This window comes from Caretta caretta, chromosome 10, assembly GCF_965140235.1.
Source record: "Caretta caretta isolate rCarCar2 chromosome 10, rCarCar1.hap1, whole genome shotgun sequence".
Classification (NCBI taxonomy): Eukaryota; Metazoa; Chordata; order Testudines; family Cheloniidae; genus Caretta; species Caretta caretta.
The window spans coordinates 47,955,744-48,008,212 of record NC_134215.1 but is presented as its reverse complement, the minus strand read 5'-3'; the positions used below and the strand labels follow the sequence as shown (position 1 = coordinate 48,008,212).

Genomic DNA, 52,469 nt, shown 5'->3' with positions numbered 1-52,469 from the left:
TCTTGTCCTTCTCTATACTTTTCCCAATTCTACTCTATATTTTTTTGAGATGAGGTCAGAACTGCATGCAGTATTCAAGGTGTGGGGGTACCACAGATTTTAAAAGTGGCATGATGCTATTTTCTGGCTTAGCTGTCCCTTTCCTAGTGGTTCCTCACATTTTGTTGGATTGCCGCTGCACACTGAGCGGCTTTTTTCAAAGAACTAGCCACAATGACTCCCATGATCTTTCTTGAGTGGGACTAGCTCATTTAGATTCCATCATTTTGGGTGAACAGTTGGGATTGTGCTTTCCCATGTGCATTACTTCACACTTATCAACATTGAATTTCATGTGCCATTTTGTTACCCAGTCAGCCAGTTTCGTGAGATCCATTTGTAACGCTTCACAGTCAGCTTTGGACTAAACTAGCTTGAGTAATTGTGTTTTGTCTGCAAACTTTGCCACCTCACTGTTTACCCCCTTTTCCAGACCATTTAGGAATAGGTGAAACATCACTTGTCCCAGTACAGCTCCTTGGGGGAACCCCACTATTTACCTCTCTCCACTTAGAAAACAAAGGGTAGGAATAGTCAGTTTTCAATCTTTTAACCAGTTACTTTTGCTAGCTGCTCTTCAAAATCTTTCTGGACCTACCTTTTCCACTTGACTTGCCAGAGTTTATGCTCCTTTCTATTTTTCTCAGCAGGATTTGACTTCCATAAAGGATGCCTTTTTGCCTCTAACTGCCTCTTTTATGCTATTGTTTAGCCATGGTGGCATTTCTTTGGTCCTCTCACTTTTTTTTTTAATTTGGGGTATACAGTACATTTCATCTGAGCCTCTATTATGGTGTTTTAAAATAGTTTCCATGCAGCTTGCAGGCATTTCACTCTTGTGGCTCCATTGAACTAGCCTTCTCCTTTTTGTATGTATCCTTCCCCTTTTTGAAGCTAAATGCTACCTTGGTGGGTTTCTCTGGTATTTTCCCCCTATTGGGCTGTTAAGTTTAATTACATTATGGTCACCCTTACCAAGTAGTTTGGCTCTATTCACCTCTTGGACCAGATCCTGTGCACCACTTTGGACGAAATCAAGAATTGCCTCTCCCCTTGTGGATTCCAGGGCTAGCTGCTCCAAGCAGCAGTCATTTAATGGTGTCTAGACATTTTCTTACTGTATCTCTTTCTGAAGTGACATGGACCCAGTCAATATGAGGATAGTTGAAACCGCCCAATTATTACTGGGTTTTCTGGTTTTAGAGCCTTTCTAATTTCTCTCGGCATTTCACTGTCACTGTCCCCATCCTGGTCAGGTGGGTGGTAGCATATCCTTACTGCTATATTCTTATAATTCAAGCCTGGAATTTCTATCCACAGAGATTCTATGGTACAGTTGATTCCTTAAAAATTAAAGATTCCTTTGAAAATCTTAAATTTTTAAGATTTTACTATATTTGACTCTATGCTTTCTTTCACATACAGTGCCACTCCCCCACCAGCACAATGTACTCTGTCATTCCTATATATTTTGTACCCTGGTATTTCTGTGTCTCATTGATTATCATCATTCCACTGAGTTTCCGTGATGTCTATTATATCAATAGCCTCTTTTAATATGAGGCACTCACGTTTACCTATCTTTGTATTTAGAATATTAGCATTTGTATGCAAGCACTTATAAAATGTCAATATTTAGTTGTCTGCCTTCATGGGATATAACTGAATGGGACTCTTTTTTTATTTGACTCTTCAGTTCCTACCTGCACTTTATCAGCTTCTATCCTCTCCTCTTTATCAGGATATAGAGTATCCCCTTAAAATTAATCCTCCCCTAAGGGATGTCTCTGTCTAAACACTGTGCTCTTCTGCAGCTATTGGCCCTTAGTTTAAAACTCTATGACCTGTTTTAATTTTACATACCAGCAATCTGGTTCCGTGTTGGTTTAGGTGGAGCCCATCCTTCTTGTATTGGCTCCTCCTTTCCCCAAAGGTTCCCCAGTTCCTAATAAACCTAAATCCCAACACCAGCATCTCATCCATGCATTGAGACCCTGCAGTTCTTCCCGTCTAACTGGCCCTGTGTGTGGGACTGGAAGCATTTCAGGGAATGTGACTATGGAGTTCCTGCACTTCAATCTGTTACCTTGCAACCTAAATTTGGCCTGTAGGATCTCTCTCCTACCTTTCCCTATGTCATTGGTCTGACACATACCACAACCAAGGGCTCCTCCCCAGCTCTGCACATGTGTCAATCTAGATGTCTTCAGAGGTCCACATCCTTTGCAACCAGCAGGCCATTCACCATATGGTTCTCCCAGTCATCACAAAACCTATCAATATTTCTAATAATCGAATCCCCATTATCTAGATAATACTTAGACCTGCCATGAGTGTAGAGGACTGGACTAGATGACATCTCGAGGTCCCTTCCAGTCCTATGATTCCCCATCTCTTCCCAATAACTGGGGTTACCTCCCATGGAGGAGTATCCTTAATGGGAGAGGATACTATGTCTTTACCTTGAAGGAGGGTCCTAACTCTGGGATTTTTTCCTTACACTCCAGCTTGGTGTTCTCCTTCCTGGAGACTTTCAAGCATGTTCTTGCATGTGGCTCACAAACCTGCTTCCTTGTGATCTGCCTCAAGTTCTGGTATTGCAGAATGGGTGCCAGGCATTACTTTCACTGTTTGTGCGATGTCGTGAAACCCACCAGCAAGCTATACTTCACAACCAGCTGATCATCTCTGTTCACACTCCTTGATCCCGTCAACTGAAGAGAAAGTTTGCATTGTTACGCATATTCTTGGAATCTGATAAGATCTTCAAGTCTTGCTTTGGTAATGGTGTTACCACAGTGTGGTTCCAAAGTTCTTACATTTGGACATTCCCCTTGTGGGCTCTCTCACCAGTTTTCATTGATTCTTCATTTGCACCAAGAGCAGGGTATTGACCTTTTAGTCGAAGGATAAGAGTTCAGTAGCTGATCAGACAGCTCCCCAAAAGTTTTTCACTTGGCAGGGTTGGTGCACACTGGCGGCAGAATCCTCGTGATGTCAGTAATAGCTAATGTTGGCTCACAGGAGTCTGGTAGCTCAACCATTGATAGATTTTTCTCCAGCCAAGACAATGTGCTGCTTTTTAGGGTCTTTCTTAGGGCTTGTCTACACTACCGCAGGTGTTCGATCTCAGATACACAACTTCAGCTACGTTGTGCAAAAGGGGCAGGGATGTTAAAGCATTGCCACGGCAGCATTTAACGTGGGATGCGTACGGGCTGATACCGTACCGGCTCCCTTTCACCCCTGTCCAGGGTACAATCTGGACTGTTGGACAGCTGTGTCCCCTCAGTTCTCCAACATGGGTTGCCTTTTACGCTGCTTTGCTGTCAGAGCAACCACTCCTGGCTTGCTCACACACACAGCCTCTAGCATGTAGACTACTCCCAGCTGAGTTAGATGAGTGCTCTTAGCTAGCCACTCCTGAATTATACTGGAGAGGGACACAAGCAAATTCCCAGTCCCAGACATGTCCCCAGAAATGTGCCCAGCTCTCTCCTTCTTGACAAGGAAAGCTCATAGAAAGCCTGTAATTTCATTAATAGAAAATAATATGCACAAATCTTGCTATCCAAATGGAGTTTCCCCAAACATTTCAATCCAAATACACGCTGGATAGATAAAACAGAAAAATAAGTTTAACAACTACAGAAAGATCGATTTTAAGTGATTACAAGGAATGAGGCATAAAGGTCAGAAATGGTTACAAAGAAATAAAAGGTAAAACGCAAACTAAAACCTAACCTAACAAGCTAAGTGAACTTAGAGCAAGAAGGTTTCTCTCACCATAGGTTTACAACACTCTGGCTGGATTCCTCCCAAACCAGGACCCCTCCCCAAGTACCGTGATGCTTTCTTTGTCTTTCAAACATTGTTGATGCAGTGAGTAGAGATGAGGGGAGAGAGGTGATTTGGGACCTCTATTCCTCATTTTTGTATCTTTTCCTCCTCTTTGAAGATCATCTCCAGCTGGAGTTCAGGCGACAGCCACTCTGTTTACCCCAGCTGTTCCATTGCCAAGATTCCCAAATTTCTCACTCACACCTTTCTTACTGCCAAAGAACGATTGCTTAACCAGGTGATAGTCCATTTGATTATGCTGCCAGCTGGCTGAGGTGCTGGCTAGCCTTGGTCTCTGGGCAAATAGTTTGAAGCTGTTTTTCTAAACTTGGAGCATGTCTCAGTAAAATCACACAGTAGAATCTTATAATTTTACACACAATGTTGCCACATGCATTTTACCAGGACAATAACGTTCAGCAGATTATGGGCTTTTAAATGATACCTCACAAGGCATACTTTGTACAAGAGTGATCATGGTTTTGTAAAAGTGGTGAGCATAAGGGTACAGACTGTCACAGGGGGCAGTCTCAACAGCCCTTCAGCTTCACTGCAACAGTTTCCTAATTCAGATGGGGAGCCATGGCTCTCACCCACAGTCAAAGGCCCCCACTCCCTCCAGACATGAAAAAACTAGTTCTAGCCAAATGATCCAGGCTAGCACCTGAACTGGTGCCAGAAGAATCTGCCATTAACTCCCAGTTATTACAAGGGCTTCTTTATTCCATTTATGGACAGGTATTTCTATAGCATCCTTCCCCATTTGAATCTGAATCCCCATGTGAACGCTCACAACAGGAATCCAGCAAAGCTTAGCTATGGCCACTAGGACCTCCCTTTAGCTGGCTGGAAAGGAGGCACATCCAAATCACTAGCACCCAGAAAGGGCAGGTCCTAGCAGAATGGCCTGAGCTGGCTGTAAGCCATACTATGGCTATATTGCCTCTTTGCCCTAATACTTGGCCTCCAGAACAGCAGAGAGTCTCCTGCAGTGACAGCAAAGCAGCCACACAAGGGATTGTTTATGGAAAGCTTTTATTGTTAGTACTGAAATCAGATTGCTAGAAGCACTGGTAGTTGGGTCAGAGAACCACACTATAGGGAGGGTGGGCAGGTTGGCTCAGCCGCTGAGCCTGTAACCTCAGGGCACTGGTTTCTGGGCAGCCCAGCTCAGGAGCGACTGACTGATGGACTCATTCCACACAACAGCTAAGTGTTTGCACATCCCCTTTGTAGAGGTCAATTTCTGAAAGAGCCATCCAGGCTGTCCTACCTTCTGATCCGCTACAGCGCTCAGGCACACTAGCGGGGACAGCAAGGAAAAGCTTGCGTGGCCGCTGCCCAGAGTCTGCACGTGTGTCCAGTAGCAAAGTTGATCCCTTATTCAGACATGCCACTGCCACCCTCCTCCTGAGTTACATGAGATAAAATGCTGCTGATCTGCAAAGCTCATCCCTCCTGCAGAGCAAGGGTTAGAGACTCTGGAATCAGCGAGGGCAATAAAAACATTTGCAAACTCTGCTCTGTCCCCATTAACTTGGGCCAAACACAGCCTCAGAAGCCAGAGCCATCTCATGGCAGCATGCAGGGAGGCTGCAAAGGGCAGCTGAGAGCAGGGAATGAAGAGCTATGGTCTTCTGAGGATTTTTAACCTGACCCTCAGGAAACTGTTTCAACTCAGACTTCCCACACTCAGCGTGTTCCCATCTCTCTGCCCAGAGCTGCCAGCTCTCAGCTGCAGTCACCAGCGGGTGCCCCAGCAGCTTCCAAGGGGTTTGATACAAAGTCGCCCAATTGCTGGGTCCTGAAGCTGCATTTAAAAAGGAATAAAACCCTGTAACCGAGCAGGGAGGCTGACGCCATGGCATCACCTTCACCATTTCATGGGGTGGGGGCTCTTGCGTCAGCTGCTTAGAGCCCCTGCAGCAAGCCACCTCTGAGAAGGGATCTAAGAAACAACGCAGCGGGCACGTTCGCTTCAGAGAAGAGTCACCCCAGCAGCTGCTCCCTGCGCATCTCCCTCAGCACATGCAGCAGTAGCAAGCGAGCTGCCATCTGAGTTACTCCAGGCTGAAGCGAGGTCAGATGCTGTGCCAGACCAGTCATTCAGCCTTCACCCGCCTGGATCTTGGGGCAACAGTAGCTGTTCCTAAAAAGACACGAGAGAAAGTCAGAGCAGTGAGAGGGCAAAGTTTGACAGTCAAGCTACCTGTTCCCTGCAGCAGGGGAAATTCACTTTCTCCCGTGGGAAGACTGAGGGAGGAGACGAGTGCCAACTGCTTCCTAATAGAACTCAGATCTCAGTCCTGGCCAGATCTGGGGCCCCAGGATCCTGTGTAAGGTATCACCCACCCCAACCCACCAGTCTGCTATCCTGGTGTCCATTAAGGATTCACTCGCTGCGGACCCACCATTCCTACGGTCAGTGATTTGGTCACACAACACGTGCACAGAGAATTAGCTTCAGAGTTTCTAATTCCAGTGGCTGGCCAACAATCCTACAGCGTGTGGGTGGTTGATGGGGCTTCCCTTTCCTTGCAGAACACAAGCTCTTTTATTCCACTTTTGAAAAAAAGCCTGATTGACCTTGACCAGCATAAGCCATCTGGGCTTATCCCCCTCCCATGCTCACGCTGGAGCCAGAGCAGAATTCTAACCTGTGCTTCTCCGAGCAGATGCCTGCCTCTTCCTATCTGCAGCAGGAGTTTTGCTCGTGGGAGACTCTTGGCTTGCCGAAGCTTTCCTTCTGGACCTGGCGTTTGGCTTTCTTGCTTTATTTCCCTTGGCGTTCTCAGCTCCTGGGACGAGCTCTTTCCCCTTCTTCCTGCCAGATCGCGTTGCTACCTTCTCTTGGCTGCTGCTGCCCTTCGAACTTCTCTTAGGCACCGGCTTTGTGACCTAGGCAGATGATTGAAATGTGCACTCTCGGTCACAGGGAAGCGACTTGAGCTTCTTCTGTACGTTTGAAAGTTCAGGGGAACCGGGGGCAAAGGCTGTTGTGGGAAGTGCTGTTGCTGTTCTGGGATTGACCTTCAGATGCACAGGTTTAACCATCTGCCCTATGGAGTTTACTCCACACACATCAGCTGGGAGAAAACTGGGGCAAGTTTTAAAACGTAAGCTGCCTAAAGTCAGGCACCAAATGTGAACATTTGGCCTTGTTCTCCCTAAAGTTCTCCACCTCAGGAATGCACATCACCAGCTGTTCACGCAGCCACTACTAACCCTTACAGTAAATGCTGAGAGAACATTTGGTGCTGTGCAAGGCAAAGACAGAGCTCACATCATTGGCTTTGGAGCAGGGACCGTCTACTACTCTGTCTGTACCGCACCCAGCGCAGTGGGGTTCTTGGCTGGCCCTTCGAAAGAATCATATTTTTTCTGATAGTGCCTATGTTACACAGACAGACAGACAGAGGTATTTTGCAATCTGCCAGTCAGATATGCATAGGGATGTTTGCGGATTTGCAAAGTTTAACAACAAAGGGGAATAGATTAGCTGTTTCACCATTAACCCAAACAAGGGCAGTAGTACCAGTAAGATATGCCACAGCCTCGGGTCAATAGCAGCTGTATTTTGATTAAACGCTTTGCAGGGACTTTGCAGCTAAAAAAGCTGCATCTGTACGCACCCTTAAGCCGCTTCCTTTCGCCAGGTTGCACAACTTCCATTGTTCCAAAGACACTCCTTGATCAGCATGACCCTGTTAGCGATTTGTCTCTTACTGCAACATTGACATTTGCAGTTCATTGCTCAGATTAAATAATGTCTGGACAATAGAAGTGTGTTTCTTTAACCCCACCCCTGAGGCCAGCAGGCAACAGTTAGAACTGCCGAACCAGCAGAGACTACTAAAAAATAAAATAACCTGTTATTCGTGTACTGCGCTCAATTCATCCTGCGATGAGCTTAATGAGAGCGTGGGGTTGAGATCCCCGCTATCAAAACATCTCTGGGATGAGGAGCCTCTCTACAGAGATGTGTGTACAAACAGAGTGTAAAAACATGCACACATGTGCCTAGTGTCAGGATGTGTGTCAGTAAAGTGTCCATGACTTCGGGGGCTAGTTGAGAGAGGCAGTATTATCTAGGGCAGTGTTTAGAGGACAAGAATGCGAGTTTGGGTTCTATTAGTTTTAGTCCTGATTCACCGACCCCTAACGGCAACACATTGGTCTGTCTCTGTTCTACAGTTTTCTCATCTGGGAATAATGGGCGGCTGTGAAGGCTGAGGTGGTGTTTAGCTTCTTCCAGCCAAAGATCCAATGAAATGCACAATGGGGGCAGCAGGAGAATGACTCTGGGAGTAGAGGGGCCCCCATAAACACTGAGAGTTACAGAAGACATCTAGACTAAGGCTCTGTACCTTTGGACTTGAAGGCTCAGGGTCAGCATTCACCCGCGAGCGCCTCTTGCGGGACTTTTCCCCTGCAGAAGAGAACGTTAAGATGACCGTTTAACTCTGGAGGCGAGAAAGGGGCCTGACTGCAGCTGAGTCAGAGGTCTAATCCCCAGCCCTCTTTTCCTCTGGGAAGCCATCCAGGGAAGAAAAGCTCCCACATATGGTCTGGAAGCTTGGAGATGGTTCTGAGAGAGGTTGGACACAGCTGGCCTGGTTTTGTGGACATCTTGCCTGGACTACACGTGAACTGAGTGTACAGAGGGTGCTCAGAGTGGGCTGGTTTGCATAGCTCTCCCTCCACAGAGCAGGTATAGCACAAAGAGCAACAAGTACTAGCTTCCCCACGTTCACAAGGACACTTGTAGGGTACACAGGCCACTTGCTACTGGGCTGCCAACAATAATGGGACCCTTGGAGACTCACTATCTCCTTTCACCCGGGCTGCTGAATTGCCACCCAGTGGTAAGGATGCGTAACCACTACTGGATTCAGGACAGTGAACTAGAGAGTTTTGAGAAGAGTGTAGCTTGTTTCCTTAACCTTAATAATTCCACAGCAAGCGAAGGATCTCCCTGCCTCTCCCAACCCAACCAGAAGCAAGAGAACCCTGCAAAGCATGGAAGAGTAAAGCGGATGTTCACCTTTCGGGGCCATAGGTCCAGGCTCCCCCTGCAAAGGAAGGCAGAGCTTTTAGACAGTGCCCTAACCCAATCCAAAGGGCAGTTCAAACCCCCTCATCAGGCATCAAAGGTCTCAGCAATGCTGCCAGACCCAGCAGAGGGGCACCCGTACATTAGCTGGAGCAACAGACACTGACAGAATGGCATCTTGGAGCAGCAATAGCTCACTCAGAGTAGTGTAAAAGCCCAAATGTTGGCATCCTAGACTTGGCGTCTGTGGTGTCCATTTCTTACAGGTCTGCTTCTTTCTATATTAAGCCATATTAAGAGAGCAGTAGCCATTAGCTAAGAAACAGGAAGTCACATTCCATCTAAATTACATTAAAACAATGTAACATTGGGCTGTGTTATTGACATGAACTGGGACCGTATAGATCATTGTTGCAACCAAGGTCCTGTAGTGGCACCAAATCTTGCATAAAGGGGGTCAAATAAGGTGTCTAAGACAAGGTTATGGTTTGCTGGTTATGATTATGCTATCTCTATGTGTGTATCATTTTTGTAGTTGAAGTTATGAATATTGGCTCTATACTGTCTGTATTTCAAACTTCTGTTATGTTTCTGGGTGACACTGCAGACGAGTTGGTGTCAGCTCTGCCTAGCCTGCTTGATGGCCCATTAAGGACCATCAGTTATACAACTGACCCATTGAAAAAAGGCAGATACACCTTGGGACTCAGCAAGGCATGCAGGGACATGTCTATGGACAGAACTCTGAGGTTTTTCCATGCCCCTGTGATGGACAGCTTGTCTTTGGGACAAAGAAAGCAGAGACCACATGGCAAGAGACTATAAAAAGCTGCTGCAGCTCCTCCATCCTGTCTTCAATCCTGCTTCTTACTTCTGGAGGGATTTTGCTACAAACTGAAGCTCTAAACAAAGGACTGATGACCCATCCCAACTGTGGATGCACTCCAGAGACTTGATTTGAACCTGCAGTTTTAGTTTATTCTATCACTGTTACAAGCCTGAACCAAGAACTTTGCCATTACTGTATGTAATTGATTCCATTTAACCAATTCTAGCTCTCATCTACATCTTTTTCCTTTTATGAATAAACCTTTAGATTTTAGATTCTAAAGGATTGGCAACAGCGTGATTTGTGGGTAAGATCTGATTTGTATATTGACCTGGGTCTGGGGCTTGGTCCTTTGGGATCGAGAGAACCCTTTTTCTTTTACTGGGATATTGGTTTTCATAAGCATTTGTCCCCATAACAAATGGCACTGGTGGGGATACTGGGAAACCGGAGTGTCTAAAGGAATTGCTTGTGTGACTTGTGGTTAGCCAGTGGGGTAAAACGAAAGTCTTCTCTGTTTGGCTGGGTTGGTTTGTCTTGGTGTGCACAGAAACCCCAGCTTTGGGCTGTAACTGCCCTATTTTAAGCAATTTGTCCTGAGTTGGCACTCTCAGTTGGGTCCCACCAGAACCAGCATAGTTACAGGCTGTTAAGAAGGAGATCCTGTCCTAATAGCACCCACTATCACCAGATAAAGAAACTGATCTTAAGATGGTTAAAGAACATTTAATTTGACAGCATTCTGTCTGGCAAGAAATCACTTATCAATAGTTGTGGGTATGAAATAGATTCATAGATATTTAGGTCAGAAGGGACCACTATGATCATCTTGTCTGACCTCCTGCACAACGCAGGCCACAGAATTTCACCCACCACTCCTGCAAAAAACCTCACACCTATATCTGTGCTACTGAAGTCCTCAAATCGTAGTTTAAAGACTTCAAGGAGCAGAGAATCCTCCAGCAAGTGACCTGTGCCCTATGCTACAGAGGAAGGCGAAAAACCTCCAGGGCCTCTTCCAGTCTGCCCTGGAGGAAAATTCCTTCCCGACCCCAAATATGGCGATCAGCTAAACCCTGAGCATATGGGCAAGATTCATCAGCCAGACACTACAGAAAATTCTTTCCTGGGTAACTCGGATCCCACCCCATCTAATATCCCATCACAGGCCATTGGGCCCATTTACCATGAATATTTAATTACCAAAACCATGTTATCCCATCATATCATCTCCTCCATAAACTTATCGAGTTTAATCTTAAAGCCAGATAGATCTTTTGCCCCCACTGCTTCCCTTGGAAGGCTATTCCAAAACTTCACTCCTCTGATGGCTGGAAACCTTCGTCTAATTTCTAGTCTAAATTTCCTGGTGGCCAGTTTATATCCATTTGTTCTCGTGTCCACATTGGTACTGAGTTTAAATAATTCCTCTCCCTCTCCAGTATTTATCCCTCTGATATATTTATAGAGAGCAATCATATCTCCCCTCAACATTCTTTTAGTTAGGCTAAACAAGCCAAGCTCCTTGAGTCTCCTTTCATACGACAAGTTTTCCATTCCTCGGATCATCCTAGTAGCCCTTCTCTGTACCTGTTCCAGTTTGAATTCATCCTTCTTAAACATGGGAGACCAGAACTGCACACAGTATTCCAGGTGAGGTCTCACCAATGCCTTGTATAACGGTACTAAAACCTCCTTATCCCTACTGGAAATACCTCTCCTGATGCATTCCAAGACTGCATTAGCTTTTTTTACGGCCATATTACATTGGCAGCTCATAGTCATCCTATGATCAACCAATACTCCAAGGTCCTTTTCCTCCGCCGTTACTTCTAATTGATGCATCCCTAGCTTATAACTAAAATTCTTGTTATTAATCCCTAAATGCATGACCTTACACTTTATTGTTTTGTCTTTATGGACCCCATTTACCTATTGTTTGTCTGTATGATCTTTGTCTGGTTCTTTGATTGTTTCTATCTTAAATAATTAATTTTGCTAGGTGTTAATTAATTAAGGTAGTGGGGTATGATTGGTTAGAGAATTTTGTTACAATATGTTAGGATTGGTTACTAAAATTTTAGTAAAATGATTGGTTACGATATAGCTAAGCAGGACTCAAGTTTCACTATATAAACTGGGGTCCACAAGGAAATTCTTGGGAACCAACTCCAGGACACAGCCCCAGGATCAGAGCTGCCAGATCTCACACACTGCCAATCACAGCGTGCAGAAACTGGAGTCCCCCAGATGATCTGATCCTGACTGGCCATCAAGAAAAGTTCATCTGTTTTATTGGGAGTGGTGAGCATTGTATGTGTAGCATGTGCATTCTGTTTTGGTGATTGTTAATAAATAGAGGTTACGTAGGATACTACTGTGTAAGGCTCTTTCACTGGTAAAAGACCCCATAAACCCACAAAAGATGAGGCCCTGAGTCCAGAGGGAATGAGAGTTTGCTCTGAGCCCAGAGGAGTAGAACCCAGAGCCCACGGAGTGCCTAAATTAAGAGGGTTATGCCTGAGCCCTAGGAACTAGGTAGACGTGGGTGCCCTAGAGTATGCAAGTGACAGACAATTTTGTGCGGGTAACAAAGGAACAGACTTTGTGCTAGGCTTAGCCAATGTCTCCTGGTGATGAAGAGCGGAAGGGGCTGGGAGAAGGCCAGAGCCAGATTAACTCTCTCCTGTGGGCCCGGGGCTACTAGATTTTCTGGGGGTTTGGAGTGGGCTCAGGGCTGGGGCAGGGGATTGGGGTGCAGGCTCCGGCTGGGAGGCGCTTACCTTGGGCAGCTCCTGGTCGGCGGTGCAGCAGGGCTAAGGCAGGATCCCTGTCTGCCCTGGCTCCGCGCTGCTCTGCTCCGAGGTGGCTGGCATGTCCAGCCCCTAGGCCGAGGGGCCAGGCCGCTCTGCGTGGTGCACCCTGCCTATGCACGCAGGCGCCACCTCCACAGCTCCCATTGGCTGCAGTACCCGGCCAATGGGAGCTGCAGAGCTGGCGCTGGGATTCCCTCAACACTCCCTGCCTTGGGGCCGCATTGGCGAGCCGGCGCTTGCAGCTCCAGGCCCGGAGTAGGGCGCCAAGGCTCAGGGACCGGTGTTCCGCCTGTGGCGTGGAAACTTGCTGTGGGCTGGATGAAAAGAAGCAGCGGGCCACATCTGGCCCACGGCCTGCAGGGGCCCCCCTTAGCCCAAGGCCATGGGCTGCAGCCCCTAAAGCCCCTGCATTAATCCGGCCCTAGGGAAGACAGCCTGCCAGTCTCCTCTTACAGCGGGGTCCAGGCCCCACGGTAGGACAGCAATGATGAGTCAAGCCTCTCTGAGTGCAAGGCCACCGCAGTTCTTACCTGAAACCAGATGGTCCTACCATTGCCATCACGCAGCGACCTCATGCCAGGGACACAGTAACACTGCAGCCACTCCTCAAAGGCCGCGGTATCATCAGAGGGCTCCGGGCCATAACCCTTCCCCCCTGGTGGGACACAAAAATGAGCATCAGGGAAAACTCTTAGGTCCAAGGTTCCCCCTGCAACTCCAGAAGTGAGGGGCTGATCTGCTGTGGGCTTTGCTCTATGCTACAGTGACCCTTGCTGGGGGCTGCAGCAATGCTCAGCTCCAGCTTTCTGAACCCTTCCAGGGGCTCCCTCTCACATACCCCATGTGGGATAGCTTGGAGATGGATTTGCACCTCTCCAGCCTGCACACACGCAGCTTGAAAGCATTCAGCTCTCTGGAGCTTGGTGTTTTTAAGGGATTGCCTCTATTTCCACAACAGCTGGAGACATTGACTGCTCCGATAAACCAAGAGGTCGTCAATTTCTCTCGTATCCGGCCTCACTCGTCTGCATTTGCTTCCCCACCAATGTCTGCAGCTGTCTGGCTCGCTCACCACAGTCAGTGTGCAATGCAGTTAGCTCTGGTGGGGCGGAGGGGTCTGTCTGCTGAAATCCTTAGGGGAAGTCTGGGAAAAACCTACGGCAGGCTGAAGCAGAGGCAGACCCAAAAAGGATGCAAGAGAGGGAAAATAATGGATGGACCATGGGGCCTCTCCTTGCTTAGTCCCAGAGAGGAAGACAGGAACACATCCCAGCTGGGACAGGGAGTGAAGTCTGTCCCCTGCAATCAACAGTTGTGTAGGGAACACTGAGCAGAGTGACAGGACATGCACCTGTGCTCCGCTCTTCAGCGAACAGGGCCACCATGGGTCTCTCCTATTATAGACTTTACAGTCAGAAGAGACCCTCAGGATCATCTAGTCTGACCTCCTGCACATTGCAGGTCACAGAACCTCACCCACCCACTCCTGTAATAGGCCCCTAATCTCTGACTGAGTAACTGATGTCCTCAAATCATGCTTTAAAGACCTTAAATTACAGAGAATCCACCATTGACACTAGTTTAAACCTGCAAGTGAACCAGGCCCCACACTACAGAGGAAGGCAAAAAATCCCCAGGATCTTGGACAATCTGACCTGGGGGAAAATTCCTTCCTGACCCCAAATATGGTGATCATTTAGACCCTGAGCATGTGGGCAAGACCTAGCAGGCAGACCTCTGGGAAAGAATTCTCTGTAGTAACGCAGAGCCCTCCCCATCAAGTGTCCCATCTCTGGCTGCTGGGGATTTTTGCTACTGGCTGATGACAACAGCTACCCATTGAAATCTGCACGATGGAAGTAGCTTTGTAGGGGCCACTTGCGCACCCCACAGGGCACGTCTGGTGTCACCCTGCCTCTCACGTAAAGGCCCAGCCTCCTCCCACTGGCATTAAACGCCCAGCCTGAGCGCTTTCATATGGTGCCCTTGCTTCCTGCTACCCCTGCCCCAACCCACCCGAGTAGGGCTCTGCCCTACCCCTCCCCCGTTGCGGAGCGTCTGCCCAGCTGAAGGCAGCAGGGATCCAACCCCAACCCCAACATCTCATTGCAACTCCTCCTGCTGGTGTGGCTGAGTCACCTCCATCACAGGCTCCATGGCCCACTGCAGGGCAGGAACCCGGGGCTGTGCTCCCTGAGCTATCTCCTTACCCATGTCAATGACCTCCATGGGCACTGCATGGCAGAGCTCCAGCAGGTCAGGATTCTCCCGCTTTAGCTTCACTTTCTTGCTCAAGGTCAGGTCCGGACTCTGCTGGGTTTGAGAGGAGGAGATTCAAACAGGGAGCCCAGACACAGCCCAAGCCAACCCTCTCCCATACAACCCTTCCCCAGCCATCCAGCCCTTCCTCCTCCCAGCAAGGGTCGGTCCACCCTGCAATCCGAGGTGCAACTGAGCACTGCAGGCATACCTGAGCCAGCTTGCTAATAGCCACCAGCGTACACACCCAGGGTCCCAGGCAGGCTTGTATTTGGGTGCCTAACCTGGGCGCCAGAGCCTCTCTGCTAGTTTTAGCGAGCCAGCTGAATCAAAGAGAGCTTGGGTATGTCGACCCATGCTGCACTTACACTTCTGACTGCGGTGTAGACCCTACTCCAAGCCGCTTTGTAGCTGCTGGTCCCACCCAAAAACCAACCAGCCTAGTCCCCTCCCAGCTGTCCAGCCCTTCCTATAAGGCAACTCCTCCACAGCTGCCAAGCCATCCTGCTCCTCACCCCTCCCCCAGATTTCCCTTACCAGAGGCCTAAACCCGCCCTGACTGCTCCAAGTCAGCTTCCTCTCCCTCCACATGCTAAATGCTCCCTGTTTCCAGATGCCAGGCAAAATTCAGCCCTGGCATAAACAGGGCTAACTCCATAGACTTTGAAGCAGCTGCTCTTGCTGAGTGGGAATCTGACCTGCCTCTGTACAGTACCCACTTGTATACATCAGTCACTTTACCACTCCACGCAGGGCTGAATTTAGCCTGGCAGCTTTGGAAGGCTAAAGATCCCTTATGGCTGGGACGCATCACTGACTGCACTGCAGGTGTTTGTAACTTAACTACAGAGACAGGCCGGGGGAGGGGAGGGGAGGGGAAGGGAGGAAGGCCGGTCAGACAAAAACACTATTTGGAGGGGAAGTAGCTATTTTAAAAAAAACCCAGAGGCCACACAGCACTAGACCAGAATAGTCAGATTTGGAGCCTAAACTATCGTGGTCCTCTTAGTTGTGGGTTATTTTCACAGCAAACTAGGATCTTTGGCCCAGATCCCCAAAGGTATTTAGGCACCGAACTTCCCTTGAAATCAGTGGAAGTTTGGTGCCTAAATACCTTTGAGTATATTTGAGATTGGTCGGGGGAGGGAATGGTAAAGTGAGTGAAATATGCAAGAGGCTACTGTACAAGGCAGAGCACAGTCCCCCTCAGCAAAGGATGGTGCATACACGACACAGGAGCCATAGATGTATATGCCATGACAGGCAGTCACGGTCCATCTGGCTCAAGATTTGCAAACAAGTTTTACATGCAGCACTTTTGCAGAGCAACTCCTAGGAGTTAAAGGCAACAGAAGATAAGCAGACATTTGCGTAGCATCTGTCCTCCCAAATGTGCTTTATAAACTAACCATACACATGCCGTATATCACACGAGGAAGCGAGTGATTCCTTCATGGAGGAGCCAAATGCAATCACTGAACTGTTAAAGCAAGTCTGAGTATGGGGAGGGAAGAAGTCCGTCTCCTTCTCAAGCTGCATGGCTAACTGAGGAGCCAGAATGCAGTCAGCAGAGCTGGGATTTGGTGAGGGTGCTGGTGCTAACCTCCCTGCTTGGGCAAGGTGCCAGAGGAGCTTTAACGACTACATGGGAGCAGGCCCCGTCTCAAAGCTCTCCAGAAAACCACCCCTTCAAATCCCATGCAGGGGCATTGCCTGCTTCAGGCCTGACTCAGAGCCAACAACTAAATGGGCAGCACTATTGTCTGCACAGGTCACCCATCCAAGCCATGCACATAACGATCTGGCTGAGCAAGGGGGATCTGACAGACTCCAGGCCATGGCAGTGTGGCCGCACGTCACGGGGGGTAAAGCCTGAAGAATTAAACGGAGATTCCCCTGTGAGAAGGAATTTTGAGAGACACAGAACAGGCCCTGAAGTCAGAGTGTCTGGCCTCCTGATTCATGATGAGGATCCACCTCCAAGACAGCAGCCACTTCTAACAAGAACAAAGAACAACAGGACCCAAAACAGAAATGGTGGAAGTTCTAAGGTTAAAGCTACAACTTGTAACTGGGGCTGCAGAGGGTCCAAGAGCCAGTGACGCCATCACACCCCATGTGCTGCGATCCCCAGGCGCTACAGGGTGAGCACTGAACCCTGAGTTCTGTGTGATGAGCTGCAACTTTTCTGTGCACGTGTGTAAGCCTTCTTCATCCTCCTCACCTGTTTCCGATGCTGAAGGGCCTCTAGCACCGTCCGAGCCTTTTCAAAGGGAGGGATCTTTAACCTAGGAGAGTCCATCTGTTACGTGAGGACCCCAACACAAATGCCAGCCAGTGCAAATGGAGTCCCGGCCTAAGGAGGGAGATTGCTGACGCAGCGGGTGAAAGCATTGGCTTTTCACCTCTGAAGAGCTGGATGCAATCTACGCAGTAAAACATTGGTGCATTCTGACTACCGCACGTGAGCATGCTGTAATTCAGCTCCCCAGGCAAGGTCCCGGATTGAAAGTGTCACTGCAGGCCAAATCTGAGATGCCCAGCACATATAGGGCACTCAGAAAAAAAATAAAAGTCAGGGCTGTGTTGGTAGCGAGCGTAGTGCAGGAACTGCAAAGTACTCAAAGCTGAGGTGCACTGGATGTGCTGTCTGTGGGTGCTTAGCACTGGAATGGATATGGGCTGGCTGCATTTCAGCAAGGGAAATGGAAATGGGTGGCCTATCAACAGTTTGGATCCTTACATGGTGCTGGTCTCATAGCTACAGTGATGGGAATAACAAGGTCTGATATCTACTTACTATGTAAAAGGGACCCTATACATGAGCACCTTATGCTCGCTAATGTATTCATCCTCACAACCCCTAAGGCAGTGCTAATATCGACATTGTACAGATAGGGAAACTGAGGCAAAGAGCAGCTAAGGGCTTGTCTCCATAGGGAGTTCAGACCAGTTAACTGAAGCTGTGAAGTTAAGGCACATCAGTGAAAGTGCATCATAAACCCCCATTTGGAGAGGCTCATTCAGAAGTAAAGTGGCCTTAGTTTGCAGTAGCTGAATCCTCCTTGGGGGTTTTATGCACTTGACCTCCCGTGCATTAACTTCACAGCTTTAGTTATTTCATCTGAACTTTCCTCAGCGTCCCTGAGTAAACAAGGCCTGGTTTGCTCCAATGTCACATAGGGAGCCTGGGGTGGAATAGGGAATTGGACCCACTTCTTCATTGGGCCGGCCTCCTCCTCTCTGCTCTGCACCCTGCTCACCTGTAGAGAATCTCAGCTCGGAGGTAGTTGCCAATCCCATTGAAAAACTTCTGATTTAACAGGGCTTCGCAGATGGGCTTGTTGAAAGCCTTGTCACACAGGTTCCTCAGCACGTTCTCCCTGGAAGACAGCAGGGCCGGTCAGCTAGGGAGGAGGGGCTGGGGAAATGACCATTTCACTCAACCTGTGATGTGCTTCCAACACAGTAACCAACATGTGAGGTGGGGTTGTTCTCCAGTGGGGTTTTCTGCTGAAGAAGGGTCTGCCTCCCAACACAAGCAGGGAGAAGTGAAACTAAAAATGATGGAGGCTATGGTCTAGCGGGCACAAGTGAAACCTTGGGGGATGGTTCTTATAGCAAGACTGTAAATATAGATGTGAACAGTCTGTGTAGGAGAGAGGAGGGGGCAGCATTAGACATCAAGAGGCATTACAATAAGACAGGTAATGATAAAGGTAGAGGAGAAACCCTTTGGGTAAAGGTACAGGGATGACCCACTGTTTCCTTAGCAGGAGCAGCACATGGACTTGCAGTTCCAGTGCTGTAAGCTACTTGAATTCAGCCCCATACAGAACGGGTTCCCGGAATGCAGCAGTTATAAAGGTATTCGATTGCAGGGAAGCAAATTAAGAAATTGAGTGTGATAAGAGGAAGCATTAAAGACCCATCACAGCGTGAAGAAGGCTGGAGGAACAGTAAGACACATCGCCATTAAAGCATCAAAGGCAGTCTAAGAGTCCACTGAAACAGACGAATACAAAGAACAAGAAGGAGCCTTTGAAGAGTGGCTTTATGAAGGGCTGCTCTAAGATCTGCACATAGAAGAGCAAAGAAATAAGGGAACACCAACACGTAGAGTCAGGTGAGGCTTGCAGTGAAGAGACAAGGGTACAAGGAATGCTGCCAAAGGGAAATAAACATAAGTGGCCACACAGAAATGCACTGAAGAGGGAGTAGCTCATTCATCAAAGAGGAGAGGGATGAAACTAACAATGACTCAATACCTGAGATACTGGAATCCTTTTATGCAATCTGCCTTTGACAAGGTGCTCAGGGAATTAACCAACAAACTCACCAAGTCTCTGATGACTGAATGGGATACAATTAGGGAAAGGAAGATTTAAGAATATGAGGGGTGAAAAGATTGGAAGGGAAGCAGTGGAAACCCCAATGCTCAGCAAATTAAAAACTAACCCTGAAAATCCACTAATGAACGTACCACATGGTACGTGGGCAGGCAGGGACGTGCACCAGAGAACCCAATGACCCCTTTCAATCTCCAACCTCTGTCAGTCTGTGATACGCCCTTCAGCTACGAATTCTACCTGTGAAATACAAAGTGGGCACTTTGGCCCACAGCCTCTAAGGTATTTAGGCTCTTCCAATAGAAGTTAGGACCCTCATTATCTTTGGGGACCTGGTCCTTTGTCCACCAAGCTACAAAGCCCCTCCTTGCCTGCCATGGGATTTTGCGGGTGTTAAAGTAGCTACAGCAGGGTTCTCACTCTCTTGCACTATTTCACAACTGTAACAGACACATTAAGAGTGAAACATTAACTTGGACAAAATAATACAAGAGCTCAACCAAAGCCCTCCAGAAATCTGTCGTAGTCAGTTAACAGGTCCTAACCTAGGGGATCTCCAGATTTTTCCAGCCTCCCATTTTGCAGACATCTCCTCATGGACCTACCTCATTCTCAACCATTCAGCCTCCCCCTGCTTGGTTCTCAACATGCTGAATTGAGTGGCTAGCAAGGTGGTCTGCATAGCCCTGGAGAGCCATTGCTGTGAGGGTTAAATAGCTCAGCTGTGCTCTTCCCTCTTGCAACACTTAAGAATTATTTTTGTGCTGTTCACTTGTTATATAAAAAAAAGCCACACAGTAGGATGTTTAAACCAAGCCTGTTCCCTTATTCATAGTGAGATCTCAGGGAATACAAAGCACCAGACAAACCAGACAGTCTTCAATCCAAGACAAAGTTTCCATAAATGTGAGCTAGACGTATCCCTGTAATGGCGAAAGACCCCATATTCTATCACCAGGCGCCACACAGAATTCACTGTTAGAACATTGTGTTTATCATTCAGCCCGTGTCCCTGCCCATTCAACACACACTCCTGGTCAGTTTCTCAAGCAGAGATGAAAGGTCATGGTGGATCTCACCTGAATTTCTCATACTCCAGCATCACACATGGCCCTCGGTCCAGCTGCCACGTCCCGTGCACTTCCCACCGCCCGAAGCGCCTGAAATCCACGAAGCAGAGGGCTTGGCGCGGGCTCTCCTTGGTGTAAAACCGCAGGTGGGCATGTTTGGGCAGCTCAGCCCCGGAGGTGAGCTTGAAGCTGCCTGACATTCCAAAGCGGAAGACAAGATCCATGGGCTGCTGGGGACCGTTCTGGCTCTGCCCCTCCTTGCCCCTCTCTCTGCCAGGAAGCGTATTCTTCTCCTCTTTGAGTGGCATCAGGGTCAGCTTGATCTCTTTGCCCCGCGAGGTGGCAGAGATCAGGTACGCGTCGCTCTCAAACAGCACCTCTGGGTTCTTGCTCACTTCAGACTTCTCCACCTTCCCCGAGAAGATGAGCCCTGCACATACCGTGTTGATGTAGCAGCTAGCCAGGTGAAGCTCTGGTCCCTCTGGCATCTTAGACACCTAAGGCAAGACTCAAGCATAAGGCAGAGCAGCTACCGTAGCACATGCATCTTACTAATCAGGGCGGGCAGCTCTCTCAGTCCCTGGCTTTGCTGGGCCCTCCTGGCCGGTGAATATGGACCCAACAGTAGGTGCGCAGGGGACAATTGCAAGGCAGAGGCAGTGGACAAGGATACCATGGAGAATGGGTATTAGGGATGGGGCCACCTGGCCATGGGCTGAGCCACTAACCCATTCCATGAGGAGCCAGTGCACAGCCAGGAGATAGGCACCACCAAGCTGGCTGGGACCAGGAACAGAGATGGGCCCTGGGTCCCTGTGAGCCAGGAAGCTCCCCACAGGAACCCCAGCACAGGGCCAGCTTCCCCCTCCCGCAGCCAGTGCCCCCCCCCAGCACAGGGCCAGCTTCCCCCTCCCGCAGCCAGTGCCCCCCCCCAGCACAGGGCCAGCTTCCCCCTCCCGCAGCCAGTGCCCCCCCCCAGCACAGGGCCAGCTTCCCCCTCCCGCAGCCAGTGCCCCCCCCCAGCACAGGGCCAGCTTCCCCCTCCCGCAGCCAGTGCCCCCCCCCAGCACAGGGCCAGCTTCCCCCTCCCGCAGCCAGTGCCCCCCCCCAGCACAGGGCCAGCTTCCCCTCCCCCGCAGCCAGTGCCCCCCCCAGCACAGGGCCAGCTTCCCCCTCCCGCAGCCAGTGCCCCCCCCAGCACAGGGCCAGCTTCCCCCCCGCAGCCAGTGCCCCCCCCAGCACAGGGCCAGCTTCCCCCCCGCAGCCAGTGCCCCCCCCCAGCACAGGGCCAGCTTCCCCCCCGCAGCCAGTGCCCCCCCCAGCACAGGGCCAGCTTCCCCCCCGCAGCCAGTGCCCCCCCCCAGCACAGGGCCAGCTTCCCCCTCCCGCAGCCAGTGCCCCCGCACAGGGCCGGCTCCCTGCTCCAGCCAGCTCCCACCCCGCCCGGGTTTGCAGGGGGCCTGGAGGCAGTTACACAACCAGGCACCGCAGCAGCCCGGCTCCGCAGTCCCCGCCCACAGCCCCAGCACGGGGCCGGCTCCCCCCTTCCCCTCAACCTGCCCCCCCCCCCAGCCCGGCTCCCCAAAGCCTGTCCCAGCACAGAGCCGGCCGGGGCACCTGAGCTCCCGCTCGCACTGTTCGTCGGCAACCAGAGGGTTAAACAGCCCCCCCACCCCTGCTGGGAGGGGCGGGGCAACGCGGGGCACGATGGGAGTAGTAGTTGCAAAGGGGAGCTCCCGCCTACAGGGTGGGGAGCGGTGGTCCCCAGGCCCGCGTGGCTGCCGGGGAGGGGCTCGGGGGCACGGGCGGGGAATGGAATTCTCCTCCTCCGCCCTGGGCCTTGTAGTCTATGGCTGGCTGGCTGGGGAAAAGCACCGCACAGCCCCCCTGCACCCCACTGTCCTGTGGCCCCCCCAGAGCAGCTACCGCATGGGCACCCCTGCATCCCACCGTCCTGCACCCACCCAGAGCAGCTACCACACGGACACCCCTGCATCCCACCACCATCCTGCCCCCAGCCAGATCAGCTACCGCCTCAGCAGCACTGCTGCCAGCTTCCCCGTGCACTGTGCGGATGGGTCGCCTCCCTGCCCCACAGTTAGATTTACCAGAGCCAGCCTACAGAGCAGAGTTATTCATAACCTACTTGCTGGGCACAAGGTCACAACATGCCCCAACTTCTCTCATAGAGATGATTCCTCTCTCTCCCCACCCCAGCACCATTTAATCTTGCCTCCAGCGTAAGCTTCAGAGACCAACAGAATGAAGCACACTGATGTGTGGTAGCTGTAACAACTTTTACCCTATCTTCTACCCCCCAAGCTACTCTTATCCATGTATAACACTAAGGTAAATCTTACCAAGCTATTTGCCACACTATCTTACAACAGTTAGTTATCTGTTGTGTGACCTAGGCAGTGTGGCTGAGGTGACAGACCTCTGGACTAGGACTCATAACTAGTTTCCAGTCCCAGCTCCTCTGCTGGCTGACCTTAGGCAAGTCACTCCCCCCCCCCCCACTGCCTCAGTTTCCCCACCTGTAAATTGGGGATAATGATACTGACCACCTTTTTAAAGTGTGTTGAGATTTACTTCTGAAAGTGTGATAGAAGAGTTAATAATACCTAACAAGCTATTGTTTGTACCATTTTAATTGTATTGCCTTTCAATTCAATGGACCACGGCCTTGTTCTTAAAAATACAGGGCTGCCCTGGTCTTTTGCTGTTCAGCAGCAATTTACCAAATTATTTCAAAGTTAAAATGGTTACCCACTTCACTGCCTTCGGGCTATGTTGACTTTGCTCTAAAGGAGCAACTGCATGATCCCCAAGCTGTGAAGTTGTTGTAAATCAGAACCCTGAGCTGTAGCCAGGAAAGGGGGTTAGCACAATAGGGCACCAGTGGCAGGGGCCAATGTAAACGGAGCACAATTTAAATGAAGTTACCAAAACCCAACTGGTCCCTCGATGGCTGTGTTACCAGAGCTGTGCCTGGGGCAACGGCTGGACTAGCCAGGGTTGCTACAAGACAAGGCTGGGGTGAGTGAATAGTTTATGGACTTTGCCTACGCTGGCTCTGGTTTCTACAAAGGTCAGGACTGAAGGAACAGGGAGGGTGTATGTGGGATGGAGAGACATTGACAAAGCTGCAGGGGCTGGCAATAGGTTACAGAGTACCTGCCAGTATGATTAATTTTGCCTGCGGCATCAGTCTCTCCCTTTCAAATAGATAAGACAGGGATCGGCAACCTTTGGCATGCAGCCCATCAGGGTAAACCCCTGGTGGGCCGGGCCGGTTTGTTTACCTGCAGCATCCGCAGGTTTGGCCGATTGCAGCTCCCACTGGCCACGATTCGCCGTTCTAGGCCAACAGGGGCTGTAGGTAAACAAACTGGCATGGCCTGCCAGGGGCTTACCCTGACCGACCGCGTGCAAAAGGTTGCTGATCCCTGACTTAAGATTTACTCCAGTTATTTAAAGACAAGTCTCTGTTCCCCATCTCATGAGGGTTTCAGAAATGAGGGCACAGGGGTAACAAGGGAGGCAGCAGTGCAAATTAAAAACGCTTCTGTGGGGCGCTACCTTTGTTAACCACGTGGCTTTATTGGATCCCGCTGGCAAAACAGGAAACTACATATAACTGGCTTCATGTGCCAAGGCCAACCGGAAACGCATGGAGAGATTCACAGATGCATGTTCCTGCTGATCCTTTATTCCATGCACTGAGCTGCCCTTGAAAAGGTGGTAGGTGCGGAAGGGGGAGGCTGGGGGTGGAGAAGGAAAGATAAATGCAGCTTTTCTACCCCCCCCACAGGCAAGAGGCTCCTTTAGAGGAAGTGGAAAGAACAGTGGCAAAGTGCTTTTTAGGGGAGGGATGCGGGGGAGCAAGAAGGGACTAGAGAACACTCCACCTGCTTCAGCTGGTGAAACTTCCCAACCTCTTATGTACGACTGGGAGAGTTGCCCCAGCCATCCCGGATTGCTGCAGGAGTTCAGTCAACAGGTGATGTGGAGCTGGCCTAGCCGCAGCGTTTGGTGGGCTGCAGCACGCTACGTCTCCAGAGGAGACATGGGAACCCGCGCGCCTGCCCTGGAGTAGCCACAGGAGACAATTCAGGCAGAAGCAAAAGGGCAGATCAGCTCCCTGCAGCTGTTCAGGAACAGAGCTACCAACAAAGGGCTGGGCAGGGGATTTCAGGGTCTTTCAGTGTTAAACTAGCCTCCAGCCGGCAGGCCTGGGTATTCTCCGGAGGTGTGTGTGTGTGTGTATGTAACACGGTGGCATGGCCCAAGGGTTTGTACACCTTTGTTATGGGAACTCCGAGCTGAAGCTGGTCTCGAGGTGGAGATCTCGTTAGCAGATGCAGAAGCCACCAACCCCCACATCCACCATTGCCCTGGGGATGGGTCCTGGGGTGGGGGTCCTGGAAGCACAAGGGCTTGTAGGCAGGTTGGAGGAGGGGCAGGCAGGAGACAGCAAGAGAGGTGGGCAGCGGAGACAGCAGCCAGCAAGAGTGGGAAGAGCAGTCATCAGTTTCAGCTGCAGGGATCTGAGAAGGGAGGAGAGAGCCCAGTCCAACCTCTGCCCAGGCAGTGTCTGCAGTTGTGTGCAGCGAGGGGCTTCCCCAGCGGAGGAACCGCACCCACCAGACTCTCCGATGGGCCTCTGCACAATCAGCTGGCTCCTTCCACGCTCGCTGCCCTCCTCAGCTGAGAGTTTTCATCATGGCGTGGGCCTGTCTCAGCTCTGAAAGTGGAAGAGGAGATGCAAACAGCCAATGGGGGCAGAATGACCTGGATCTCAACAGGGGACGCTGCAGCCGGTTCCCAATTCACTGGTCACAGCAGGGCAGAGAATAACCTCTCCGCTGTGAGCAGGAACAGAGAAATGACACGACTGGAGACAGCCGATCTCTGCCCCAGCCAGTAGGGGGAGCAGAGGGGACACAGGAAAGGAAGCACCAGCCGGCAGGGCAGGGACGAGGCGAGCGATTCCAAGCTGCCCGTCTGCTGTCTACTCACCTGCCAGTAAGACCCGGAACTTCTCTGCTGACATGGTCATGGCAAAGGGCTCCGTCCCGCCTCGGTCCCCGTCTCGCACGGTGAACTTCAGGTGCACGAGGGGCTCGTTGACCTGCTGGAGCTCGCTGGAGCTGAGTGTGTGATCCACCCTCCAGGACACAGAGTCCAGACGGTTCACTGAGGACAGAGGCAGAGCCAGTCTCAGATTTGCACTGTCAGTGTAAAACACTCTCTCTATGCACGAGCCAGCGATATGGATTTGGGAAGCATTTTTCAAGAGCATTAAGCGGTTTCTCACACCCCTGAAATGCAGCCACCTCTGGTGTGTGTGCAACACAGCAACTGTCTTACCAGCCCACAGCGACAATGTAAGACATTACAGGAAGGAAATGTCTCCAGTTGAAATAACAAGGGAGTTTCGGTCAGTGGAGTGGAGCGCTCCGAGATAGCTGTGTTATCCCAGCCACAACCCTCATTGCAAAGATTCCCATGAGTCCAAGCGGTTAGCACCGCCTCAGCTCTGTCTCCCTTTGCGGCCGAGAGAGGTAACGCAGTGTCCTGCAATGCCCTGCTGGGGCGCTGCTTCAGCGCTGGCTCACAAGGCAGAGCACCGCCTAGTGCAAAGGTGGGCAAACTCTGACCCGCGGGATCCTCCTGCCCGGCCCCTGAGCCCCTGGCCCAGGAGGGGAGCCCCCAGCCCCTCCCCTTCCCCCACAGCCTCAGCTCACTGTGCTGCTGGCGCAATGCTCTGGGCAACGGGGCTGTGAGCTCCTGATGGGCAGTGCAGCTGCAGAGCCGTGACCTGACCCGGTGCTCTGTGCTGCGTGGCTGGCTCCAGCCGCGTGGCGGGGCTGCCTGTCGAGGCAGCGCGGTAAGGGGGCAAGGAGCGGGGGGGGGGTAGATAGAAGGCAGGGGAGTTCCAGGGGTGGTCAGGGTTGTGGATAGGGGGTGGGGCGGTCAGGGGGCAGGGAACAGGGGGGTTGAATGGGGGCAGGGATCCCGGAGGGGGGGCAGTCAGGGGTGGCGGGTCTGGGGGCCGTCAGGGGACAGGGAACAGTGGAGGGGGTTGGATGGGGCAGGGGTTCTGGAAGGGCCATCAGGGGACAGGGAACAGGGGGGTGGGGGGTTGGATGGGGCAGGAGTCCAGGGGGGGGCATTGGGGCGAGAAGCAGGGGGGGGGGGTCAGAGATGGGGCGAGGACCAGGCCATGCCTGGCTGTTTGGGGAGGCACAGCGCTCCAAACAATTTTGGAAACCCGATGTGGCCCTCAGGCCAAAATGTTTGCCCGTCCCTGGCCTAGTGCATCACCTGCACCACTCCCTGCTGCACTTGGATTGTCCCGGAGGTGAACTAACCTGGGCAGCTCCTAACCTACCGGGCTGACAAGGTCACAGCCCAAGGGGGTCAGACAACAGGGTTCTGGTCCCAGCTCCTGGTCATCCCCTCTGTTGCTGCTGAAAACCCAGTCACCCTCAGCAAACTGACCCTGTCCCACAGCCCTCAGAAGCAAGTTCTCCCCAGGAAGTCCCAGAGGAGAATGGCTGGGGAAAGTCCTATTGAACTTCCATCCATGGACACAGGAGAACAGCTGGAGGAGTGGGGGCAGTGGGTACCAGCAGGGCCTGTACCCCTGCTGAAGGACCATCTCCCATCTGCGGCCTGGAGCAGTGTCAGGTTTGCACGGCTAGAGGGGGAACGCTTACATCTCAGGCTGCGTGCCCTCAGGCTGTCCTGTAGGGGGCTCTGTTTCTCCTCATAGGACCGGCACAATCCTGTGGCATGTTCTACAAAACACAGAGACCAAGAAATCACCCACCAAAGAGCATCAGATCAGTCCCTGCACAACACGACTCCGGTTCCAACAGGCTCAGAAGGGACCCTGGCTGCGAACAGCTGAGTTGGCCTGTTTAGCAGGAGGACTCTAACAGGATGCTGACACTGGGGCGCACATGGGATAACGGGCGGATGATGGTACCCTAGGGCATTTCAATCAGAAGATGGCCCAGCTACTGCTCCAAAGTCCTTCCTGATGGTTAACACAGCGAGTTCTAACTTCTCACGGATGGGAGAGTGCGGGGGACACACAACCCAGCAGCAATCGCCTCCTCCCCCCGAGAGCCAAGGTACTGAATTCCACACAGGGCTGGAGCAAGGCTGGTAGGACACAGTTATCCAGGGTTACAGCCTGGTGCACGGGGTGGACAGACTCAGCTCTGCTCCCCAGCACCCTCCTCTGGCTGACATTGCACCAGAGGGTCAGGCTGCCGCTACCAAACCCAGGGCTCCCCAGTGTGCTGCAGCCCACTCCAAGAGACCCATCCCTTGGCACTTCCCCTACCTTTGGGCAGCCCCAGCTGTTGCAGCTCGCTGGACAGAGAGTCGCTGTCTACGCTGTGTTTGGCCGCGCTGGAGAGGATGAAGCTGAGCACGGCAATAGTGGCCTTCACATCCCCAGACTCTGGAGAGAGGAGGAGAAACCTTTGGGCCTCTGCATGGCAGCAGGGCTCTTCCCCGCAGGGAGGCAGCTTTGATAGACCCTTGCAAGGGTCCGTGTCCATTGACGTAGGATCCGACAGCCCTAGACGTGGCCTGCCCTTTGCAGTTCATCGTCTGCAAGAGACTAGAGAGGGTGCACAGACAGATGCCGCCTCGCACTGGGCCACGAGGGGCAGCAGGGAAACAGGCATAAAGAGCTGGACTCATTGTCACCAACCTGGGTGAGAAGCAGCAATGGGCAGCGGACTGATGTATGTGGGAGGGAGGGGGGAGTCAATGCAACCAGCAGGGCTCAAAACAGGTTAGGATTTAAACAAGCCTGGGACAGGCAGGACTTAAGTCGAACTAGAATCAACTGATGCTAGGGATCCAAATACTAATAATGGCCAAGGGCCAGAGGAGTAAGGGCCTGTCTAAGCGAACACTTAGCTCGTGGCAAGCAGGGGTGTAAAGCCGCCCTGCCCTAGCCAGCTGTGCACTGTCCGTGGACCCTGCTGCTGCAGACTAACAGCTCCCTAGGGCACTTTCACCTACTCCTGTTTCCAAGCAGGGCGGATCCCAGGCGCACTGCGGAACTCGGGGTGTGGAGCAGGGTCCACCCGGTCACCTAGCACGTGGCCGATTTACACCCTGGTTTGCTGAAACTAACCATTCATACAGCCAAAGCCTAAGGTTAACACTGCACAACCATCAGACCCAAGTGTCAGTAAGGGCCAAGCCACAGCACGGCAACTCAGCTGGGGTCAGCTCATTCATAAAAACCAAAACAGACATTTCACAGCTTACATCATGGTCCCATCTGGCCTCGATCGTCCAGTCTGATCTGTGTAACACAGCCCACTGGGCGTCCCTGAATTAATGCCTGTTTGAACCACAGCAGATCTGGATTTAGAAATCGCCAGTGATGGAGAGCACTTGGGCAGTTGTTCCAACGGTTAACGACCCTGTTAAAAACACCTTATTTCCAGTCTCAATTGGTCTAGCTTCAACTTCCAGCCATTGGCTCATGTTAGACGTTTGTCTGCTGGACTGAAGAGCCAATTATCAGCTGTTTGTTCCTCATGTAGGTACTTACAGGTTTCCATCACGTCACCCCTTAACCTTCTCTTTGTTGCGCCGACCAGGCTGAGTTCCTGGGACCCATCCCCTCCCCTCTGCATTGCCACACTAAGACAGCAAGTTCTGCAGGGCAGGGACGGGGGCTGTTCGGGCAGCGCCTGGGAAGTTTTGATTGCTACTGTGATCACCACAACCATCAGGCCCAGGGCTCTTCCACACGCTCAGGAAAATGGTGTTATCCCCCAACGCAAGGGCCCAGAACCACCCAAAAATATAAAGCCAGGGCAGCGTCTGGAGTGAGAAGGGGAAACTCGTCAGGCTGCCAATTAGCAGCGTCTCCCCCAAACAGAACAGGGGCAAGGACCCTGGGAGATTAGCAGGGCTCCTGTGCTTGCTCACAAGCAGAGGGTACCATTGGTTTCCAATGGCTGAGCATTAACTCTTCAGGCCTTCACTGCTTCAGGACGTGCCTCTCCACTCGAGACCCCAGCCAGCGACGCTTTTCAGACAATGTTGCTAACAAAGCCGAGCCCGGCGCCCATAAACACTGCAGGTAAAATGTCCTCAGGCCAGGGCACTGGGGTGTGGAATGGGCCGGGGGGGAGGTAAGAGTCAGCCAAAGCCTGGCCTAGCATCTCAAAGCCACTGGTTTTCCGCAGCCTTCCTGCCGTAAGCACAGACAGAGGAATGTCAGTTCTAGTAATGAAGCCAGCAAAGCTCCCTGGAAGGTGGGTGAGGCAAAGAGCCAAATCCACCGTGACGGCCTCACAGACAGCACTAGAGGAGCCCAGGCTACGGGCACCCAACTGCTCTGAAAGGGAACGACACTCACCAAACTTGGCATCCGACGTTAGCTTCAGGATCTTTTCATACTGCAAGAGAAGAGCAACACGCAGGTCCATCAGCCCCAGGGCACTCTGTTCCCGGGGCACACAGCACGGTGCAGAATGATCACAGAGCCCTCTGAATGACAGGTTTCAGAGTAGCAGCCGTGTTAGTCTGTATCCGCAAAAAGGAGTACTTGTGGCACCTTAGAGACGAACAAATTTATTAGAGCATAAGCTGATCCCTCACTCTCACAGATCTTGGGAGACAGACCAGTCCTCGCTTACAGACAGCCCCCCAACCTGAAGCAAATACTCACCAGCAACCACACACCATACAACAAAAACACTAACCCAGGAACCTATCCTTGCAACAAAGCCCGATGCCAACTCTGTCCACATATTTATTCAGGGGACACCATCACAGGACCTAATCACATCAGCCACGCCATCAGGGGCTTGTTCACCTGCACATCTACCAATGTGATATATGCCATCATGTGCCAGCAATGCCCCTCTGCCATGTACATTGGCCAAACTGGACAGTCTCTACGCAAAAGAATAAATGGACACAAATCTGACATGAGGAATCATAACATTCAAAATCCAGGAGAAGAACACTTCAACCTCTCTGGCCACTCAATAAAAGATTTAAGGGTGGCAATTTTGCAACAGAAAAGCTTCAAAAACAGACTCCAACGAGAAACTGCTGAGCTTGAATTAATATGCAAACTAGATACCATTAACTTGGGTTTGAATAGAGACTGGGAGTGGCTGGGTCATTACACATATTGAATCTATTTCCCCATGTTAAGTATCCTCACACCTTCTTGTCAACTGTCTAAATGGGCCATCTTGATTATCACTACAAAAGTTTTTTTTCTCCTGCTGATAATAGCTCATCTTAACTAATTAGCCTCTCACAGTTTGTATGGTAACTTCCAACTTATCTGTATCTCTCTCTCTCTCTATCTTACTCTATGTTCCATTTGGTGCATCCGATGAAGTGGGCTGTAGCCCACGAAAGCTTATGCTCTAATAAATTTGTTAGTCTCTAAGGTGCCACAAGTCCTCCTGTTCTTTGAGCCCTCTTAGCAGATCCCCCATGGGGCAAGTAGAGCCAGGCTAAGGCCAACAATTCCATAAGGGGCCTCTGGTTTTGGGTGCACTTGGAGTCAATAGGAGTGGTGGGGGCTCAGCACTTCTGAGTAATGGGGCCGAAGTGTCTCAAGGGGGAACCCAAATTACCAGAAGCTACTGGATTTAGCCTAAGTAACCTGCCCAAGGCCACATGGCACGTGGCTTATCGGGGACTAGGACTCCTGGGTTCCTGTCTCCCACTAGACCAAGCTGCCTTCACAATGTGGGGTGCAGGAGAGGCCATTCCCACTGGCTGCTAGTGCTCCAGGCATGTCCTACAGGGAACCTCCATGATCCAAATAGTGGGTCAGCTGCTGTATGCGATGGGTGTTACAAATGGCTCAGCCCCATGTCCCCTAGTGGCCAAACCCCTTTGCTGCAAGACTTCAAGGGAATCCGTGTTGTCAACCACCGGCCTTTCTCCTAGCGATGGCAGGGCCAATGGGTGGATGAGGTGAAGCAGACCACACAGGACCCTTAGAGCAACAGACACTAATATTTACTAGTAAGTATTTAGCAGCCATACGGCCCTTTCCACCAGCAGATCTCCCCGATGGGGGGGAGGGGGTATCACTGGCCTTTTACAGATAGGGACACAGGCTTTAGGCACCTTGCCCAAGATCAGTGGCAGAGCTGGGAATAGAACCCAGGTGTCCTGACTCCCACTCTGATACCCCACCCACTCCACCGCACTGCCTGCCCTAAGGCTGGCCAGCTCGACATGGCCCACGCCACCCAGCCAGGGGGAGGGGAGACTTGAGTCTCTGCGATCGCTGGATCCCGGCTCAGCTAGGCTGAACGTGGGAGAAGAACGCCCTTCACTTACATCAATTCCCTCGCCCTGCAGGTCCTTGAGCACCTGGCCACAGATGAGCTTCAGCTTCACCGAGGACTGGAAAGGAGAGAGCAAGAAAATAAAACCCCACCACAGTGCTGGGCCTGGCGGGCTCTGTCTGGCACGAGTCTGAGCTCCCCTCAAAACACACACTTTACACCACATCAGGGGGACCCATTTCAACCTTGCCCTGCCCCAGCCAAACAGCCAGTGGTTTGGGTTGTTTATAAACCACTCGCTTCTTGCCACTTTGGGGCACACCATGGTTTGGATTCCACAAAGAGACTCCCTGAGCATTGGATGCAACATTCAGGCTAAAGCCCCAGCCAGCTCTTATAGTGCACTGAGCGTATTGCTCGAGCCCTCAATCAAAGCCTGTTCTACATACTTCGCGAGCCTCTCCCCGCTCTCTTAGAGACGCCCTCTCAACCAGGGACAGGTGCAGAGTTCACGGCGGTCGCTCAGGGACCTGAGCTCTCCCCCTTCATCAGACATCCCGAGTCCCAGAGCTCAGATCGGGATGCATCACTCAGATATTCCCATTGCTCCCCAAGGCCATCGTACCCCTCTCGACGGTCAAGGCTCCATGCTGACTGTCTGGTTTCACAGCACCCGATACTGTCTCTGCGGGGGTTTAAGAGCAAAAAGTGCTCAGATCCCAGGGTGCTGGGCACCGGATAAGATCCAGAAGACAGAGAAAGAGAAAGTTTCCACTTAACTATTTTGGCCAAGGTGCTGATTTCGGCGAGGACCCAGTCGGGACAGTCCAAGTCTCCACAGAACCGGAACCTCTGGAAGGAGAAGATCGGGGGCAATTAGGACCCAGGTGGCCTTTGGGCCAGGGGACGTCAGCGGCAGAGAGTCCTTTGCAGGGCAGCCCTGCTCTTCTTGCCAGAGCAGGGGAACCCTCATTTCCCACCGTTATCGCTGCCCTGTCTCCATTGCACCAGAAGAGCCGCCCCCCAGATTTCTCTCCTCTCTGGGTACTTGGCTGCCCTCATCTCCAGTCTCTGCTCTGACTGAGCCTGCTGCAGAGCCGGACAACAGCTGGGTCGATCCAGAGCTGTACAAATAACTCTCCTCCTCAGGCCCTGGGTCCCCACTGTATAACGCCCCTGCGAACTCAGGCGCAGCGGCTCCGTGCACGGAGGCCGTCAGCCTTTGGAGCAAGCTCCTGGGGAGAACAACCAGACTCAGCTGGTCAAGCTCAGCCCTGGCACGAGGGGATGCAACTGCCCTGAATTCAAAGGGCTTCCCCCAGGGCTGAACTGGGCCCAGAGTCTGAAGGAGACAGACTCATCCCCGGAGAAGGAAAGAGTTGGAGGGGCCTGGGGTATGCCCAGAGGGATCAGTCTGATGAAGGGGTGGGGTGAAGGTAGGACAGGGCAGATGGCCCCTTCCTGTTCCTAAACCTCTTCCGTTCCTAATAGCTGCCAGTTAGGCCGCAGCTTCAGCAGTTTAACCCAGCAAACGCTGGTACAGACCATGAGCCTGCATCCTGGAGCAGCTGCTTTATACCCGCTGCAGTTAGGCAGTGAGTGCAAGGGAACAAGTCTCTGGGAGCTCACGTATACAGGTCCACAGGCTACAGAACCTGGCATAAGCTGCTCAGAGCAGGGGGCAGACATCTGGGTCGAGGGGAGCAGGATGGCTGATCCCCCCAGTGTTTAACATTAACGTGGCTCTGAAATGATCCTTTCCCCTCCCACTCATTCCCCTGCACACCCAGTGCTGAAGCCTTTAGTACTCCCTGCTTTAGAAACACAGGTGCTGCTACGGCAACAGCCCATCAGACCCGGCATCCTGCCCCCAGCCCTGGCCAGTGCTGGCTGCTTCAGAGGAAAGATGCATTACAAGGAGTTGTCACTTGCCCCATCCTGCAGGGCAGTACTTTGGGTGGTGGGAGTGAGGCAGGGAAGGCAGCGTTTCCTTCCTGACCCCTGCAGGCTACTGGCCTGCACCCTGAAGCAGGAGATTCATTTATCCCGAGCACATTTAACTAGGAGAGGTATTAGAACTCAAAGGGGTGTCATTCCGTTCCCCGGCTGCCACTGTGGGTTCCCCAGGCCAATTACCCACTGTGCAAAGGGGCAGCTCTTTCTATTTGCTCCAACTCCTTCCTGGGACCCCACTGATCTCAGGTCACCGGAGGGAGGAAGCAGTTTTTAAGCCAGACCCTTCACAATGTTTAACCCCAAATCCCTTCTCCCCCTTCCCTGATGCACATGTTAGGAAGCTCGTGACACTGGCCTGGCGAACCCCAAGGACTGGGCTAGTAACGGGGAGCCCTCAGGCGTGGCTCCCGTTGTAGTACCCAGAGTCCCCGCTGCCCCAGGAACTCAGCTCTGCATCGCCCCCGGCCCCCAAATCCCAGCAAAGGCCTAACACCCCCCAGCCAGCCATGCCCAGCGCCTGCGCTCACCATGGTTTCCTGCTGACTCTGCAACGCCGGGCACGGGACCCCTCACCCACGCCAGGGCTGGAAGCCATCAGCTGATCTCGGAGCGCAGTCAGCTGACCACAGACTTCCCTGCGCCGCAGCCTGTCAGCAGCGCGCTGAGCCGAGTCAGCTGACCGCAGATTTAGTGACACTTCAGCCGTGGAGCCTGCTGACTTATTGCACAGACTGAGCCTCAGCCCCTGGCAGCTCTTCTCTGCTGCCAGGCTGGGGGGTTACCAAGTCCCCTGAGACAAGGGGTGTGGGAGGGGATGTCTGTTATGGGGCCAGCTTCTGTTGGTGGGAGAAAGGAGCTTCCGAGCCACACAGAGCTCTTCTTCGGGCCAGGCTGTGTAGGCTTGTCTCTCTCACCAACAGAAGCTGATCCCATAAAAGATATCACCTCCCCCACCTTGTCTCTCTAACATCCTGGGACCAACACAGCTGGAACAACACTGCATCCAAAAAAACCATGAGTTTTTAAAAGACTGCTACGACCGTTAGGGGTTCTTTTCCTTTGGTGTCTGGTTTTTGAGGCTTCAGGTCTTAAGTTTTGAAGCTTTTTCTATACAATGCTGGGTGCTGGAAAATGGTGGGTGGGGGGGTTAAATGGAAACTGAGATTCTCACATAATCTCATGACTCCATGAGTTGGGGCTTTAAGGCAAAGCACCAATTGTCATGAGTGAGACAGATGATAAAGTGAGCTGAGTCAAATCCAGCACCCTACTTTGTCGCTAAATTAAAGCAGTGAATGATCAGTTTTATTGGGTAATTGTCACAAAGGCCAAAGAATGGGAGCCCAACTCCACCCCTCCCCCAAATTCTAGGGAAGTTCTGATCCAAATGTCATTGCTTGGGTTTCTCTCTCTGATGGGCCAGACTGGAACCCTAAATCCAAACGTGTCCAGTCTCGGGGGGAGTTCAGATTTTGATCTGAATCCAGAGCAGGTTTGGTCCAAGCTCTTCCAAAAATGTGCCTATGACACACTGCCGGGGGCGGGGGGGGGGGGGGGGGGGAAGCTTTAGGGGATAGAGTGGTTCTGTGTTATTACTAAGATGCAGTCACTTTCAGAACAGCTTGATGCTTTCCTTAACATTGCTGTGGGGAATGCAGGAGGGATTGGGGACGGGGTGAGAGGGCATCAATGCCTTCAGGAAGGGCTAATAGCTTAGATGGGCAGGGGAGGGTCAGGTCAGCCTGGCTTTGGCTGTGGGCTGGCTCCTGATCACAGCCTTTTCCTATCTCCCTGGCCACCTATTGGCTTTCCAGCCTCCAGCTCCGCACACCTTTCCCCTCTCCAGCTCCCTATCGCTCAGTAACTGGCCAGGAATCTCCCCATGCTGCACTGGGACACTGGTCCCCTTTGTGTGTTCCTGGTGCAGACAGTGTCCCACAGCTGTAGGGAGTTAAGAGCAGCTCTGCAGAGGGAGGTGAAGCTGGGTCTAAAAGGAAGGAGGCCACTGAGGGGCCTGGCTTAGGGTATAGCGTTTCGCACACACCCAGGATTTAGGTCAATGGAAAGATCGTTCCCTCTCTGGCTGTACATGAGAATGAACCAGCCTGGGCATACTGAAGGGTAGGAGGATGAGGGAGGAGCACCAGCTCCCTGCCAGCACCACACCTTGCCCAGAGGAGCTGGGGAGGGCTATGCAGGTGCCAGGTACATCCAGTGGGTTACGCACCAACTTCCCTGCCTCTTTTGCTTGGGTGACTAGCCCCCCTCCCACACACACTCCCCCAAAATGATGGGAGAATGTTGCAAGCTGAACCTTGTAGCATGAAATCCTGGCCCTGGAGAAGGCAGTAGCAAAACCCCCATTGGCTTCAATAGGATTTCAGTGGTAGTATTTCCTCTCCCACATGAACCCACCTCTCGCCTCTCCACCTTAAAAACAGTCTCCTAGGAGATCTCTCTACCCTTGGGCCCAGAGCTCTTGTTCAAAGCACCTGGAGCAAAATGGCCATAAAAATATTGAAACACTAATCTTGGGGCTGACAAGGCCTGAGCTAATGTCACTGCTCCATTGCCTGTTTTTGCTGCATCCTTTGCCCCACCCTTCATCTGGGTATTTAGCGTGTAAAGTGTCTGGGACAGAACCTTGTCTTCATCCTGATCTCACACATTCTTTCACAGCAAATGGGGAAACCGAGGGTCAGGGAGTTTAAGTGACTCACCCGAGATAACATCAGGGGGTTGCATGCTAGCAGAGAAAACTGGCATGCTTTTAAACAGCTATTGTGTTCAATTTATCAGACAGTAGGGTTTTTGTTAAAAGCCAATGTTTATATAGGACCTAAACATTAATCTTTTGTGCAGCTGCATTTAATATGCCTATTATAATTTATATTACAGTTATGGGTGCCAGGTGTGTATAATTTTTGGTGGTGCCCAGAACAAGTCCAAGCAGAGCCATCCCCAGGGCAACCGCCCCAGGCCCTGCACTGTGGGGGGGCCACACGCTTTGGGGGGATGAGGGGTCCAGATAGAGCTGTCCTGTCCATAGGACAGACCAGGGCAACCACCCCAGGGCCTGCACTTGGGGGGCCCCGTGTTTCAGGGGACAGGGGGTCCAGAGTGGCCTGGAGGGTTAGTGGGGGGCCTGGTGCCAGCAGCAGCAAGCGACCTGGTCCCAGCCTGCCCCTGCTCTGCCCCCATTCCACCCCTTCCCCCAAGCTCCCGCTCCACCTCTTTCCAGCTTCCGTCCCTCCCCCGAGCGACGCCAGGAGCTGGTGGGGCAGAGCAGGGTGGGCTGGGGCTGGGTTGCTTGCTTGCTGCTGCCAGCCGCCCCGCTAACCCTCCAGACCACTCTGGACCCTGCATCCCCCCGAAGCGCAGGGCCCCCCAAAGCACGGTAAGCCCAAACATTGGTGGAGCCGGGCTCACATTCCTAAATATTGGTGGAGCATGGGCACCATGGGCCCATATAACTTGCTGCCTATGATTACAGTCGCATCTAGAGGCTCCAGCTGAAATCAGGGCCTCATGGTACTTGGTGCTGTGCACACATGAAATCCCTATCCTGAACAAAAAGAAAAGGAGGACTTGTGGCACCTTAGAGACTAATCAATTTATTTGAGCATAAGCTTTCGTGAGCTACAGCTCACTTCATCGGATGCATTCAGTGGAAAATACCCTGAACAGTTCACAATCTAACTAGGCATGACAGAGCCAGGCTGGGAAGGAAAACTGAGACAGAGAGAGAGGTAGTAACTTGCTCAAGATCACACAGCAGGTGTGTGGCTGAGCCAGGATAGGGTTGCCAGGTGACCGGTTTTTGACTGGAACACCTGGTCAAAAAGGGACCCTAGTGGTTCCAGTAAGCACCACTGACCAGGCCATTAAAAGTCCAGTTGGCACAAGGCTGGCAGGCTTCCCACCCAGCTCCCAGGAAGCGGCCAGCATGTCCCTCCGTCTCCTAGGTGGAGGAGCAGCTATGGGGATTCTGCGGGAACTGCAGCAAATGGGAGCTGTGGGGGTAGCCTCTGCAGATGGGGGCAGTGCGCCTGTAGATAAATCTCTGCATTAAGCATCTTTGCATAATTGTGTATCATTTTCATATGACTTTGTATTATGCCTCTTCATATAACCTTGTATTAAGTCTATCCACGTGTGACCTCTGTTTTCATTCAACTTTGTGTCAAGTCCTTTGATATGGGAACTTTGTATTAAATCCTTATATAGAAACTTTGTATTGAACCTTGGTATAATGTTATAGCCCCTAACGATAAAGGTAGAAGAAAAATGTCTTTTTGCTAGGCGTAGAATAAGATCTCCCCTCACTTTTAATCAATTGCCCTGTTGAATGAATGAGGTGCGAATGAGTAAGGCATGGAAGGCAAGCACCTCCAGACAGCTGCAACAGTTGGAGAGAGGATGGAAACCAGACTCAAGAACAATAGAACTTGTCAAGCAGTCTCATTAAAGAAGATCAGACATATTGACAGCCTTGGGAGTTAGAAGCAAGCACCTTCTTTTGAAAACACCCCCTTTGAAAATAAATGTGGCAGCATGAAAACAACACCCAGAAGGAAGCACCACAGATGACCAACTGACACAGATTTTGAATCTAGTATAGATTTGCATGAGAGGGGAACTGCTATAAATGCGAGGTATCCTGCAGAGGACCCCAGGATGTCTTGTCAACATCAGAGCATTGATCCGGATTGACAGAAGCCCGACTCCACCCCTCCCGCATCTAATGCGCCTGGCCAGTGAACTTAAGGGGAGGAACTAGTTGGTAACAATAAGACGGCGTGTGCTTGTGTGTGTGTGTGTGTGTGTGTGTGTGTGTGTGTGTATGTGAGTACATGAGTGTAATATATAAATGTGGCAGTTTGCCTTATCCCCCCGAAAAGATTCTGTGCAATACTTTAAGTACAACACGCAGAGCCCCTGTGACCACCCCTAGGCCTAGCAGAGGGATGTCAGCCACTTCCCAGGAGCTGCCGAGGTAAACGCCATCGGGTGCCCATGCCCATCACCCCCTCCTGCACCCCAACTCCCTGCCCCAGCCCAGAGCCGCCTCCTGCACCCCAAACCCCTCATTCCAGGCCCCATCCCAGAACCCACCCCCAAGCCCTCACCCCCAACCCCCTGCCCCATTCTGGTGAAAATGAATGAGTGAGTGTCAGGCTGGAGGAGAGTGAGTGATGGAGGAAAGGAGATGGAGTGAGCCGGGCCTCAGAGAAGGGGCAGGGCTGTTCAGTTTTTTTGCAATTAGAAAGTTGGCAACCCTAAGCCAGGAGCAGGATCCAGATCTTCTGAGGCCTACTCCAATGCCCTAGTTATCACTCAACGCCAGGCTCATGTTACCTCTCCATGCCTGTTCTGGGAACTGTGCTATGGTTCTGATGCAAAGTAAGTAAAAGCCATGTTAGATTTAGCACCATTAGGAGTAAAAGGGGAGAAACAAATCCCTGCTCCTTTCCCTTATGTTGGTTCCTTCTTCTCCCCTTCTCTGGTTCCCTGTCCCCCCCTCTCTCTGCTTCCTTCCCAGCAGAGCAGAGATTAGCGGCTCCAGGTACTAGAGTCTAGGAAGGGCCATGGCAGCAAAACTATAATAAACTCAATGTAAACCCCTGATGGGGGAATCAGGGAGGGAGGGAGCAGATAAAAGAGCCACCCCTGAGAGTCAAGGAGCTCTTACCACTTCCAGTGTGACAAACAATCACACAGTAAAAGCCAGGCACCACGTAAGAAAGGTGCATCATGTGGCAACACTATAATTCTCTGCTGCCAACAGGGGGCAGCAGAGGCCTTCAGATCTGTTTCTTAGGCGTTCTATTCCCTGCTGCAAAGCAAACACTCTACCTTGCCTTCCGCCCAGGGCTACTCTGAAAGGGAGGTCAATGACTGAGCAACTGGATGTCCACTAGCCTGTTAACCCTGCTAGCTAAGGTACAGCTACGGCCCCCAGCTGCATAGGCTGTGAGCACCTCATGCTCTTAATGTATTTGTCCTCACAACATTCCTGGGAGGGAGGGAAGTGCATATCCCAGAAGGGGAACTGAGGCAGAGAGACTAAAGCCCAGATCCTCAAAGGTACTTGACTCCTCCTTTCCCTTGATTTAAATTCAATGGAAGTTGAGAGTCTGAATATCTTTGAGGATCTGGGCCTAAATGACTTGCCCAAGGCAGGGCAGGGATGGGAGGGGACCCCCTGCCCAGCACAGCCCCTTAGAGAAAGGGCACCTCTGCTCTGGAACCAGTGTTTGCCAGAGCTGTCCTGAGGGAGTGAGCTGGGCAGGGAACAAGAGGCAGCAGAAAAAACATTCCATGGGCCACCCTTCCCCGGAAAACTCCCCAGGCCCATTCTTACATTCCTGGCACCCACCTCAGTTCTGAGTCTTGAAAGTTTGGCCACACCTGTTCACTATTGTAATTAGCCAAAGGCCACTGGGCACAGAGCAGCGCTGGAAGGGTAGTTGAAGGGAGGGGCCTGTTCTTCTCTCCCTGCACCCTGTGCTAGAGGAACAAGCACTGAGTGAGCCTGTAGGTCCAGGACCACCCAGGTTCTCTTTTGTAGGACAAAGGACACCCAGCTGCACCAAAATCCAACCCAAACTCTCACTGCGGGAGGCTGGAGTTGGCCTTTGGACCACAGACACCACCAGCTGGGCACCAGCTGTTCCAAGCAGGTGGGCTCAGCCCTGCCCTCCAAGCAGCAGAGCCATGCACAGAATCTTGCCACTCTAGCCTGCGAGCATTAACTCGTGCCTGGCTCCTGGAAATGGCTTACCATGGGATGTCAGTTACTGGAATCAGGATGGGAAAGGAGGGACCCTCCCCTGTTAACTCCTCTTCCAAATCCATTCAGCCAGGACCAGGGGCTTGGGGAGGGGACTGAGCCTGGGACCTGTGGAGTCCCTGCTCCCACCCCCTGAGCGGTGGGGCTCTGTTGGGCAATGGGGCTGGAAGAGAGCTGGACAGTTATCCCAGCTGAGCGGGGACTGTGGTCTCCAGGGTATTCGTGAGCACACTAGGTGGGAGAAGCGGTCGAGTGTCTCCTAGGAAGAGGTTCTCAGGGAGATTTCAATGGAGAGCTAGAGGCAGATTTAAGCTGACACCTTCAGATCGCAAATCCATGAAGGCCAGCAGGTTTGGGGGACTCCTACCTTCCCCCCTGTGACAAGGAACAGACAGCAGCAGGGCTGAGTCCGCAGCTCCAGGGCGGAACAGGAACACATGGGGTGCTGCTGACCTCACCTTCATCCTGCGGCAGCTAGTTCCCTGGCAGCACCACACAAAGATTTCCACACATACACCCCCAAGAGTAGCAACATAGGGCTCCTGGGAAATAAAGCCCCACTCTGAAATGCAGCTCCCTGCCACATACCCTGCCTCTCCCAGGGAGGCTCCTGAAGGGGAATAAAGGTGTTTTCCAAAGTGCCCAGGGGTCTTACCTCCTGGCCCCCTTGCTCATTAACAGCATTCACAGCAGCATTCCAGGCAATACGGGGTCACCCCCGCTCCAGCCCACCCCAGGGAGGAGCTTCTCGTGGGAGAGTCTGGGATACAGCTAAAGGGGTCACCTCCTTCCTTGCCTATTCACTAGCAGGAACATCCCCCTCAGGCAGGCAGCAGCCACCTCAGTGCTCTTCATTTACTCTGCAAGGATGGCAGTGTCACTTGACAGCTCGGGCAGGGACTGGCTGGAGTTTGTGCCTACAAGAAAAGGTCCCAGAGTAAGACAGGCCAAAGCTGGGGTAGCAGCTGCTGCGCTCAACCCCACCAGCAGCGCAGGATCTACGGCTGCTGGAAGAGGAAAGCCAGGGTTGGAACTTGTTGCCTGATTGTAGAGGTTAGTATAATATAGGCTCCCCCATCAATCTGACCAGAAGATAAGGTTCTTGTCCTGGAATCAGGCTACACAGATTTAGTGAGTTCAGTGTCTTGTACAGACCCTCAGGGCATTTGGCAAGGACACTCACACTGGAGAACAAAACAGCCTTGGAGACTTATTAAAGTTAATGAAAAGGCTACAAAAACTCCAGACCATGCAGTACAGCACCGGGAGAACCTGTGGTATGATTCCTTACCATGCTCCTAGATTAGGACACTCACGCCCTTCCTGGTGGTAAGAGCTAGAGGACCAGCCTCGCTTCTGGCATGCCAAGTGAGCCCTATGGTCCAGCTTCCTCAATGAAGGTGAATAGAGCTGAAGAATCAAATGCTGAGTAGCTAAGTTAATAGACAGCTACAAAATTTAAAAGCTAAAGGAAGAGGAAGAAATAACAGAATAAGAAAGACTAATTCCACAGGGTGGTTTGCCCTTTGTGCAGGGCCTGAGCAATATCATGAATGTTCATGCTAATACCCAACCTTCCATGCCCAAATCTAATTTCCTCAGCCACATAATATTAGGGTGCATTTATTCTATAGGCTAAAATAGCTATACATCTTAACACCAATTAGCTCATTCTCAAACCTGCCACTCCATGCCTGAACTGGTTTATGGTGAGTACATCCATGTTCCTGCAGCGTTCCCTGTGGTCACTGTCTGTTAAGTTCCATCTCCTACTCTTAGGTAAAGATGTTTAGTTCCCCAAAATCTAAAAGGGTGACAATTAGGTCATTTATCTATGCAAAAGGTCACTAGCCTACTTCACCACACTTATGCTAACTTGCTTAAGCTCCTCATACAGGCCTTATAATTCCAGCTGTTGATCAAAGACCACAGCCTAGCCACCAACGCTCTTCACAGCCTAGCTATGATGGACTGGAACAGGCATTCAGTGGAGACCCTCCACCCCCATTGACTCTGTTTGCTGCTTCCCTTGTCAACCCCCATTGTTATGAATAATTCCCTCCACCCTGCCCCAGGATGAGCGATGCTGGAGGAATTCCAGGACAGATTATGGTTCTGTCAATGAACTAAGGCCCAGGGAAAGGGATCTATGCCATCTCGGCCAGATTTCCTGTGGGACAAAATCACTAAACAAGGATTTGTGGTACTGGCACCTCCGTTTCACCTTAACCTCGGGGATGCTCTATTCCCCCTGTGTGAACCAGAGAGAGGGAGGCTTCTCTGCCTCACACAGCTGCCCTAGAGATAAATTCAGTTGTGTTCTTGGAGGTGGAAATGAATCATCCTGCAGGGAAGGGAGTCAGCAGCTGGGAGCTCTCAGTTGAGGAAGAAACAGGTGAAGGGCCTAGATGTATGTTAGGTATATCAGAAAGCGATGGGAGGGTTGAAACTGTATGGGTAGGGGAGGCTGGATCTCTGCCACAGGAATGGATGAGGCAGATACAGACCTCAGAAAAGCAAAACTAGCTGTCTCTAAAACCCCCTGAAAGGAGGGGTTCAGGCGCTGGCTTGGGCCTCAGAACACCAGCTTTCTCTTGCCAGCACTGAAGGCACTTCCTGTGACCCTCCACAGGGTCAGGTCAACTAATAGCCCATAAGGGGCACTGGGCAGGACTTTGGCCATTGCTACAAACTAAAGCAGCCACCATTCAGCTAAGCTGTTGAGAGACTCTTGTGCCCCTAGATGTAGCCTAGAGCAGTGCTTCTCAAGCTATCTGATGTGGGGGACTGGCAATTTCCTCCCCACACAAAAGGTGCACACAGTCCAGCAGCCGATGGCTCGTGGACCAGCACTGGTCCGTGGACTGCCACTTTGAGTAGCACTGGGATAGAGGGCTTTGTAAAGCTACTTTGCCAAAGTCAACCAGCCTTGGAAGCTATTTCATGCAGAGAACTGGTGGCTGGGAGAGGGAGAACACCCAATTTGTAGAACTCTGACTTGCACCTTGGGGGGGGGGGGGGCAGAAGGGGGATTGTTTGCTATAAAGGAAGGGGGGTTATGGTATCAGCACATGCCATTTTACACCTCTTTTGCCCCCACTCCCAACTTTACCAGATACAATCTAAATCTCATCCCATCTCATGTTCTACATGGGGACATATCTACACCCCTCCCTGTTTTTTCCTAAAAAGTGATGGGGCTGCAGGAGGAGGCTCATTTAATATCTAAGCAGAATTGTCCCTTGACAAAACAAATAAGGTGACAGTCACCCGCACCCATTCAGAGCCTCCTCTTCCTCCCTATAATTTCCTTCGTGTGCCCATTGTGCTGAAGGGCTGCCCCTGTTACAGAGTCAGTACAGGCCAGCCTCACACAACAGTGGATTTTATTTGTCATTATACAGAAGGTACAGCTCACACAACAGCTCCCGCAATGAAACTGCGGCTTTTTGATATGGAGGAGGCCCCCTACAAGTAGGTAAAAACCTACACAGCCACCATGGTTAGCCTCAATCAAGCCTTCTCTCCTGCCCCTGAGAGAGATACAGGTAGTTAGAAATCAGGACAAGGAATTTATCTACCTCCATCGCCCTGTCAAGTCCACCAAGATGACTTGGCCAATTCACAGAGTGCAGCAGTTTGGAAGCATTCTGTGTGCTCCATTGAGCTAACGCTGCTGTTATCCATACTCAACTGGAGTTTTAGCCTGCACGACAATGCAGGCTCCTCTGTTGTAAATCCCTGATCAACCTCTGCTTCTCAGACCACCAATGGGGGCTTCAACCCAGCGCTGCAGTTATGACAGACCAAGACAGCCAGCCAAAACACACACTTATAAGCTAGAAAATAGATACCCTCTGATGCCATCTCCTGTTGGAGGCTGCCTTTCCCACTTTCACTGGATCTGCTAGTTTATCCCTGGATCCTTTATAGGCATCCATGATGAATAGGGGTCCTACTACAACATCAGCTTCCCTCCTGGAAAGAGGACCTGTATGGGGGAAGAGGCATAAGCAAGAACCCATTAAGTTTGTTAGTCTCACTTTGGGATGAGAGCACCAAAGACCAGTCAGTTTGAGCAAGCCAGACATCTTTCCAGGTGGAGTGGCTGAAATAGAACTTACCGCGTCTGGATACCACATCTCTTTGGAAGTGCTCTCCTGGCCATCTATTCAAATGCTTTGCTCTCCTGGACTGTCTTGCAAGCAATCCACAGTTCCCAGTCTCACAGCACCTGCAGATGTCTCGGGTGCCTTCCACTGGAGACCAGCTGGAACAGAACAGGAACAGTCATCTACAGTGAAGAGTTCTGTTCTAGGCTGCCTATCACTCCCCTGATGGGGTTCTAGTCTACTCACATGTTGCCTGCTTTGTTGAAGGAACAAGCCTTGTTCAAGGCATCTGGGGCTTGCTCAGCTGCCGTGACTTTCAGATGACAGGTGATGTAGATCTGTAAGGGAAGTGGGAAGAGGGGTTAGGACCATCCCCGGGGACCCTAACAGCTGCTTAGCCTGGGGAAATCGACTTGGAGCAGAAATGTGGGCTCTCACCAAGTTCCTGGCATCTCCTGCAAACCTGAACACATCCACCATGAACTGCAGCGTGTCCTGCCTGGGCCTGGGGGATATGAAGGCTGAGGTGGTGTCATCTGATCTCCCATCCACCAGGCACCTACACACAAGACCCAAGGGTCAGTAAGAGTCCCTGATCGGTCTTGTTTTAGTCTAGAAAAGGCTGCCACCTCTTACCCATTGAAGTCAATGACAGCATAGCGGGGAGAGGAGTCCCTGTCTGGGCTCAGGGTGGCCACACAGCTGTCCACAAAGAGCCTCAGAGCCACATGGTTCCCAGTGCTGACATCAGCTTGGATATGCATGACCTCCCCCAGCTGGAATCCATTGGAGGGTCTCTCAGCACTCCAGTCATCTGGAAGGCAAGTTTACAGTGAGCAGGACAGACAGGCAGGCAGGGCTCCCCTGGAGGCTTCTCCCACCTACCATTCATCAAGTGCAGGGAGAAATCCAGCCTCTCCTCAGCAGACAGGGTGGAGCTGAAGGGAACCCATGTTGGCTTGATGGCTTTACTGCTCACATTGTTCTTCCTGGGAGAAGAGGAAATCTCAATAACTGAGCAAGATCAGGGACCAAATGGGAGGGAGGGATCTGAGCACCTCAGATACCCACCTGGGGTAGTGACACCCAATAGGAATCACAGCTGGATTGGTTCTCAGGATCACTGGGTTGCTGGCAGGGGTGGGGTTATAGTTCAGGCTTGTGCTGTAAACCAGGGAGTCTGGGGTCATCTGGGAAGGAGCAGGCATGGAAGGGTTAACAGTAGTACACAGAGCATTTGTTAAGTCATTCAGAAGAGCCTAAGAACAGCCTCAGCCAGATAGAAGAGAGCTCAAGTTTTCCAACAAGCGATCAACTGGGAACTTCAGAGCTCAGTTTGCTGGAGCAGCCATCAGAATACTAGATCCAGAGTACTGCCATTTTGTACAACTACTCACTAGTTTTCTCTGTGCACATTGTGCAAGAGTCAAACAGTAGCCTCCCCCCACCCCTATCCCAGATATAACCTGTTAACTGCATTCAGGTGAGTTTTAACCAGTGTTTCAGGAAGACAGGTGTCTATCCCTCTCTCCCCCCTACATCCTATGTAGATCTCCAGCAAATACCAATCACCGTATTCAGTTCAGTGGTCCCATCTTTAGAGCTTCCAGACAGTCTTTGGACAGGGGTGTGTAGAAGTAAAGTCTGTCTGAGCCACAAGAGCACCCTATTCAGGCTCCACTTATGAGCCTGCTCCAGGAACAGAGCAGGGCAGAATTCTTTGACTAGTGCATGAAATTGGAGGCTAGGAAGAAGCACCCAGGAAAAAACAGGGAGCTGGTCAATGACAGGAACAAGAGTCCACCCACCGTTCCCTCCCCTCCTGCATTTTTAACCCCATCAGACAAGACAAGGGCAGTGATACTAGGGATCAATAGGGGCTCCTGGCTTGCATGAATCCTTACCTGTAAGGTGCTGCCACATTCATGGAGCCCAGCTACAAAGATCACTGTGTTCTCTGCAGCATTAAGGGACGTGTACTGGCAGGCAGCTGGGCCAAGGCTCAGGTCAGCAGCTTTGATCAGTCGCCCTGTCCCAAACAGATCCCTGTGCACAGTGATCACCATCTGAGCCTCCTCACACTGCAGGATGACAGGCTGCAGCAGGGACACAGCCCCAGGCTGGGAAACTTTAGCCCAGGGGTAGGGCTGGGCAAGAGAGGGCACATGGGCATTTCTGCGCGGGGGCTCAGCCCTGGGGGTGGGTCTCCAGATGGCAGAGTTACTCCTAGAGAAATCCCAGGGATTGTAACAGGTCACCCTACTGACCACCCAGCACAGAAGAGCAAAGCCTAAGCTGCTGCTATACCCCATCCTGCCTGCTTGCAGCAAACCCAGTATGAAGGGACAGTGTTGCTCTGGGGCTTTATACCCTGCACCTAAAGCCAGCTCAGAGCTGCCCCAGGTAATTAACACCCTCCGCTAATTTGCAGGCAGGTGGGGCCCAATTACACTCACTGCCCACACCCTGGCGCAAGGAAATAGGAGGGCCAATGGGAATCAGCTCCACCTGTTGGTCAGTACATCAGCTGCAGTTTGGGAAATTCCTGCCCTGTTTCGTTCAATGGAAGGCTAAGGGTGGGCTCCACCACAAAGGGACCCAGGCCCCTCAATCCCCAATGGAGGCCTGTAAATCCTGGGTTTGGCTTCACTGTGATCCACAAATCACACAGCCAAATCTGTAGGCACCTAAATTCACTCAGCAACATCTAAGTTATTACAGTGGTTTTGAGATGTGGTCCCCTCAGCTCAAAAAAGATATACCTGCATTGAGAAAAAGAGTACTTGTGCTCAAATAAATTGGTTAGTCTCTAAGGTGCCACAAGTCCTCCTTTTCTTTTTGCGAATACAGACTAACACGGCTGCTACTCTGAATACTGGCATTAGAAAAGGTTCAGAAAAGGGCAACTAAAATGATTAGGGGTTTGGAACAGGTCCCATAGGAGGAGAGATCAAAGAGGCTAGGACTTTTGAGCTTGGAAAAGAGGAAACTAAGGGGGGATATAATAGAGGTATATAAAATCATGAGTGGTGTGGAGAAAGTAAATAAGGAAGTGTTATTTACTTGTTCCCATAATATAAGAACTAGGGGCCACCAAATGAAATTAATGGGCAGCAGGTTTAAAACAAATAAAAGGAAGTTCTTCTTCACACAGGGCACAGTCGACCTGTGGAACTCCTTGCCTGAGAAGGTTGTGAAGGCTAGGACTATAACAGGGTTTAAAAGAGAACTGGATAAATTCATGGAGGTTAAGTCCATTAATGGCTATTAGCCAGGCTGGGTAAGGTATGGTGTCCCTAGCCTCTGTTTGTCACAGGGTGGAGATGGATGGCAGGAGAGAGATCACTTGATCATTACCTGTTAGGTTCATTCCCTCTGGGCACCTGGCATTGGCTACTGTCAGTAGACAGGATACTGGGCTGGATGGACCTTTGGTCTGACCCAGTATGGCCATTCTTATATTCTTAAGTATAAAGTTCCCAAGGTGCCCATGTTTCAGACTCTGGGCATGTGCACAGCTGCCTCCCTCTAGGAGTCCAGATACCTATCTCCCACCTAAGCCTACTTGGTGCAGTTCACTTCTGTCCCTGAAGCCTGTCCCTTTTGTGGCATGAGGGAGACCCTGGCACATGCGTACCTTCAGTACGCCAGGCTGCAGCTCCTCTTCCAGCTCCTCCAGAACCTCTTATTGAGGTTCTGGCTGCACTTTTCCCCACACTTGTTTATTTACATACATCCGATCCGAGGCTCCATGAAGTTGTGGGACCACCTCATCAGGCTCCCCCTGGCCATGGCCAATGTGTCCATTTGTAACACCAGGGAGAGGAGGTTGGCAGATGGGGTCCTGCGACTGTGGGGCTGTCTTTCGTTCTTTTATCCGTTCACGTATCTGGGAAGAGTTCCTCTGGGCAGCATCCCCCAGCTCTCTCGTTGCCTTTGAGGAGCAGTGGGCACTGTCCGGGGCTCTCTGCTCATTGTCCCTTTCTGGTTCCCTAGTTTTGGCCCTTTGACCCCCATGTCTGTTCCCGTTATTGCCTTTGTTGTCCCCTGAACTTGGTTGGGTTCTTGGTTCAGTAGCTCCTCCCTAGGCTGAGGGAGGGGCTTTTAGCAGTGGGCGAGCTAGCTCCTGCCCACATCCTTGCACCCAAAAGGACCTAAGCCCAGAGCTACCCATTAGCCAGGGGAAGTTAGGCGTTTGGCTGCCTAAGTCGCATGTTGGTTCCAATCTTCTTGGTGTGCTGCTTACTGGCTTGGTCCCCATTCACAATTCTACTGGAGCAGGACGTGGTGTCCATCTCAGAACTTTTAGCCCAGTTGTTAGAGCGTTCACCTGGAATGTGGGAGACCCAGGTTTGATTCCCCCTCTCTGCTGCAGGGTAGAGAAAGGATGGAACAGGGGTCTCCCATCTCTCAGAAGAATGCTTGAACCACTGGGCTAGGGGACATTCTGATGATGGGTTTCCCCCTGCTCTCCCATTCAAGCTATTCTATTGTGGATAAATAATGAAAGAGGGACCAGACCCCAGTGCTTCCACCTTCCACTGGGCTACAGCAGCATTCCTGGTCACTTGCTCACTCAGTCTGGCCCAACGACTGTTCCACTGTGGGTAAGTGCAAAACTGAATTCTGTTCAAGGGGAAATTTGTGTCCTCTCTAATATCCGCATAACGCGTCAGATGAGTTCCAAAACTGGTGTTCTCATTCCAGGGTAGGGGTGGAGTTTGCGGCGTTGAGTTGTTTTCCCCAATGTGTTCCCCACATCTGCCCCCATATCTCCCCTCCCCCAGAATGATTTGTTTCTGAAAGCCAAGAGAGGGCCTGGGCAAGCCATGCTCACCTCTGCAACCTTCGGAATTGGTGTCCTGTCTCGCTCCTCAGCATGAACTACAAGGTCATAGTGACGGCCATCTTGCTGCGGCTGGGATCCATGCTGGTGGATGTGGTCCACCCCGATCAGACCTACATTGTCCCGGGCCACTCCATCTTCGACAGCCTGTATTTGGTCCGGGATCTCCTTGAACTTGGGTGTAGGGATGGTCTGTCGTTTGCCCTCCTGTCTCTAGATCAGGAGAAGGTGTTTGACTGGATGGAGCACGAGTATCTCCTGGGCACTCTGCGAGCATTTGGTTTCGTGCTCCAGTTTGTGGGGTTTCTCCAGGTGCTGTATGCTTCCGCGGAGTGTCTGCTCAAGCTCAACTGGACCCTGATCAGCTTTGGGCGAGGGGTGCCCGCTGTCAGGCCAGCTGTATGCACTGGTGATTGATTCCTTCCTTTGTCTCATCTGTCGAAGGTTGATGGGGTTCGTGCTGCGAGAGCCGGAGTTGCGGCTGGTCCTGTCAGCGTACACCAACAACGTGCTCCTCACTGTCCAGCACCCGGGCGACCTAGTGCGGATGGAGGCTTGCCAGGCCGTCTACTCGGTAACCTCCTCTGCCCAGGTCAACTAGGTCAAGAGCTCTGACCTTGTGGTCAGGGATGGGTGTCAGGCGAGCTCCCTCCCACCTGCTCTTCAGGCCATCCGGTGGAGAGCAGGTCTGCTGCTCTGTCTCGACATTTATCTTTCTGCCATGCGTCTGTCTCCACTGGAGAACTGGCAAGGTTTAGAGGGTAGGGTGTCAGAGCGGCTCCGGAGATGGGCAGGACTACTCCGGTGCCTCTCCCTCCGAGGGAGGGCACTGGTACTGAACCAACTAGTCCTGTCCATGCTCTGGCACTGCCTCAACACCCTGGTCCCGGCCCTGAGTTTCCTGGCCAACCTCTGGAAGCTGGTTCTGGAGTTCTCCCTTGACACCTTTGAGGAGCAGTGGGCACTGTCCAGGGTTCTCTGCTCTGTGTCCCTGTCAGGTTCCCTTTGTTCAGCCCTGTGACCTCACACCCGTCCCTGTTATAGCTTTAGTTGTCCCCTGTAATTACTTGAGATCCCGGACGTTGTGGATCCTCCCCTTAGGCTGTCTCCAGTATGAGGGAGCCTTGCCTATGCCAGCCGGATGTTAACTCCCCAATGCAACCAGGCAATCAGCCCCTCAAGCATTCTTCTCTGGACTACCCAGCCCTGTCTTTTGCCTTGCAGATTGACAATCAATGCACCCCAGGCTTCAAGTCCCTTCAAAGCGGCCCCCTGTGGTGTCCTGCCCCAACCACTGGAAACCCACAGAAATCCCAGATCCTCTGTTTCCAAAGGAACAGCATGCCCCTGTTTACCAGTTTGGCCTTAGCTCACTGCTCTTGTATCACAGACAACCCTTCAGCTCAATTCTAAAGCAAAAGGAGATTTATTTAAGACAGAATAGAGAGTCAAACAAAAACCAGTGTGAGAGCTGGAAACAAATGGCTAGCTATGAAACAAAATCATAACTCGCATTCTAGAGCCTACACTTAACTAACAAGTTATCCTCCAGTCTAGAAAAGTGTCCTTCACCCAAATTCCCTCCAGCATTTTCAGCCAAGCCTGGCTGAGACCCCTTATTCATGACGCCAACTCACTGTCAGTTTACTTCCTGGGCACCTGATGTCGGGGTGTCTTTTTGTCCCTCAAATATACCAGAATGCATCTTTGATGTTTATCTCTAGCTAGGGTTCCCCCTCCAATGTTTACTTTTTCCTGTTCATTTCTTTCTGAAGTCTCTGCCAACTCCACATTAGCAGTTGACTTAGACATTGTATGACATACAATACACAATGGTCCACCATGGAGATAAGCATCACCCACCCCTTCTGTCTGCAGGACTTTGTCTCAAGACCCACTACCTTTGAGAGGCCTGCTTCATCTACAAGGCCTACAGAACCTCATTTTCAGTGCTCCTTGCATATTTCCCATATCTACATCTCACAATGGTTATGATGACCTGTGTGACTTGGGGTTTCATTAGAGACCTTACATGACATTCTTTTGGTGAACATAGGGGGTCCCTGTGCCCCCCAGTACCCTCTGTCAGTTGGCATCATGAGGTTCTTGTGGCACAGGTACCCCTGTGGGAATCTAGTAGCCTGCACCAAGGCCAAGCTCCAAAAGCTAGTCCATATGAAGTTATTCAACTTTATCTCTGGTTTGATGGAGCAACGAATGGGACTGCTGTGAGCCCTGTATGGAATGACAGTGTGCCCAGAGGGAGACAGACACTTGTTCTCAACACCATACCTGTGGGGAGCCCATGGGACGGCATGCAATTGCTCCATTCCACTGACGGCTCCTAATACGTACTTTTACCTACATCGCTAATAACCAATTAAGGCTTCATAGCCCTATTCTAGGGCAAGGCAGCTCTCATGCTCCGGCACCTTAGAACTAAGCTAAAGGAGAGGTTACATCATATTCCCCCTTGGAACGCTAGGAATAAAAACCAAGTGTCTACTGATGACCCCAGTCACAGCCGTGCTGCTATCTGAAATGAATGCATGGAGTGAATGTAGTCAGTTACCTTCCCTGTGCTAAGGACGAGACCAGTCTCCTCCCAGAGCTAGGTTGAGAACTCAGGAATCCTGATTCTCTGCCAAGCAGCTGTGAAGCCCACTGACAGAAAGGTTAGGTCAAGGGGCAGAGGACTGTGTCCAAACCAGGTGAGTCCCAGGGGTGTAATTTTGGCTCCACATGATGGAATTGCTCTTTTCCCAGTTTAGTGAAGGTTGTAGCAAAATTTCTATTTAAAAACCAAATTTTGCATCCCCTCTTCAAGCCACCTGAGAAAGTCAGAAAATTGGCAAGTCGGGGGCTGACAGCTCTACCAGCTGCAGTACCTCCAGGCATTGAATGCACGCCCCTCATGAAGCTCCAACAACTCTTAGTTTGGGAACTGGCCACTTATTTTGGCTTAGCTGCTCTGAACCTCAGAGTCTCCTCTATGAAACGAGGACAGGAATGATTCCTGCTGTTTGTCTAGAAACAGCCAACAACATTTGGGAGGGAGAGAAACAAGCTGAGTGCAGAGAAAGAAGGTGGAGTCGAGGGATGTCAGGGCCTTGGAGCTTCCCAACTGGGGGACCTAGCATTTGCTGGGGTAATGGTGGGAGGGCTGGAATTAGGCCAGAGGCAGGAGAAATG

At 51.5% G+C, this 52,469-nt stretch overlaps 3 protein-coding genes across 6 annotated transcripts; all 3 read right to left on the bottom strand.

The window, feature by feature from the left end:
* Positions 1 to 4,897: 4,897 nt before the first annotated feature.
* NEIL1 (nei like DNA glycosylase 1) lies at positions 4,898 to 21,958 on the bottom strand. Of its 3 annotated transcripts, none has more exons than XM_048868388.2 (10): positions 21,873 to 21,958; positions 20,265 to 20,752; positions 18,100 to 18,219; positions 17,061 to 17,124; positions 14,788 to 14,890; positions 13,108 to 13,232; positions 8,924 to 8,951; positions 8,247 to 8,308; positions 6,537 to 6,777; positions 4,898 to 6,028 (listed from the first exon to the last, which is right to left on the bottom strand). In XM_048868388.2, the coding sequence occupies exons 2-10, from the start codon at positions 20,741 to 20,743 to the stop codon at positions 5,982 to 5,984; spliced, it is 1,269 nt and encodes a 422-aa protein (XP_048724345.1). In that variant the 5' UTR covers positions 20,744 to 20,752; positions 21,873 to 21,958; the 3' UTR covers positions 4,898 to 5,981. The 3 variants fall into 3 exon arrangements, with proteins under 3 accessions (XP_048724345.1, XP_048724342.1, XP_048724344.1); XM_048868385.2 differs by lacking the exon at positions 21,873 to 21,958 and adding an exon at positions 20,984 to 21,101; XM_048868387.2 differs by lacking the exon at positions 21,873 to 21,958 and adding an exon at positions 20,984 to 21,101 and having other exon boundaries at positions 14,788 to 14,887.
* A 1,879-nt stretch (positions 21,959 to 23,837) lies between these two features.
* COMMD4 (COMM domain containing 4) lies at positions 23,838 to 34,214 on the bottom strand. 2 transcript variants are annotated; one of them, XM_048867217.2, is made up of 8 exons: positions 34,054 to 34,214; positions 32,351 to 32,422; positions 31,623 to 31,688; positions 29,665 to 29,704; positions 27,616 to 27,735; positions 26,981 to 27,061; positions 25,278 to 25,454; positions 23,838 to 25,002 (listed from the first exon to the last, which is right to left on the bottom strand). In XM_048867217.2, exons 1-8 carry the CDS (start codon positions 34,054 to 34,056, stop codon positions 24,962 to 24,964), a joined length of 600 nt encoding a protein of 199 aa, XP_048723174.1. In that variant the 5' UTR covers positions 34,057 to 34,214; the 3' UTR covers positions 23,838 to 24,961. The 2 variants fall into 2 exon arrangements, with proteins under 2 accessions (XP_048723174.1, XP_048723175.1); XM_048867218.2 differs by having other exon boundaries at positions 23,838 to 24,805.
* A 9,944-nt stretch (positions 34,215 to 44,158) lies between these two features.
* Positions 44,159 to 46,743, bottom strand: LOC125644026 (zona pellucida sperm-binding protein 3). Its single transcript, XM_048867413.2, has 8 exons — positions 46,336 to 46,743; positions 45,503 to 45,621; positions 45,317 to 45,420; positions 45,068 to 45,245; positions 44,870 to 44,990; positions 44,678 to 44,769; positions 44,444 to 44,589; positions 44,159 to 44,310 (listed from the first exon to the last, which is right to left on the bottom strand). The coding sequence occupies exons 1-8, from the start codon at positions 46,741 to 46,743 to the stop codon at positions 44,159 to 44,161; spliced, it is 1,320 nt and encodes a 439-aa protein (XP_048723370.2).
* Between the last annotated feature and the right edge of the window lie 5,726 nt (positions 46,744 to 52,469).

What these genes read in the sequence shown, in the direction of transcription:
- NEIL1 (XM_048868385.2), bottom strand. An exon ending in GTAGGACCATCTGGTTTCAG is followed by an intron (nt 8,952 to 13,107) that starts GTAAGAACTGCG and finishes CTTCCTTTGCAG; the next exon opens with GGGGAGCCTGGACCTATGGC. An exon ending in CTGAGCCTTCAAGTCCAAAG is followed by an intron (nt 6,778 to 8,246) that starts GTACAGAGCCTT and finishes TCATCTGCCTAG; the next exon opens with GTCACAAAGCCGGTGCCTAA.
- COMMD4 (XM_048867217.2), bottom strand. An exon ending in ACAGCTGGGGCTGCCCAAAG is followed by an intron (nt 27,062 to 27,615) that starts GTAGGGGAAGTG and finishes TGTGTTTTGTAG; the next exon opens with AACATGCCACAGGATTGTGC. An exon ending in GAGGGCACGCAGCCTGAGAT is followed by an intron (nt 25,455 to 26,980) that starts GTAAGCGTTCCC and finishes CTCTGTCCTCAG; the next exon opens with TGAACCGTCTGGACTCTGTG.
- LOC125644026 (XM_048867413.2), bottom strand. Translation starts at nt 46,743, where the DNA reads ATGGGGTATAGCAGCAGCTTAGGCTTTGCTCTTCTGTGCTGGGTGGTC. An exon ending in TTCAACAAAGCAGGCAACAT is followed by an intron (nt 44,590 to 44,677) that starts GTGAGTAGACTA and finishes GTTCTGTTCCAG; the next exon opens with CTGGTCTCCAGTGGAAGGCA. An exon ending in AGATGTGGTATCCAGACGCG is followed by an intron (nt 44,311 to 44,443) that starts GTAAGTTCTATT and finishes TCCCCCATACAG; the next exon opens with GTCCTCTTTCCAGGAGGGAA.